This window comes from Chanos chanos, chromosome 16 (assembly GCF_902362185.1).
Source record: "Chanos chanos chromosome 16, fChaCha1.1, whole genome shotgun sequence".
In the NCBI taxonomy this organism is placed as follows: Eukaryota; Metazoa; Chordata; class Actinopteri; order Gonorynchiformes; family Chanidae; genus Chanos; species Chanos chanos.
The window spans coordinates 2,099,265-2,171,353 of record NC_044510.1 but is presented as its reverse complement, the minus strand read 5'-3'; the positions used below and the strand labels follow the sequence as shown (position 1 = coordinate 2,171,353).

At 39.6% G+C, this 72,089-nt stretch overlaps 1 protein-coding gene across 1 annotated transcript; it reads right to left on the bottom strand.

The window, feature by feature from the left end:
• Window positions 1-13,321: 13,321 nt before the first annotated feature.
• On the bottom strand, window positions 13,322-52,994 carry gabrg2 (gamma-aminobutyric acid type A receptor subunit gamma2). Its single transcript, XM_030794033.1, has 10 exons — window positions 52,879-52,994; window positions 45,478-45,620; window positions 43,279-43,346; window positions 40,118-40,338; window positions 39,475-39,557; window positions 37,030-37,167; window positions 21,299-21,451; window positions 18,967-19,172; window positions 17,042-17,065; window positions 13,322-13,600 (listed from the first exon to the last, which is right to left on the bottom strand). The coding sequence occupies exons 1-10, from the start codon at window positions 52,992-52,994 to the stop codon at window positions 13,322-13,324; spliced, it is 1,431 nt and encodes a 476-aa protein (XP_030649893.1).
• Window positions 52,995-72,089: the final 19,095 nt, after the last annotated feature.

Genomic DNA, 72,089 nt, shown 5'->3' with positions numbered 1-72,089 from the left:
CCAATATGTCAATAAAAATGACATTTCCCTTTATATTTGCCTGTGATACATGAAGATACATGTGAAATACTTTTTAAATTCTTGTTGTTGTATGTTAATCATTGAGATACATTCACACAGAACAGTATATTGACATATAGGACAGAGCACAGTGAATGTATGTCATATGCACGTGGTTGTATCATGCATCTTTAAATGACTGACGTGTCCATGTTTGGTATTAAAATGTAGGCTTTAGTATGTATGAGATGAACAGCTGTTGGATGGTTAATGTGTGACACATCCAGTGTAGAGTTCTTAAACTGCTCCTATTTTGTACTACAAACTATTACAGTGTATTATTATCCTTTGTTGTTATGTGAGGAACTAGCTCCTGGTGTTTGGTGAAGTTTTTCATACAGCACATTTGAGTACATGACTGTTTCTCTCATGTACTATTTCAGGTTTCATAACATAAAATTTAAAGATGTGCTTGAAGAACTCTTCACGCACTTTGTGTTAACAAACCCTAATGAAAAATGTTATGGACTTGAGTTTGAACAGCAAACCATAAAGTGCTTTGGGTCATTCAGGAATGCCATTCAACAATGTATTTTCTTTTATTTTATCACAAAATCTATTAATTTGACTTTCAAACATAAATTCCAAACAAAAGCTCCATGGTCAACAGCTTGCAATCATGAGCAAACTCATCAGTTTGTCTTTTAGTCATAAATCCATCCTTTCACTCCACGAAGGAACTAGTGACCATGAAATTGTATTTAAAGTTTATCACAGTCGTTTGACCTTGGCTTATATAATTGAAATGATTGGAAAAGATGCCTGCTTGGCATCCAAACGCCATGGCAAATGAAGTGGAAAGTCTGCCCGTCCCTAGCGTGGCATTGTAATGAGCGACAGCTGAGGCTTTGGAGCTGCGGTTTTCAGTCCGCTCCACAGCCGGTGTCCCTGTATCAGTCCTTCAGAGTCAAGCTTCTGCTCTGATTCAGCTGGACAGTTTTTTTTTTTGTAGCCTAAGTTAACTAGGCTGTATTTCAGAGACACGTGGCATTTGGAAACACTTGGTGTTTGATGATAAGCATTCAAAACTGTTTTGTTTCAGTGGCATTCAATAGTATTTTGTTAAGTCAGCTATTTTGTGCTCTGGAGAACATTAGAATACATTCCAAAATGTATCTCCGGGGAAGATGTTCTAAAAATGAGCAGTTAAGGCCAAAGCAGTGACCCCTTTCAGCGAGAACACGCAGTAAGTGGCTCCCTAAAACTCTGTCTTTTGTGAGACTAACTTGGATACACACACATTCCACAGATCACATGTGGGTCATGAAGTCCACGTCTCCATTTTCACATTGAACTGCTTACGGCACACTGGGCTCGATTTGTCTCAGCTTTCTCAGGATGACCAGCTATAGATTAGAAAAGTAATTCAGGTGAGGTGGGTATTGACAAACAGAGTAGTGACCCATGACTCCCACTTTCAATAATCTGGTGACAGATGCCATTGATGAGGACTGGAAAAAACCAAGCGTTCCTGGGCTTTAATTATTTACGTGTCATTTGGAATGTTTGAGGCGCCTGTTTCACAGAGCCATTAGTCGAGTAGTTTATTTGCTCATTTGGATCCCCGCTGGGTTCCTATCTTTCATGACCTCTCTTCATTTTTCTTTACTTTAGACAAATACTTCCTAGTCAAAGAAACACATGACAAAGCTAAAAGCACCAATAAAAACTCTACTAATAAATATATTAAAATGTTTCTGTGAATAAGCAATGTTATCAAGGATTAAGGAATATACAATTTACTCCCCTCAGCATCACCCCAGCCCCCCCCCCCCCAATAATCCAAAACTGTTTATTTAACTTGAGCCTCCAACATGTAATGTGATTACAGGGAGGAGAAGGCCTGCCCTAATATTACCCCTTGTGGTGAAAAAAAAAAAATTCAGTAATAAACATGTTCTTCACACATAATGATTTTAGAAGGTTTATAATTAGTTAGCTGATTGAATAGCTCCTTCTTTCTCCGAAAAGCATCCGAAATGATAGAGTAGTCACAGGATAAAGTGACTCTCCTGAATCTCCATGACCAATAAGAAAATAACCAACAAGAGAAAGATCAAAAGCAGAAAGTAAGCTCATTAAAAGATCCTTTGATTGCTTTGAGCTTTTGTTGACCTATTAAGAGACATTCAGTATCTTAGAAAAAAATGAAAGGCTAGTTCTTTGCTACTAAAGTGTGGGAAAATCAGCCAGAGAGTGGATATAAAAATTTCATTGTGTGGATTTCATTTGGGTTATGCCTATAGCCTGAATATATCACCATGAACTACAATACAGAGTTCTGTTGTTAGCCATCCAGTGCTTCTGTTAGGATTTTGACTTCCCATACACACAGCACCTAGGATAATCTTGAATATTTCTGTGAAGTTATTTTTCTCCAAAACTTTCCAAATACCTGCTGAAGAAAAACAGTTATTAATGCAATAGAATGTGGCTTGTTCGAATTAGACTGGCAAGAGCACATACACAGGTTTAATAAATGGCAAAAATATGATGTAGGGACACACTGTTATTTACAAGACTATCTCATATATTTTGAGCGCTGTTTTTTTTTCTTTTCTTTAAACTAACTCTGGTAAAGTTTCATAAATGTCATGAAAATGTAAGTTTACACTAATTTGGAGTCTTGGACCAGAGTCAGTTTATATCTAAAATTGAAAGCCAGTAAAATGAATTAATTAATAAGTAAGTAAGTAAATAAATAAATAAATAAATAACACCACATGCCTTTTCTTTGAACTTTATATAAGGGTTTAATTACCAGTATATTTTTTCTTTGCTTCCTCTGGTACAAAGCTGCAGGAAATGAGGTAGCCTGACAACATATTTATTTATATTTCTTATTTCATTTATTTTTTGCATGTAGTAGGAAACATTGCCATGAATGTGCAGAACCTCGAGCAAATGAAGCTGGAATATTCAGACTGCATACAACAGTAAATAACTGTATATATAACTGTGACCTACAGGAGAAAATAATACAGGAGCAATACCTAATGATACAATAAAAAAGCTTTTCTGTAGTCTTGAACATGAATATATTGATGTGAAGATTTCCCATATCATAGCTGTAGAAGGCCACATGTACATCCAGTTGTGAAAACTATGCAGAGACCATATAAGTGGACAGTCACGAATGGCTACAAAGTGTCATATATTTGATTTATAAGAATTTCAAATGGCTTTATCAGCAGAAAACTTACCAAGAGCACACTCAGTTGCAATTTAAAGACAATATGCAAAAAAACCCCCAGATGATATCTGAAAAGCATGTGCATTGGAGACTATGGAGACTAGTTTCCATACCTATTCATTTACAGTGAGTAAGTCTATTGATTAGAGAACACTGTTGTTCAGGAGGTTATTCCAAATATGTGGTTTAGTGACTAACCCAGATAAGTTCATTCTCCCAGCAAAACAAAAGCCACAGGGCTGTTCTATTAGGAGGTTTATTACCCACTCTGAGTTAACTTATCCAGGTTAGTCACTAAACAATGTACTTGGAACAACCCCCAGGAGGCAAAAGGATGTTATTTTTATTGTGATTAGGTAAATCAGTTGTTGGAGGATAGATGATTGGCTATTTGCTGCAAGTAAGGAGCAGAGCTGTTTGGTTTTATGTTTTTTTGTGAGTAGGGAGTTCAGTTGGCAGGTGAGAATGCACTGTAAGTACTGAAGGAGGTATTACAAGAGAAGTACCGATTAGGGATCATTTTCTGTGCCAATTTAGTCCCAATATGAAAACCCAATATTTAGAATTGTAGTTCAGTTAGTATAGAACTGATCAGAAAAACAAAGCAGCACTCCACTTGGTTACACATTAAACATATGCTTTAGCTTGGACAGCTGTAGTATTAAAGATTCTGCACTGGACATGTAGGCTTCAGTGCTATGCTCCAATACTCATTACTGATTTTCACAGTTATGGCAACTTTCACAATGCTTCTTAGGATTTTAGTATCGAAGTTTCCAAACCAAGCAGTACCCCTACACATGAAACAGTTCAATTATAGATTTAGAGAAGGACATCATAGTCTTACAGTCGTAGCTTTGGATTCTTACAGATCTTGCCAGTTTTTCTTATCAAGGCTCAATCAAAGCTCTATATCCTGTCATGTCTCCAGAGTTTAGCTTCCAGCAATTTCAAAGACTGAGCCTATATAACAATGTACTGCAGGTGTGGCTGTCATCTGAAATCAGTATAAAGGCTTCTAGCATTCACTTAGATGAATGATCATCCACATTATTTTCAAAACAAACAAACAAACAAAACATCCTGACTCTAAATTAGGGCTCAGGCTCCTTCCAGAAATCGAAGCCCTCACTTGATTCATTTTATGGATGTGACTAGAAATCAGGAAACCAAGGGTCATCCCTATCATTAACCTTGTATTTTGGTAAAGGAGCATGCTTATTTGTAACATCTAGGTGGATTTTGCAGAAGATCTTAATGTTGTATCTACATCAGCAGTGTGAAGAGTCAGCCCCATCCATCAACCATGGATAGTTATGTACATAAGACCAAAGAAAATGCTTCAAATTAAAAAAAAAAATGAAATTGAAAAAAGGATTACCAGGTTTGTTTCAAAGTGTTTGATGCACTTGGTAGTGCATCAGCAAGGCAACAATCACCTGTAACTTCTCAGTATCTATATTCTTATCAATATAAAGTGCATTTGTTCAAGTCAAATCATTAAGAGACAATTTTCAGGACACTTTGAAATAGGGTATGTTGGAAGGGTTATTAGATTAATCACATGAATGTTTTTAGCATTGAAATACAGTGCTGACTTCATCTAGTGACAAAGCTTGGGAAAGACACAAACCATTTATTCTAATGTTTCACGCAAGGCCTCCAGAGGCCTGGAGTTACACTACTGCCCACCATAATTTTCCCAGGTATGAAATAAATTAAATAATTTGAGAATTGGTTTAGAAACACTTCATCATGAAATGTTGATTTCATATAAGTAGCCAGAAAGATTACTCAGTCTCCCTTTTTGTTATGCCAGTCAGAAACATTACAGCCAAAATTCCCTTTTTTTTTTTTTGTGATATTACTGCAGAATCCTATGTGGTCCATTTTCAACCTTAAGCTTAACACTAGAAGCGCCGAGCGCCGGTCATTTGAGTATAAAATGCATTCAAGTATAAAATGCATAGACTAGTTTGAAATCTGAAATTTTAAATCAAAATTACATATTTGGGAATGACCAGGACTCCCTGGCAGAAGAGATATTGTATCTCAGTGGGACCTTCCTGGTTAAATAAAGGATAAAGAAAACATATCACTGGTTTGGCCAAAGATTTGGTTGCACCTTCTCAAAAAATGAACAAAACAGATCTACACACATCTTGCATTTGTTTCTTTAAAAGTAGAAATGCAACTATGTGCACAGATCTATGCAGAGAAAGCTCCTAGTGTTCTCATATCAGCTCATCCAAACACATTCTATGACACAAAAGGGTTAAAGTATTGAACACTTGGACAGAATTTCATCTTGACTATTTTTTTATCTGCTAAAGCAGAACCCCCGCAGAGTTTGACAAAAAGTGAGCTTTGTTGCCTTGGACCAGACACGAACCAAAAACAGACAGATCTCATGAGTGGTCACCTGGCGTGAACCTTCAGGAAGTTTGTCACCAACAAGCAGCAGTCATCAGGGTGAGTGACCGTCTGAGAATTGAATCCCAGAGGGCACACTGCCAAACAGAGGCCAGAGACAATGAACTGCCATGAGGGGACAAAGCTCTATGTACACAAACCCCAGAACTCGTTCAAATTATTCTGCTTCAAATGGCAGCTACATCTCTATGAAATTTTAAAACATGCTGTGGAAATCCATAGAGTCTGAGATGCTCTTGTCCATACATAGCCATACATCATAAAATATTGATTACTATGAGTAAAGGACAGTATTACTATTACCAAAGGTGAAGGGCAGTGCAGAATAATACAAACTGTTAGTAACCAGTACTGAATTACAAGCACACACCACAGATGAGGACAGAAGAGCTGACATCTTGGGCAAGCAGATGGTTTATGTTTCCTTGTTGTGTCTCTCTGTGTCTTCTTACTATCAGACTAGCTAATGGTGCTCTCAAATGATCATTTCAGTCTAGATTAAAAAAAAGTATCGCTAGCATTGCTGGCAAAGATCCCCCCCCCCCACCCCCATAGAAGCAGATCAGCTAGAACACCAAAGTCACTTCTCATCCTCTCTTCTCTTCTATCTATTCCACCATCTTTTCCCTTTCTTTTACTGTCCCTCTATCTTTACTCAGTCTCTTTACTTCCCAAGTTCTTGTGCCATCCTGCTGTAACTTCATTCCACTCTTTTCTGCTTCTGCTACTCCCACGCTTGAAGATCATTATGGACTTATGTGTGGCAACACTAACTTTTTCTCTTTCTCAACGTGTTTTCATAAGGATGAATATGGCTTTTAAGTCAATATGAACTCAAATGGTGTGAACTATTTGGCAGAAACTGAGCCAAAACAGTTCAGTAGAAGAGTAACTGAAGCTGTTCAGAGAATTTAGAGAGCTCATTGCATAACCTCTTCCAGGAGCAGAGGTGACAGAGGTAAACATGGATTCATTACTAAAGCTTATTGTCAAGATGCAGCTTCATCACCAGAGTTTGAAGACAGCTAAACAATATGTACCACAATTAAAAAAATGAAATCTTCAGTGCACTGATTGTTCTGAATACTAATGTGGAGAACAAAATGTCTTGGAAAAAGGAAGCTGGTCTCTGTTAGAATTATCATAAAAACCTTTGGAAATATTATATAGGATAGCAGAATTTAGCTATATGAAACCATCATTCCTCAACACAAGTTTAGTCAATGATATATCTAGCAAATATATGAGTGTAGCAAGAAATGTGACTTAGGAGAAAAACAAATGAAATAATTTGATTCATCCTGTTCTCCATCCAGTTCTTTTAAATGTTTTCTGAAAGCTTTGTAAGCTTGCCAACTCTTCTACTAACTAGTCAAATGTAGAGTCAACCAGTCTCAAGATATCGAGATGTCTTTGATGATACTTTATTTTTATATGAGGCAAAAAAGCAGTCATTAAGATTCTTTGTCAAATCCTTTTTAAGTTATACTTCAAAAAAAGAGAGATTTTTTCATTTGATCAGTTTATGAAAGCAAAATAGTCATTTTGTCCTTTATAAATACATAATTTTTTAACATGTATTCTCTTAACTAAAATTACATCAAAGGCGATGCAAGCATAAAACTTCAAAGTGTTATGTAATGCGAATCACCCTCTTTCACCTTAACAGGGACACCAAAAAGGGGCCAAAGTTTTGGCGCTGAGATGATAAAAAAACTATTATGTGCCTTTTTATTGAAGTCCAGTGGTGCTTACCATTGCCATTTTCCCACAGAGAGGGCACACGCCTGGGCGGATGAAAGACTGCCTTTTTGATAATGCATTGTGTAATAGCCCTGGGGGATGTGATGCCTTGCCTTACCCAGCAGCTGCTACCTTACCCTGGGGAGAAATCAGTGCCAGAGCACGGGCCTAATGCCAGCCATGCTATCCTGAAACACATCATCAAACAGCCTACCACTGCTTCTCTTCCCTTATCTCACCAACCAATCAAACAGGTCTCCACCACACAGTTACTGAATGAATAACTGTCCAACCTCATCATGTGAGAGTAAAATTTACGCTGTTGTCCTATTTCAGTTAAGAATTCTACCGCTGATCTGAACACTACATTCATCAATATCCTACTGTGTGTTCCCTTTTCTTTTTTCTTTTTCCCCCCTTTTTGTACTCTTTTGAGACTGAGTTGAATTTGAATTTGTGTTGACAATTAGCGTACAAACAACTCAGAGACAGCTTAGCCAGACAGATTGTTCTGTTTCTTAAGATGTAGCTCTATTTCTTTTCGACTTCTTTATAAAAATTAAATTCATTGAGTGATTAGGCCCAAGTGATTGTTTTAGAAAATAAGAGTGTGGATCTCATTTTGAATTCTAGTTCAGTGATAGATTGCACACCAAGTGTCCAGATAAGTTTTGGTACAGTTGCAAGGTACAAATGAGTACTAAATGTACTATCATTGTAATTTAGCCATGAGACATGAGAGTGGGTTGGCTACAATGTTGGCCTGCTACCAGTGTTCTTAAGTGCCTTCTTTGACTTGTCTCCTCTCTTATGGAACTGGAGAGCTGAAAACTCAAATACCACTGAACAAATCAATGAGACCTTACTTGAACACTACAAGTTTCAGCTATTAGAGTTAGCTCAATAGGGCAACCATGGTGACCAATAAAAGGATAATTCAGGAAAATTGGGCCAGAAGCAGTCATTCAAAGACCCAAAATAAACACACGACCCAAATCTGTTTGGTACATCATTGCCGTTGAGGCTGTGACCGGATCAAAGACGAATATTTAGCCCAAACAATCAGCATATTTATTAATAATCATAATTTTTATGTACATTTATTGTTTTCAATATAAAATGTGTCATGGAAGGTGATCAGGACAACAAATGACACTTTGTAAATGCAAGGTTTTTTATTGAAAAAAATTCCACAGTTTTGTGCACTTCCCTTATGAAAAGGATATTTTTTTCCCCAAAACATACAGTATATAACGCAGACCCTAACATCATGTCCTCAGTGTCCTTAATGTAGACTATTCCAGAAATATATATTTGTATATAGATGGCAAACAACTAACAAATCAGTTCAAATGTTTAACTTTTTAGCCTGTTTATCCAATAGGCATTTTTCTCTCCCAGTCTGACAGTAAAATATATAACAATATATATTATTTACATGTGCTTTTTGTGGATGCTTTCTGTATTTTCTGATAATCTGAATTTCCTAGCATGTGATTAATAATAATAATATTAATAATAATAATCATAATAATAATCATAATAATAACACAGCCCTGAAGCAGTAAAGAGTGAAGTGTTTTTTTTCTGTCAGTATTAGTTTTTTATCCATACCCAAGTCAACATGAATAGGAAAAACAAGACAAAACAAACGAAACAAAAATATAATCCATTGTCCATGATCATGTAGTAGTGAAACTCAAACTCTCAGAGTGGAACTAGTATTATAGATAAAAAAGAAAAAAATACCACTTTTTCTCTGTAACCTACACTTTTCACACCAGCTCATTACAAGAACTGATCTAGTTCTAATCCTGTTTTACATCATTCCAATGTGCACTGATGTGTGGTGAAAAGAGATTCTTCATCGAGATCCTGTATGCACAGTTCTTAATGATGCCTTTTATGGTGAAGCAGTATATTTTATGTTGAGCTCCACAGACTCGAGGGCTTTGGAAATGACTGAAAGGACAAACCCAGCCAGCGCCAACTGTCGACAATATGCAGCACATCACAAGTTCTTACTCCTTGATGCAAGAAGCTTAGAGATTGAAAATAGAGTTTCATTGTTTTGTTTTTACATCTTGCTCGAAGTGCTAGTAACACATCAAAGACACCTCAATGAGCTACCGCTGCTGAAAGGTACTCAAAAGTACTTAAAAAGTACTTTAAAATTTGGTGCAGAGACTTTCTAACTTCTAAGCAGTTGGAGGCATCGGCTGAAGGGGCAGGGAGAACACTCCTTCCCAGAAAAGACTGTCACAAACACATACGTATCAATAGTGCATGAACTTAAAAAATGCCCTTTTAAGCATTCGGAAGAGAGAAAAAGAAAAATGGCAGGGGAGTACGGAATTCAGAAAAGGGTCAAAAATACATAGACATTTGTTGGGTTACGAGCGTAATGCTTGCTTGTGAAAGTGATAGTATGTGAAAGTTTTGGTCAGATGATTTTATTTTTTAACTGGATACTGACAGTGATTATAAACAGATCAAGAACACCTGCTTAAAGAAGCAGTGGGGTGTGTGTCTGACATATATAGTTACTAATTATGGACATATTGGCAAATGATCCCAAAATGAACTTATAAATGCCAACTGTTCTCACAAGGACATAATCAAGGCCTGTACTGGTGCTTTATGCAAGGGCATTTGTAAACATAATATTGATGAATCATGCAGATTTCTATGGGAAATATCTGTCAGTAGATTAGTTGCAGCTTGGCCCTTGAAGGAGTATTTCCACATCCATCCAGTCCCAGACCTCATGCATCTTGGCTAACGATAAGAACACCAGAGTGGTTAACCTAACCAAAGGGAGCAATTCAAGCAACGTTAGGATCCGTATGCAAGCGATACATGGAGTCTCACATGTGCTTCCATAACATATGAAACACTGCTCACTAGAGCTGGATACTATGACTCACAACCACCAAAGAACACCAGAGGAAATGGCAAAGCCCTACAAATGCTTTCATAAAACACAATTGCATGTGGATGGCCTGGGTGAAAAAAAAAAGAATAAATAAAACAGTAAATAACTAAAAACACATTCGGATAGTGTTCCGTGTCCTGAGGCTGCTCATTTGGTCGGAATGTCAGCGGAGTTACAATTGCCTGCTAGCTTCTGAGGAGAAACAGTTACTACACAGAGACATACGAAGTTGCTCCATCTCTAGCGCCTGTTGGAAGCAGCAGGAAATGACATCAGTGAGGGACTCATTGAGGGTCTCTTATCATAGGCTTTGACAATAAACAGGGGCAGCACAAAACCGTGACAAATGAAATTAGAGTTAGACACACAGTAGTACTAAGTGTGCATATAGACAAATCAAACAGGCAAACACTGTTTATAACACAACTAGAACTAGATTCATTTATTATCACAGGAGAAAAGCGTGTTTCACTAAGAGAATAGAACAGCTAAAGAAATCTTGGATTTTATCTTTCATTTCTCTCTCTCTCTCTCTCTCTCTCTCTTTCACTCAAAAAAAAAATCAGAAAGAAACAATAGGGAAATAATTTATGGAAAGAATCTTCTGGAGCTGAAAGATCAACGGCCCTTGGCCCTCATCCATTGTGTGTTTAAATTTTTCGCTGTATCGACCAGATACAAAACTTACAGTAGGTGAAAGAAAAATGATACCACAAGCAGTACATGCATAACACATACACAACGTAGGTGCACATTTCAGATGAAATAGTTGTACTGCTTAACGCAAAAGTACATCTTATGAATATATCCTAAAACCATTATGCCTGTCTAAACTATGGCCACACAGAAGGTCCTTTGAAAGTTTAGAGAGTAAGATTTAAATGGCGAATGGCACTGTTTCTGTTCTGTCACCATTTGTGTTGTACATCCTCGTTTTGAAATAAACACCAACACATTTTAAAACTGGATTATAAACATTTGAGGCCAAAGAGCTGAGAGTAAATCTCTTTCTATGGAATAAGAATAATTTATTATTTGGTGTGTTACAATACTAACTACAAATTCACTTGATGTTTTCTACAACTGCACAGGAATTCAGAAATATCTGAAATAGTCACTGTTTTATCACAGTTAACATTGGTTTTTCATTTTTTCTGCACTCACTGAAAATTTTCATTCTAACTGGATGTTAAAACTGAGCAAAAAGAACAAGAGAAAAAATAAAAACTATTGTGCTCCCAACTGTTTTGGCAAATTTACAGACTCAAGTAATTTTTTCTTTCCGCAACACTGATTTTCCCTCTTTTGATTTAAGGCTTGTGCATTACTCTGGTTCTCATTCTCAAACACAGCACTGTTCCTATCACTGTAGTCTGGAACAAAAAAAAAGTCTTCCATCCTTAAGTCTAAGACAAGCACATACACACACACACACACACACACACACACACACACACACTTTTAAGCCAACCTTTCAGCTTGGCAACTAATAGTAGATGCTTTAAAATAATGATGATAATAATTGGAATGGTGAAATTATAATTACATCATTGTAATAGAATCTTGCATAGCTAAATCTAGAAACTGAGAATGTTACTAGAATTAGCACTTTTGCATGATGTACAGGACATGGTCAACATGTTACCACCCAATATTTCCACATTCAGTGTTCTAGATGGACCTTAAAAACAAATGAACAACAACTACAACAACAACAAAAAAACAAAACAAAACAAAACAAAAACACACCAGATAATTAAACAGAAACAAAAGAGCCAGACGTATAGAATGGTAAGACAATACAGATATGCTGTATTAGCAAAGAATAACTGACATTTTTTCGTGGTTCATTTTTTTGGTCAGTAAAACATGTACTTAACCAGAAAAGACACAGGAAACAGGGAAAAAAGAACAGCCTGGAAAAGTTCATTTATGTGGTGTACTGTAAGTATGACTCTGTATGTGTCCGATTATCTGAGCTGATCCAGTCACAGAGGAGCTAACAGGAAAAGTTTCTGACTGCATTCGGAAAGTGGTTCCATTTTCAGTATTCCTCTTTCAGAAAGTATGATGAAATCCAATGAATCCAGAGCCAAAAGACAACAGAAGACCTTCAAATATTTTTTTCCTTTTTTGGCCCGAAAGGTGCATGCAATAAATGCAACTCACTACGTTATACAGTATTCAAATATTTACAATGTCTGTACAAAGTAACATGTATATATATATATATATTTATATGTATATATTTTTAAATTGTGACTACTCAGCTGTGACCATCCAGCAAAAATCTGAGGGTTCAAACATAGTAGAATTTCCAATACTGCCTGTTTGATACATTTGTTAAAGTGCTTTACATCTGTTGTTTTCATCAATATGAATGTAATGGGATTTTGAATTTTTCAGTTGGTGCAGAGTGACATATATGGATGTTATACTATCTGGAAAAAAAGAGTATAAATATGAAAAGGCTGACAGTTGTTAATGTCTGGATGTGGTCCCACACAGTGTCAGTCTGCTATTCATGGGCTTGATGGTACCTTATCCTCACTGCCCCGGTGGACTATGGGAACTGTAGTCATGCAGAATCAAAAAACCTTTTTTTGGTTACATACCACATTCCACTGGATCCCAGACATGCTGTCTAACCTATCCCCTCCCCCGATCCTCCCTACCTTCCAACTAACACAAATTTTTGCTACACCTTTTGCTTCATACATTACAACAAAGTTCAAAACAAACAAACAAATAGGTGAACAAGAAACCAAATCAAGACACTATTTTAAGAAATTTTCAGTGGGTCCGCATTTGAAATGATCGTCTCGCTGGATCATGTGTGACGTGTGCAATAAGGCCAGCTAAACGCATGTATGTGTGTTTGTGTGTGTGTGTGTGTGTGTGTGCGAGTGTGTGCATGTGTGTGACTTTGTGTGCATGTGTGTGGGTTGGTGAGGGGTCTATAGATAGAGATAAGAGACCCAATACACCAGGTTAAAGAGACCAAATGCAGTGGGAAAGAAGATGCGGGCATACGAGTCTATCTTGGCGATGCGGATGTGTAAGCGTCCATGTCTCCAAGCACCTGAACGACAGTCCTCAAAACAGCAGAAGAAGCTGGTGCAGTCCTTTCCGTCCAGACACTCATACCCATACTCCTCATCGCGCTCCTGCATGTGGGTAGCATTGTTCATCTGGATTGCAGCCGCGGAACGTGGGCGGATGTCCACTGTGGGTGCCTGCTTTGCAAAAAAGAGCCACAATCAGAAAAACACACACACGTCCCCACAAAGCACATTGTGGGGACCTATATTCTCTTATCCCCCAGAGGTATAATCTGCATTTACTCTTACCAATGAAAAGTTTTCAATACATCCTTGATTAGAGCCTGCAATCAAATACAGTGACATAAAGCTGAAAACAGAGCTCTTCTTTTGGACCGAGTAATGCAAATTACACCCTGGAGAAGTCATAAAATAGAGCTTAATCTCAGAGAATCTAAACAGTCTTTTGTTTTAAGTGTGTTTTTTTCTTGATTTAGTCAACAGATCATTCTAGTGCTGGGCAACAGATTAGAATTCTTAGCTCTACTCTGAAAATTATTATAATTATTGTCTGTATTAAATTCACATTAGCTATTTTATGTCTTTTATCTCAATTGAGAAAGTGACTTTGAGATATGTTTTGTCTACATTAAGCTAATGAATACTCATGATTTGATTTAATTTTGAGTATTATTCAATTTGTTTCAATCGTGCTGAGACAGTTTAAGCATTAAGTGGGGGTTTATTCTCTTTAATCTGTCTTGCTGAAGTGAACTGTCTTTGAAGTTGTTAAAGGAGATCCCTTTTTAACTTTCACTGCAGAGTCGGAGTCCTTCATCACCTAATTGAATGATGCCATGACTCTGGCTCTCTCATTCACACTCTGGGCAGAAGACCCAACTGACATTCAAATGAGGCCTTTTTTTTCCCTCCCAAAGCCCTTTTATCTATGAGGAGTCTGCTATCCTTGCACAAATCCTTCTTTCTCCACTTGACTAACTAAGCAAAGTTCTCCTGACCTTGCATTTCTTAACTTTGCTGAGTTAGGCTGACCTTTAAAACTATACTGGAACTTACTGGGGACAGCCACATTTTGCATCCAAACTCCAATCTTAGAAGATGGATTCCATCTTCATTTCTACTGGACTACAATTCATTTATTGTGTATACATTTATTTGGGTCTCTTTTGGAGCTTGCCAACACTGTTTTGATGCTATAAGTATTATGTAACAACTGGTGGAACCTTGTGCCAAAAATATTTTGGCACAATGTTTAAGTATCTGTGGCAAAGTTGGACTTGTGAGCCATGTGAATTTAACCTGACCAATAACAATAACAATGGCCATTTTTCCCTTTACAAGCAGTGACATAGTTTCCACGGTAATTTAACGCAATGTCTCAGTGGTCTATCTCTTAGCCTATCACAGACATACAAATATACAGGAGAAGGAACCAGCCATGTTGGACAGCATGTGGAGGAACTTAAGGGAATAGAGCTTAAATTTCCACACAAAAATAAATAATCACTAAAAAGACCGATTTCTTAGGATAAAATTCCACAAACCAGGACTTTGGATTGCTTCACAATCTTTGTATCACTCATAATAAAAGAATGAAAAAATACAAACACAGGTTAGATGTCTAGAGCAATAACAAACTTATTTAAAACAAAAGAGGATTTGAAGAATTATAAATGGAGATATTAGTCATATTTACTGTATGTCCAGCAAATTGTTGCAAGAAACCATTACTGCTATCTACATGGTGGAGTTATGCTATGGAAACGCAATCAGCTACTCTGCATTCAAGCTCACGCACTGTTGGTGATACTTCCAAGTCATGATCACTTTAAAGTCTACATGCATATCCCTGCAGTAATGGACTGAGTGCAGGCCATCAAACGAACAATCTTGTGCAATACCATGACTTTCTGTATTAAATAGGATTAAAAAAGCAATCCCTGTTTCTACGGGTTCCATCATCTCTTGCTAGGTTTTAAGATTCTTTAAATAGAGCCCAGTATATTTGCCATACTGTTTTCCTTTCATGATCCTCTTTGTGAAATATGGTGTAGGCCTATTACATTTGCTTGAAATGTCACCAATTTATGTCAACAGATTCAGAAACAAGCAATCCAGCATTTTGCTCCATTTCTGGAGGCAAGTCACACATGCATGTCAGTCAGTCTTTTTTTTTTCATGTCCTTTTCTTTTTTTTTTTTCCTTTCTTTCTTTCTTTGCCCAGCACTAGTACATCCCTTTGAAAACCAAACCAAAACCCAGCTGTAGTAAAAACGTGACTGAAGAGTGCACGTCACGCTCTGCTTGTCGCACAGCCACTTGGGATAATGGTAGAGTTGGGAGGAAGAGGAGGGGGAACGGGGAGGGGGTCATGTGACTCAGCCCTTTGGAGAGGTTGCGTGGAAAAGCATAGTGGAAGCAGAGGAGCACTCAGACCCAGCCGTGCGACCAGGGCTGGCACTGACACTGTGGCATTTTTACCAGCTTTAACCGGGTGAGAGTAGACAACCTCGTAAGACAGCGTACCTTCATTTTTCTGACATTTTAAACTGTTTGAAGAATCAAATTCAGCACATTCCTTACGTTGCTTTTTACAGTTTCTTAGCCATATTTTAGGTAGTGTATTATTTTAATTTTGTTTATTTATTTGTTTTATTTATTTATTTTAACTTTTTATTCCTCATTATTTTATAAAACAGTTTTATAGCCAAATTCATTGTTAGATGCAAATTCGTTTTTGCTAGTTTCAGGGGAAAAGCCACGAATAAGAAAAACATTTACTGTCCCAAAATTACTCTACATCAATCGTAAATTTAACAAGGCACAAAGGCTTTTAAAATGCTCTTGCACTTACAGCCTAACAATAACTTCTTAAAAAAAAAAGAAACACAAAAAAAAACAAAGCAAAACACAAAAACCTGGTTAAGTGTGCTGAACTCCAGCAGGAAAGAGTAACACTAATTGGGCTGTAAGTCTGCAGGCATGTGGAGGGGGTTGTCTACTTCAGGCTGTTAAGGCTATGCTGACTCTGACTGCAGGCAGACGAAAGTCAGGTTTAAAGCCCCATCGACAAACACACAGGTAGGTTAATAGGCGAGGAGGTGTGGAGAGTAAGCCGCCGCTTTTTATCTTAAATGCTTAATGTGGTGTGTGCTTCATATAAAACCGCCAGCATATGCTTTGCTTTACCAACTGTCGCTGTGAGTGAGGTCAATTAAAATGACTGAATGTGTGTGTGTGTATGTGTGTGTGTGTGCATGTGTGTGTGCATGTGTGTGTGTGTGTGTGTGTGTGTGTGTGTGTGTGTGAAAGGATGAGACCATCCAGCTGGTCCCAAGCAGCACAGCTCAGGAAGTACTTCATTCTTGCATAGGAAGTACTTTATATCTCAGCAGCATTGCTACAGATGTTAGCATGAGAGGTTACAGAGGTTAAGAGAAAGAAGCAGAGTGGGCACAGAGGGGAGAGTGAGAGAGTGAGAGAGCGACAGAGCGAGAGAGTGAGAGAGAGAGAGAGAGAGAGAGCAAGAGCAGTGAGGTGGATGGAACCAGATAGGCAAAATGCGGCAGACACATGCATTCAGTAAATCTGAGACTCAGTACACAGGCAAAATACCTTTGAGGCAAAGAACCGGAGGAGCTTTTGTCCAAACAGGAGACAAAGAAAACATGGAATTAAAAGGAGAAAGAAAAAAGGAAAACAGAAACAAAAATGAAATTAAATATTAAATGTAAAATTAAATAAATAAAGAAAATAAAGAAAGAAAGAAAAAAAGCAGTGGGAGAGAAACCACAATTCACAACAAAACACATCCTCAACAAAAACATAAAGGCACACACACATACACAGACGCAAAAACATAGAAACACACATACACACACGCAAACACACACACACATATACACAAGAGGAAGATGTATGGTGTAATACATCAGACTCTAGACTGGCCTAACTCCAGTCAAGAAAATGATTAATGCAGTATTTCATGCAATAGCTGTGTTATTTGTATTAGGTCTCCCAAATAAACAAGTGTACTGACATCTTAATCATACACTCGGTAATACTGGTGAAAGTCCAAGTTTCCATAATCTACTTTAGGAATCACAACATGCATGAACACATCGTTTCAATGTGAAAGTGACATAGTAACTACATAATCTATGAATTACAACTAAGCATCTTTGTAGTTTGCACTCGAGTGTGCTTCATAGCTGCAGAATTTCACTGTAAGTAATTATGTAAGCGTACATTTTCAGATCGTAAATACCTGACGGTTAATCATGTTGATTCATATAGTCTTGAATCATGTAAATTCAAGACTGGCTTCACTCTAAAATGAGTCAAGCCATGGAATTACTCCATTTCAAAGGAAGAAAATGTTCATGACTTGCTCATGGTTTCTTATGGCGCACGTAACTAAAATGCTACTAAATTGTCAGAGTGTTTTTGTACTTTTCCTTTAAAAATGAATCTGCCAACTTAAACTCCTCTATGCTTAAAAAAACAACAACCAAAAAGCCCCCCATAATTTTGTTTTGGATAGCAAAGAAAAAATCCTTTGCTTTCTTTTATGCAGGAAAAATTCTAAATTTTTACACATAAATATTCACCATCCTTTTCACTTGACCAGCCTGTTGGAAGTGTGATTTCCACTGCAAAGATCGAAAAAGCATCTGAAGCAAAGACATCTGACAAAAGAAAGAGTGCTTTGCAAGAACATCTCCTTGGGGAAAGCCAAACTAGTCAGCCTTCATTGCTCATTCATTTGCACGACATTTCTCTCCAGATTCTCCAAATATGAGATCTCAGAGTCCATTTACGGATCTTAAAGTAGAGCAGTCACTTAGAGTCAAGCTTTTCTTTTCTTTTTTCAAGCAGTGGGAGACGAAATGGACCCGTCACTGTTTGAGTGGACTGGGAGGACATGAGACACCTTCTAGTCAGGTAATCTTGATGTTGAAATCGTAATGGAAAAAGCTGTGATGTGGATTAAGGCCAGGTCCAATCTTACGCTCCACAGTAGACACGCCAAAGGTAGTCCCTAAAGACTGAACTGCTTCCTTACGGGGGAACTCTATCTGAAGCAGAGAGGATCTGGGACGGTCTGTTGCTGTGAGGCTTGGCGGGAAGCATCAGAATTTGTATCTTATTCTAACTTTGAAGCCAGTCATTCAGAAAGACTGCCTGCCTCCCTACCACTATAATGTGATACTTTGAGTTCTTGGACAGAGATAGGCTTCACACAGTTGTGAAGACGAGAATTCCACTCATGCTTTATGTCTCCCAAGAAACTGGAAACCGAAAATCTTAAACGAAGCTTAAATAAAGCATATCCCCAAAACATAAACTGCCTAGAAGTAAAACAACAACAACAACAACAACAACAAAATATAGCTAAAAAGCATCTAAAAGAAAAGTCCAATATGGCTTTACTTGACAAGAAAACTGTATCACTTTGAAGCATCCAAAACTAAAAAGATATCAGAAAACAGTTTGCCAATTTTCCAAAAGTTACAGAGGAGACGATAAACGGTACTTACAGGGTTTTTCTTCTTCTTGTCTTTATTTTTGTTGGGCTTCCGGTTGCTGACAAAGTAGTGCAGTGTTCCATACTCAATCAGGGCGGCAAACACAAAGATGAAACATACGGACACAAACAGGTCCATGGCGGTCACATAGGACACCTTCGGCAGGGACTTCCTGGCAATGGTACTCAGTGTGGTCATGGTCAGGACAGTGGTGATTCCTGGGAAAAGAATAGGTCAATTGATTTACCTGAATAAGAGAATGGACTAATGACTGAGGGTTAATGATTACAGTTAGTGGTTTCTACGCCCTGTGAGTAAGGTTCGTGAATGACCAATTTAAATAAAGACGTGATAGGATGAATTTTTGAACATTACTATGGTGTCAGAAATGGGCATCTGGGGCATTTCTTCATAGGGAGGAACTTCTTCTGAGCCAAACTAACAATCTATGAAAAAATCAAATTTAAGCAATACTAAATATATCATATGTAGATGGTATTTCTTTTAATACAAAATAAGCTATTTAGTAAAGCATATTCTTTTTGAGCATTTAATACAGAGGGTACGGTCAACCACCTTTGTGTTATATGAGAAGTTCACTTAGATCCAAATGCTTCAAAACCAACAGATTCATTTAAGTCAGAGGACTACCACGTTCTTCAGCTTGCTGTAGCTTTCTATCTCATTTTCAAACACACTAAACCTGTCACTGACTCCAGCAAATGAATGAATTTAAATCTATCAGTGTAGAGGAACAGTTAAAGAGAGTGTTTTACTGGCCTTTTGAAATAATGCAGGACATCACACATACATAGAGTGAACATATATGTCAAAATCATAACAATAAATGCTGACCTTGATTATTACTGCTTCATTACGCATAACTGCATTACTGCAGGGTTACATAAAGCAAGTAACTAACATACTGTACATATATATATGTGTGTGTGTGTGTGTGTGTGTGTGTGTATGTATGTATGACTGCAAAACATGAATTGCATGCCAATGACCATAAACGAAAGAGACCAACTGCACTGGTCTCAGTGAGGCATCCTCGCCCACTCCTTGGGTTTGCCTGTCTCTGTGTGCACTGTACCATCTGCCATGATTTATGTCATAGCCACAGATACGGGACTGTCACACAGGAAAATGATGTGCATGTGTACGCCTGTGTGAGTGCATGTTTTAAGTGTGGATAAAATCCTAACCCAAGCAAAAGAAAGCACAGATATGCTCCAGTTACACACTGATCTTAACATTCTCTAGCTCTTCGTCCTCTGCCCAACCCCCCCCCCCCCCCTCACTCTCTCTCTCTCTCTCTCTCAGAGTGCTTTCAGCTGAGTTATATTTATAATCGCAGTAATCAAAACTCTGTGTGTGCTTCCAGTGATTGTGATACTTTGTTGGATGGCACAGTAGGATTAAAAATTATGTCACAGTTGTTAATCCCCTCTCGCAAACAAATGTTTTTCTCCTTCAAATATTACAAGAGGAGCCGAAGTCATTTTTACTGAGGCTCTCATCACACTTTCATTATTATTATTATTAGTAGTAGTAGTGTTAGTATTAGTATTAGTATTAGTATTATTAATGATTGCAAATAAAAGCAAAGCCTAGAGAGAATTCAGGCATAGAGAATGATGTATATCAAAGCTGTCATGTCCTGCACTCAGTATAACTCAGTCAGCAAAACAGCCGTAATGGTAGGTTTTCATCAGAGAAATTATGTAATTAAAAATAATTAAGGTCATGAGGTCACATGCCACGCCCATCTAAGATGACAGTTTTCTGACCATGTCAGAATTTGCTTGAACACGAGGAGCAAGGCTTTCTTGGAGACTTTTGTGTTAGAGGGAAGAACTGTTTTTAAAACTAAAGGGGACAAAATTTTCATATATCCTTCAGATTTCAACATGCCCATGGCTAAGAGTGCCGTAAAAAAAAAAAAAAAATGCTGATGCCGCACACGCTCTCCAGCTGCGTTGCATAATTTATGTCTTATTAAGGGAAGCATAATAACACAGGGCCTGGAAAAAAGGCTCAAATTGGAAGTAGCATGAAACTAGAGCCCCTCGCACTTCCTCAGGAGGAAGGGGTTCATCACGCCATCCAACGTAGGTCTCGCACAGAAAAGGGAAGAGCATAATTAGCAACAGTGGTGCTAATAAATTCCATTTATTCTGCCTCTTCAGATGTTTGTGTTTATGGGCAAGGTTTGTGATTATGGAAATGAATGCTTTGGCATATGTTCTGTGCACTTTGCATACTAGTCAAATCTGCAGGGCTCTCTTGCTTGGTGTTTGTTTAAGACTCTCTGTGAAGGTTTGTTTCTCTGTTTGTATACCTAAGGAGGTCCTGGCTGGTACAGCATCCTTGTTGATCCAGAAAGAGACCCAGGAAAGGACTACAATGAGTGTGCAGGGGATGTAGGTCTGAATCGTGAAGTAACCCATCCTTCTGCTCAGGTCAAAGAAAACCGTCAACACCACGTAGTCTCCTGCAGGACAGAGAACAAAAAAGAAAAGGTTTGAATATATATAAAGAGAGATTTTTAGATGTGACTGAGAGTGAAATCTTCAGAGAATCACCAAACCTTCAGTGAAACATTCATGGTTAGACAAACACCACCAGAAACTTTTCAACCTATTGTTTTATTTCTGAGGTCCCCTGAGGAGATTTCTTTTCCTTAGCAAATCTTTATTTCATGAGTTGTTTTACTAACATTCACACAGCCCACACCAGTAGCAGCATTAAAAAAGAGAATATATTTGCAGTGTTGGTGGTCTGCCCAGAACTGACCGTAGCTATTTTGTAGTAAGTCCTTTTTCATTATCGCATATCAACAAAAAAAATGTTTAAATCTTGCATCCAAAAGTTTTTAGCTGAGGGTTACCAGCATTCGTGTTTCGTTTAATTTATTGATTCTTTTGTACATAGTGTGAAAAAATAGATATTAGAAGTGGGTGAAACATGCTGCCAAACATGACCAAGTATCAAAAGACAAAGAGGATTAAAATAAAAAAAAGACTACAGACTTTGCTCTCATTGATCCACCTAATCCAGAAGGTTCCAGGAGACCTCCTACTCTCTACAGACTCAGAGAGCTTTTCTGATCAAATGCTGAATATATTTGAGACAGATGCCAAAATATCACAAGGATGGATATGGAAGCATAACAGCGCCTTTAAAAGTTTTTTTTTTTTAATTAAACAAAGTTCCTCTTGTTCTTGCCTAATCTACTGCTGAGTGAACCCGCAAAATCACACCCACTGTCTTACGCCACCAAAGAATTTTTCATTACTTTCCACATGTGTGCATGTGTGAGCCTGACCCACCCTTAATCAATTTCCACACTGTACTTCTTTATTACTCAATTATGTGAGTCTGTACAATCGTGTGTGTGTGTGTGTGTGTGTGTGTGTGTTTCCAAGCATACAGCATCATTAATAGCAGAATGCACCTGCGGAGTGGCTGCTTATGGGGATCTGCACTGTTTCCTGTCTACTGGGCACTCTCTAATGGTCTACCTCTGACAAATCTTCCGCGGGTCATGTGCTGCATTATTTTCTTTTTATTAAGACTGCATTAGCAGAGGCCTCAGAGCACCCGCCCCGACGCCCGGGCTGCGTGGAAATTCCCACTTAATACATTTTCAGCTTAGTCAGCAATGCTGGCATCACCATTATATGGACCTCAACATTAGTCATGTTGATGGGCTTTCGCCATAGAGTCTTGTGCTTAGCTGTGAAGCGAAAGAACTCCCTTCGTGCAGGTTTAGAGGTATGTGTTTTGCAAGTCTCACTAGAAAAAGAAACAGCGATCAAGGGGAAATGTGTATTGACAAGGCCCTTCCATTACGTTTGGAGATGTAATTTGTTCATGCCAGCTCAGTGGCGATGGGACGGAGTGTTGGAGGAGGAGGGAAACTACTGCGCTTGTGTTAAGCATTTCTTTCAACCTCTCAATCTTTTGAGGATCAGGCTGAAAGGGATATGTATCCATTATGTTAAAGCTATGTGACTCTCAAGTCTCTTAGCAACATTATAAAAACAGCTTACTGGAAATATGTAATGGACAGTGCCATAAGAACCATGCACTTACGTGGCACAGACTGATGTAAACAGATGTACACAGATCAATAGCATCTAGCTAAAACGTACTGTTCCCTCTGTTCATTTGTTTATTTTTTTTAATGTGCACAGAAACACCATCGAAGATTCAAAGCGGCAGTGGTTCTCCCCTTCCTGATCATTTGCAAGTTCCTGCATTTTCACTACATTTTCATTGAAATGAAATATTGATCACTCGTATTGTGCCGTATCAGGCCCGGCCGCCAACACGCCCCCACCACCACACACACACACACACACACACACTCCGCTCCTTCCCCTCGCCTCCCACCCCACCCGCTTCCAAGCCCCTTGTCTCTATCATCTCTCTGTTCTTCTCCTGCAGCTGAAGAACATCAAAGGGCCGTATTCATCTCTTTTTCCCTTAACGAGAGCTGCAGCGAGGACCTCAAAGCTCTCCCAGCCTGGAGAACTCATCCATCTGCCATTCATGTAATAATCGAACAAATGGTGGAGGTGTTACGCTGCTTGCTCTCCTTTCATCTCTCCAGAAGTGGGGTGGTTGGGGATGGGGATACGTAGCTTTGTTCAAGGGCGTCTCAATCTTCTGTGTCATTCTTATTTCTTTTCTCATTCAGAGGAGAAAAGTTAAAAAAAAAAAAAAAAAAAAAAAAGCTGTCATGACAGGAAGAAAAAAATGTTTTATAAACGTACCAGTGTCTGTTGGGACTCATGTAACTCACATGTATTGGACATACTTTTCATTTTCAAGGATGTATGTATTTGCATCCATAAAGCCATCTGTAAAATAAAATGAGTAACGGACAGCTGGGCAATCAGAACTCTGAACAAACAAACGGTTACAAAGCCGTGTCACCGGCCCCATTAGAATGTTACACCTTCAATGAATGGCTATTTCATTTGTAAAGTCAAAGTAGCATGGGCCAAAGGACATGTACACTAATGGGGAAAAACTGGGCTCCTGGTGATGAGTAAAACACCAGGGCTCTGTGGAAACACGAGAGAGACGTTGCAGCACGGTAATCAAAGTACCAAACGTCTCTTTGGCCAGGCTCTTCAGTGAAAATCTCTCAGTCCTAACCCCTTCGCCCACTGAAGCGTTGAGGAAGAATAATAATAACTTAGCTCCACAGATCGTTTATCACAAATCACTGGCTGAAACCTCTGGGACGGCAGCAAACGGAATTAAGCGAATAACACAGGCCACTACTCATGCTTCCCAACGCAACCAGATTAAACCATTAAAAAAAGAACTCCCTCCAGTTTCCACTGGAGGTGGTGTGGGGGCTCAAAACTGCTTAACCATCACTTCCAAATCCGGAGAGCTCTTCAGTGTAGAGAGGCGTACGGCATAAGAGTAAAAATGGGATGGCACTCCTTGGTTTTTCTGATCTGGCATTCTGCAAATTCAGAATCTAGGGAAGAATTTGTGACAAAATTTGGCCGTCAACCAGTGCGCAGAATCTGCAGAGGAGAAGGACTGTGCTGTGTCATGGGAAAAAAAGAAGAAAAAAAAAAATGCTGAAAAACATGGTTGCCATGGAGACTTTCTGCAGTCCATGGAAGGAGGTCCATGCCTGCGAGGCCAGGCCAGCAGGTCTGTCAATCAAAAAACAGCTCTTAGAGATCATTATCTTGTTTATCTTGTCTTATCTTAGCACGGTCTGGGCTGTCAGTCTCCTCAAATACTCCCTGTCCAGCCAAGAATTATTTTCATCTGACATGGTTATGTCATTTTTTTTTTTTTAGAATATCAGACATATCCAAACCTGTCACAGCCTCACATAATCACACATATTATTCATTGACTGAGCCCTCATATCACACAATTTGTTTTCGGTTTGTGTCTCTGGAATCTTGCCAGCATTAAAAAGCATGAGTTACCCCCATATCTGGACTCTCTTTTACCCTCTCCATAAATGTCAGCCTAGTTCTCTCCCCACATTACGAAATAGGAAATTCACAGCTGTTACATAACTTCACCAAACTGAGTTCACCAGGCTTCTCCAGGTCCCAATATTTCACTTATTTATTTATTTGTTTGTTTATTTATCTACTCTGCACCGTGTCCTCTCTGCACCACCCATCTTAACTGGTTTAGAGAGGCTTACCTCCCCAGACAAATCTAAGTGCTGATGAACACGCTCTAATCCCAGTCGTGCTGGGAGAGGGAAGAAAGTAAAAAAAAATAATCTGCATTTCAAATAAGAGTTCTAATTAGCAGAGGCAAACACTGGGTACTGCAGTTGTTTGTGGTGCAGTGTTTTTATCCAAAACGAAAAGAGGAGGGAGCCATTAGTGCCATTAAGAGAGACCTTGACTAGCAGACACACACACACACACAACAGAAAACGTGAGTTTATCTCCACACATGTTCATATTGAAATGTAATGATATGCATGTCTACAATACTTTGTCCGAAATGGAGCATCAGGCCAGGTTAGAGATAAGATTTAAAAGAGGTTTTGTTTTACGTTGGAGATACAAGGAGACAGAGAGAGAGAGAGAGATGAAAGAGGAAAGAATGAGTGGGAGAAAAGGAAGGAGAAAATGACAGAGCCACAAACGCCAGGCATCAGATCGAGCAGCTTTCAACATAAAAAAAGAAAAGGAAGAAAAGCAAAGCAAAGGAAAAAAAAAAAAAAACTCTTTCAATAAAGAAGCATTAGAAGGATGATGACGTAATGTGATATTCACAGCTAACAAGACTCAGAGAAGCCAGGGCCTAGTCATTGTTTTGGTTGTCATGGCAATCACTTTCCTGCGTAAAAAGAACTGTTTCTGCAACAGGCAAAAGGTGTGGATTTAAAAGGAAAATTCTAAAGACAGATTTCAAAGGAAACAGTAGCACATTCTCACGCCTACATTTTCTGCTACAAAAAAAGCAAAAACAAAATAAAACTTAGCAAAAAAGGAGAATGTTTTCATTACAATGACAATGCTATCATTTTGCCAGTTTTTAGGACTCAGGACCAAACAGAACACTGATGAATTTGAAGCCCTTTCCTCCTGTGTGTGTGTGTGTGTGTGAGAGAGAGAGAGAGAGAGAGGGAGCTTGTGGGCCGTGTGTATATATATGTGTGTGTATTTGTGTGTGTGTGTGAGAGAGACAGAGAGGGAGAGAGGGAGAAAGAGAGAGAGTTCTTTAGCTTATGTTCCTTGGCTGTCGACTCTAACCCCGGCCGTCTCTGTGACTTGCCGGTGAACTGTCAGCAGCAGTGACAGACATTTGGGAGCAGTCCAATAGTCTGCACAGACAGTCAGGGCTGTTTATACAGCGACCCTGTTCCTTTCTCTCTGATTCCCCCATCAACAGCAGCCAGGGCTAGAAACTAACAACTTGCCATATCAATAATGGTCTAGCATTCCCCCGGTGCTCGTTCCGACAAGCATGTTCTACAAGCTATTTTCCTGCTTTCAAATTTAAATTCAGACTCAGAATGAGTTGAAACTGGAAACTAAGCGCTAATGTAATCGGATGGACAAGGCAAAATAATCACGCTGCAGAGACTTTTCCCCTCTCTCCTCTCATTCTGTCTCTCTCTCTCTCTCTTCCTCTCATTCCGTCTCTCTCTCTCTCTCATTCTCCCTCTCATTCCGTCTCTCTCTCTCTCTCTCTCTCCCTCTCATTCCGTCTCTCTCTCTCTCTCATTCTCTCCCCCTCTCATTCCGTCTCTCTTTCTCTCTCTCTCTCTCTCTCTCTCATTCTGTCTCTCTCTCTCTCTCTCTCTCCCTCTCATTCCGTCTCTCTCATTCTCTCCCCCTCTCATTCCGTCTCTCTTTCTCTCTCGCTCTCTCTCATTCTCCCTCTCATTCCGTCTCTCTCTTTCTCTAATTCTCCCTCCCTGCCATTCCGTCTCTCTGTTTCTCTTTCATTCTCTGCTCAAGTTTTTCATACGCAGATGAGAAGCGAACAGGGAAGAAAATGAGTAGTTATTTCTCCAATGCAATCTTTCCTCCTCGATTTATTACGAAACATCCTCGGCCAGGTGTTAATTACAATTTTATTACACTGTCAGACAAAGGACAGATGAAGGGAGGGAAAAAGAGATTTGAATTGGTATTTAACTCTCTCCCACATTACAATCACCCACTCTCTCCCACTCTTTCTCCTACTCCATCTCCGTAGAAACATCCTATCCGAGAGAAAAAGCCATTCAGACGAGAGCTTATTATAGAAGTGTGAAGTTTACTTAAGAGTTAATATATGCACTTCATCTCTCTCTGTCTCTCTCCCTCCCATCCGCTAAACTGATCCTGTGTATAACTGAATGGTCCGCATTTACATATGGGGCCAAACGCTTGTGTGCATACATAATAAGTCCATAACTACTTCTGCAGGTACTTAATGTTACAGAGCTTTCCCTTATTTTGCACTTGTGTCAGTACCACAAAGACACTGTCATGCAGTATTCATCACAGTGTTCAATGTTAGAACTTTTCTATCATCACTATGGATGAATGCATTTTACCTTCTCCTCATAAGGACGTTCACATTAAAATATGAGATTTGTTTTTGTTATTGCTGCGAGAATACTCTTTTTCCCCCCAATGATTCTTTCTCAGAAATATTCTCCAGTCTTCTGAGAGCATTATTTAAGTATATACACTATTTAACTAATGATGACGCCACTGGCTGGGTTTTGTTTAGGTTGCTCACTCTTACAGGGTGCATTTATCAGCAAAAGCTAAACAGTGCTGGACAGCTGGCCAGTGGAGAAAAAAAAAAGTATATATAGTAGTGTATATATATATACATATCAGTAGATTTCATATCCACTAGGAAAATCCTCAGTATTGTCAGTGTCCTCAGGCCAATATTAAGACACAACCATCAAAAAGGGTGAACTTACATATTGTTTCAGAAAGAAAAACAAAAGAGAAATCAAAAAGACTCAATAAACAAAACAAAACAAAAAAAGAAATATTTCAGCTTCCCAAAAGAAGTGCAGGAGGCTTGAAAAAGAAAGTTCCGGAGCTAAATGCTATTCCAGATGCCCTTCCAAAAGCAGGTCAATTAAGTCTGGGTCTTGTATATGGGCAGCTGAGAGGGAGGTTGGGGGGGGGGGGGGGGGTGTAGGATGAGGGGGGGCAGAGTATGAGAAAACAGACTTGGGTTTGGACTCATGCACGTGTCCTCTCATACAGAGCTTGATTGGGCCCATTCATGCCCGAAGCCTCAAGATTTCCGCTGTCAACGTATCATCTGCACGCTGCGACGCTGCAGAATCAGGAGGAGGACGCTGATGTGTCCCAAGGCTTCTGCGACTCACACAGCCCGATGAGCACAGACAAGAGAGCAGAGAGCAGCTCGCCACAGAATCTAGAAGGTCACTCTAAGAATAGCTCTCGCCAAAAAATAAATAAATAAATAAATAAATACATACATTAACCGAAAGGGGGGGGAAAAAAAAGACCGACAATACATCTATCTATATTTATATATATTTAATTTCACACACTTAGGCTCGAACAAACAATGACTCACCTGCTATTAAAACAAAAATCAAGGAGCAGCTAGAGAAACAAGGTACAGCGGGAACGAATGAGCCGTGGGCAGCTTTCCGGATGAGCCTCAGAAGATGAGCTAGCGACCACGCCGGTGGCTGATGCTTTTAGTTGACTTGCTAGGGCATCTGACTCCCTGCCATGAGGCTGGCAGTTTGAATCCAGTGCAAGACAGACACGCCGCGCTGGCACTGAGATGAGGGACGGGGGGGGAGTGAGGTTTTGAGGAAAGAGTGCAGAGGGAAAGAGCCTGTCTAAGGGCAGTGCTGCAGGTTAACGTCTTTTCCCTGAGCTCCTGGAGATGCACTGGCCATGATGCTGAGCAGTGTAAGACCTCAGCCTACTCATTAAGTCATCCTTGCCCCGTGGATAAGGAGTTAGAGTTTGGCATGGAGTAGATCTGTTACTGCGACAAAGAAAATTGCTTCTCTGAATGCATGACAAGTTTGTCTGTACTCGGCTAAACAGCTTTCTTTTCAACTCATTTGTTCACTTAATGTGCTTTGTGGGAAAGTAATGAGAGTGGAGGAGGTCTTCTGTAATATCACCGATGATTAATTTTAGATGCCCACAAAAATGTCTGCTGTCTTAATGGAATAGTGTTGGTTTACGATAACCTAAAAAAAAAAAAAAAAAGTGCATGCTAATCCCCCATCTGTTTCCCTCTCTCTGTCACATTGTCAGTGATTGTAACATATCATTCCCCTTAGTGATAGCGCATCACACTCTACCCATCTCCTGTCATTTCTTCTATCTATTAGTCTCTGTTCCTCTCTTGCTCCTTTATATGAGGTCTCTTTTGAGACAAAAGCTTTTTCAGTGTGGAACAATGAGCAAGACAGGGACTCTGTGTGCAAGGCCAAGATGTCAATGTGTGTGATCAAGTTGTCTGTGTGAGAACACAAAATGGTTGCCGGGATGACAAAGACAAAGTGTGCGAGGTAGCCATTGCAAGGGATCAAGCGCAAAACACATTTAGGCTATGGTGTTTTAAAACTTAACTGCAGGACCACAGATGGTTTTAACTGCTTTGTTGCAACAAAGTGATGTTTACAATGCGGTAGTCACGACTACTCCTCAGGCTTACTAATTTGGTTTCATAACACAGTGTGACCTTGTGAATTGTTTTTTTTTTTTTCAGTTGTTTCAAGACTGCACAAAGCGCCGACAAATCACCATCCATATCCCAGTCAAAACTATATTGACTATATGGAAACATAACGTGAGAACTGGTGAAATATTTATGAATAGCATATTAGTGACTAATAGGCGTGTCTGTTAAATACTCTTGTTGGGTACTCATTTATACACACAGAGAAGTATGTAACCTTACCATCAGTAATAATCAATATTTGGCTAAAATATGACAAAAACCAAAGTACTGACTTATCTGTATCTCTCTTCTTTAGTTCAAAGCCATGCTCACCCGAAAACAACTCATTTACTTGCAACAGGGACCCTCAAGCATCTGACAGAGAAAACAGCTCAAGTTACATCAGCCTTCCATAACGCTTTAATCTGCTACAAACACGAAAAAAACTTCACTTGAAAGAAAGAACTGACTCTTGGGAATAACTGAGGTCTATGACAAACACTAAAGCTGGTAAACTTCATGTAAGTCAGCATATATGTATGTTGTATATCATCTGGTACTCTTGCAAAGCTTATGTTTAGGATTGGAAAATATGCCGTGTATGGTAAAATCAGGCCAATGGTGTCCAGTTGTCACGGCTGGTGGTGTGGTGCAGGACCCAAGTGCAAAGACACGATGGTTGAAGGTGAAAAAACGGAAGGCTTTACTTAAAATGAAGACCATAATACAGTGCAAACAAATAACAAAAGCCGATAACAAAAAGGTGCAGCATGACAGTGCGCAAAATACACAAACAACGATAGACAAAGACAAGGCAAACACTAGGACTTAAATAGAAGGAAAACTAATCAGGGCAAAACAGGATTGGGCGAAATTAACAAGGTAATAATCAGACAAACGGGAACAGGTGAGGGGCGGAGACAGGCACAGAACAAGAGCACAAAGACATGGCAGTGCAGGTTGTGACACCAGTTGTCAACTTTAGCTGGTTTCTTAGCCTTCTCGAGTCTCAGGGTTTTTTTTTTTTGTGGTTCTCTACATGAGTAAGATACTTTTAAGGTCCAGTATCATTTGCTGTTGTTGTCACACTCTTTTTGTCTTATATCTGAGCTCACTGTCTTTCCTTTTGATGACTCCAGTCTTTTCATGTCATGCCTGAGAATCCTACGACAGTGACTGCCCAGCAGTATTTTTCTTTCTTTCTTTCTTTCTTTCTTTCTTTCTGTGCTTTTTGTTGAAAGCTGAAATTTGACCGTGCTCTTGCTGTGTTCTTTGATCGCAGTTTAAACAGGTGTTTCCTGACAGGTAAGGTTCTGCTTGTCATCCTGGAGAGAAGTCCTTGTGCAGGTGAACCCAAGGTCAAGTTTCAAGGGTTTTTTTGGGGTTTTTTTTTGAATATTCAGCAGCTTAGTGGCCAGAGCGGTCCCATCTCCTTTCTGAGGCTTCAGTGCGGAACTTTGCCCTACACAGCTCCTTTTCTGTAAAGCATATTTTCAGGACAGCTGGCAATATAATTGATGCCCCATGACTTGGCACATTCACTGAAGCTCTGGCTTGTAAACTGTGTTCCACTGTTGGATCTTACCTTGTGAGGTAATGCCATTTCTCTCAGAGCACTGATCAGTGTTTGCCCCATTAATTGCATCCTTGCTGTAAGATTTCGTTCAGATCTTGAAGGGGAAGTATCTTTAGCCGAGTTCTCTCAAAACTGTCGAAGGTGATGGGGGGAAATCAGCTGAACTGTCATCACCTTGTCGTTATGTGAAATGTTGTAATGAGCTCTTCAATGGTGACCACTGAAGTGAGTCTACCAGAGAGAGTGAACCCCATTTCCTGCACATAACTGTCAGGAAAAAACTTGCTCAACTTACTTCTCAGTTGGCTTTAGACATGTAGGTGCAAGGCAGAGTGTCTTTTACAGAAAATTAATGAAGGGTTGGTGTCCTGTTTCTGTAATGACCAGCTTGCCATGGTTATAGTCATAAAATGACAAAAAATAATCCATCCTGTAACTGAGAGTTTCGTTTCTTTTCATTTCTGATGATATGCCACAATGCTTACGTATATTTCAGTAACCGCTGGAGATAATACTGGAATAATTTACTGACTGATTGATTGATAAAACAGCACATGAAATTGCATATTAAGAAACTGAAGTGAACGGGTAAAAGCATTAGAATTCAAAACCTGATGCACTAACAGCTCAGTCACGAATGTCAGGTTTTTTTTTTTTTATTAAGATAGCCTTCAAAGATTTGCTCCAGGGATGGCTGGAAGAAGCTGAACTGATCCTGATAGACATCCTTTGCGAAGGTGAACTGAGGGTGAAGAGAAAAGTAAAGAATCATCATCAACTTTCATCTGCCAAAACAACATTTTTTTTTTTTTTTTTTTGCTTCTAGCAAAGACACTACGGTGGCATTAGACAGCTGAGTTACCACTGTGATGCCGCTCACACAGTCTGTGAAAGCTGATGAATATGGATGAGAGTTTCGTTTAAAGGTTAAGGATTTTGATAGAGATGCAAATTTTGTCATTGCTTCTCTTTCTTTGGTGACAACCACTGAGGACACCGGTGGCTCTGGTGGGTATTTCTCTCCACTATGAGTGTGCTTCTGGTTGCTTTTCTTTGCCTTTGTATCACAGTTCTCAAGATGGTTACCAGTATGGATGCTGGTGTTATCAGTTTTCTCACAGTGCCTCACTGATTTGAAGGTGCCCACTGAAACTGAGCTGCATTTTAAATTCCATTGGTTTTCCAATTATTACCACAGAGACAAACGATCTCTACTCTGTTCTTCACATTATCCACTTACGCAGTGCTGGTTTCACCAGCCTCCAATGAGAGTTCGTCAAAAGATGTGAAAAGATTCTCTACTCCTGCTTGTGTCTGCCTTTGTGGTAACTGATTCATAGGTTTGTAGTGCCTCTCATAGAGATCTGTAGTGTGATTTGAAGAAGTTGAATTTCTCACAGCTACAGCACTGCTGCCTGTAAGTTTTTAAGTGATTCACGCCTGGGAAGGTGACGTCTGCCACAGTGTCTGCAGTTTAAAATGTCCCTTGCTTCCCGTCGCTTCGTACAGGATTTTGAGTTGGCTCCTCTGTGTGCTTTTTGAGTTGCATGGGCCACAGTGTCGACGATGACTGATTAATTACATAGTCTTCCAAAAGCTTTCACATGCTGTTCAGTGAGGTCGGTAATTTGGCCAATAGAAACAGCTTTGGTAAGCATTAGTTCACTTTCTCTGAGAAAGTGACTGATGTGGAGATGACCAATAACGTAAAAATACTGGGTCCCTCCCACATTGTGACCATCTCTGGGGATCCCTCCATCACACTCCTTAACAAATCCCAACGATCCAACCCTTGCTCTGCTTTCATATGCTAGCATAGGTTTAGGTAATCTAGCAAAATACAACTATTTTGCCTTACACACAGAATCACAGAGGCAAAACAACATGTTGTAATCACTGAATAAGTCAATATACGTGGACAGCCATAATACTGACCCATCTCAAAAATTCAGTGTTTCAGTGTAAATGCAGTGCCAAGCAAAGGCCATATGATGCGTATCACAAAGTTTATTATTCTTTTTTTTTTCTATTCATTTTGCTCTTCTGAAACACAAAGTGTTTTCATCTTTGTTCACAAGTGAAGATAACCTGAAAGTTAGCCCTACATGGTTTGATTATTTGTACAGATAGCTTGAACTTGCGGGCAAGTATCTAAGTCACACGTGCATGCTTGCTCATTCTTGCGTATGTCAAAGGTTTTAGGCCTGTTTTGTTTCGCTTTGGTTTTTTTTTTCTTGTTTTTTTTTTCACACAAAGGGCACCTTATGCTCTCTTTGCCTCCATCCCTTACTTGTTATCTCTCTCTCTCTCTCTCTCTCTCTCTCTCTCTCTATCTCCCCACCTCTCTCTCTGATCTGACCTGACCCGCCAGCTGTCGAATGGGTGAGCAGCCGTCGGCTGTTGGCTTAACCCCACCTCTGACCAGTTAAGGTCCCATTACACTTTCCCAGACACAGGCCTTCCATGCACCAAAATAAATAAACAACAATAAAAGTAACAGCCATGGTTCTTTGTTGCTTTTTCGCCTTTTAGATTGTGGTTTACTGTTTCCTGTCATGACTTGCCATTGCTAAGAAAAACTGACAGATACGGAGCAGCTGGAGGACCTGAATCTCCTCTATCTCTGAGGGGATACACTGTGGGGATAAGGACCGGCTTCTGAGAGACGGTGCCATGTGACATTGGTACAGTGCGGTCGATTTTTTTCATGACTTTGCCACGGGAAGGACGCAAACAAAAAGCGACACACAACCTCCTTAAAAGCCAGCTCCACAGGAAAGCAGATGGCATTTCCATTTTTCCCTTTTTTTTTTTTTTTCATGGAAATGCCATGATCCATTACAATTCATTTCAGTCTGAAACAGTTGGAAAGTGGGGAAGAAAAATGACATTGTGAACAAATGTAATCTAAAACACATTAGTCTAATATGACAGAATATGGCTGTCAGACACAAGGAGACAATCTGTTACTCCTGTCTCTGACCAGTCTCCCATCCAGTTCTCATGGGGTAAACTTGCATCGTTCATTTGAGTGTAGTCCATCGCTTTACCCTTGTCCTTCATCCCCTCTGGCCTATTTTTGATCACACACCAGTTCTACTTCACTCACTTATGAAACAGTGTTTTTTATGAACTACCTCCTCTACATCTAGTGTCTGGAAATATTTGGAAATGAATGTTCAGTTCATCTTCTGGATCTTGGTCTTGGGAAATAACTTTCAGAGTGTCCTGGTTTATTTGAAATTGTTTTAACACTGGTATTCCACCATATTCTTGCTTTAAAAGAACAACGATATATATACACTAGTACGTCACATGACAACCAGTTACCTCATGACTGCGCTGCTATTGTACTATTTTAGTCAGTAGTCAACTATTTTAGTGTAATGACCTCGCCTCCTCCCACACTGGCTTCAGCCATTCAGCATTCAGCGTCGCCGGTCTACTAATCATCAGTCTGATCAGCGCTCATCTCCCTCACCTGTCCACACTTTGTTTTCCTTGATTTTCTCCTCTATCTATTCCTCTCTGTTTGGCACGCTCTTCACAAAGTCTTCCCCTTGTTACGTGCACGGTGAACTCTGTCGGACGAATTCTAAACGACGAACTCTGACTGTCAAACTCTGCCGGTGGTTTTCTACCTGTCTGTTTCCAGCCTGATTCTCTACCCGTTTGTATCCAGCCTGTTTTCTGACCTGTTGTATCCAGCCTGCTCTGAGCCTGATCTTTTGTTTGAACTCTGTTTTGTTAAATAAATCCTGTGTTTCCCACTTGCTTCCCGCTCTGGTTTTGCCTTGTGAGATTTCGCAGTACACCACCAATATGATTGCTCAGCCGTACCTATTACTCATTTGGTTAGATAAAGTGTCTGCTATAATGACAAGCAGGATAAAAGTGAATAGGAACAATGACACACTCACCACACCAAAAAGCCCTTCAGCCTAAAGCAAACAGACTCATTTCAAACCATTGTGTCCATAAGCATTTCTCCATATCTTACTCAGCTTGACCCACAGTGTTGACGCACCCAAAGATACTCAGCTAGTCTGCTGGACTGACTGTTATTACTGATGTCATGAACTTCGGTTCATTCAGTGTTACCAACTACACCTAGGCCTGTTTAACATTTGTAAGGAAGTCAACTGTGCAAGTTAACGAATGACTGGTGTGCTTACTACTCTCAATCTTGAGGAAATGGATTTTTTTTTTTTTTTGCAAGAAAAGCATTCATCATGTCGACAAGAAATATCTGTATAATAGACTGAAAAGCCCATCAAATCCCATGATTTTGTAAGTAGTTAACCAATTTGATTATTTTCATGTATGGTTAAAACTAACTAGAATCCCGATGTTATAAAGCCAAGAACTAAAATGTTTTGAAAAAAAAAAGAGAATCAATGATGAAATAACTTTAATTAAGTCGTTTCATATGTGGGAGGGGAAAAAAGTTGATTTTGTGTAGTGGGCTGTAAGACTGAACTTTCACTCCATACAGCCAGCCCTGACTGTGTTCTGTCAGTGTAGGATCTGTTACAGTGGATATGACTGGCTGCTCTCAGGAACTTGAAAAAATGCCAGACAGCTGTTGGAGGAGCAGCACATGATAGTATCATCCAGCTTTGCTTTTTAAACCATCTTCAATGACTAAATACATTAAAAAAAATTAAAAATAAACAAACAACAACAAACAGCAGGTTTTATTCTGGCAGGAATTCATTCTGGAAAGAAAACTCTGTGATTTTACAGGGTGTCATGCGCTCGTTTTTAAATTTTCAGCTTTGGATGGTTCGCTGGACTGATTCCGAAACGGTTTGGCAGGCTAGATTGATGCACTGTGGACAACTACCTCTGGGCAGACAGTTGTGGAACAGATGGAGAATGTGAGGGAAGAATTGACAACAAATCAACAACGTTTTCAATATGGTGAAATATAATGAGACCATTATATCTGACTGGATTTGTGAACAGGACGTAGGTAGAAAGAGGATATATCTGCTTCTCATACATGAAAATAAATCGCTGGGAAGACTGCTGCCAAGAAAGCTTTTTTTTTTTTATAACTTGATCTAACTGCAAGTTATGCTCATAAATTGCAAATCTTTCTCAAAATTCGTTCTTTCTTAATTTGCACTTTCTCTACAGAGGCTGAAACAGTATTTGACACTTCTACAATAGTAGTGTTTAATATTTCTGAGAGTGAGTACTTTGTCTCACACAGCTACCTGTTAGAAACACGAATGGTTGTAAGGCCCTTTGGTTTGGTATGCTGATCTATCAAGCTGATTTATAGCTTGGCCTTTGAAACGAGGAGCATCTCTCTCTCGCTCCCTTTTCTCTTCTCTCCCAGGCATGATGATGATGATGGAGATAATTTATGACTCTCTGGTCTTTGGTACAGCGCCTATGGCTGGCTCCACGCCAAAGACGGTCCCAAGAGGTACCCAAATCCTCGCACAACCGAACACTCATGAACACACACACACACACACACACACACACACACACACACATCCCGACAGAGATATGCCCACACGCATGGAGCACACATAGACACACTACACACACTCGCAAAGACCACACACACACCCAAAAGTGTAAAGTGCACACACACACACACATGCTCACACATGTACATACACATACATGCAATCTCTCTCTCTCACACACACACACACAAACACACACCCACTCAAACTCGAAATCCATGAATAGCCTCCATGTGAGGCACTAATAGTAGTGAAGGTTCATGCCTGGTGAGAATAAAGACATTTGTTTTAAGTACTGAAAGGTGTTGGGTGGGGCAGTACCTGACACGGTCCTGACGATCTCGGATGTGTTCCTCAGGCCCACAAATGAAAACTGGTAAAGCCTCCAGGAGCGGATGTCTCCAACCTCAACAGAGCTCCTCTTCCACTTGTAAACAATCTCCTCCTTAGGATAGCCATCTGAGGAAGACACACACGCCGGTTTACACACGGCACCAGACCGAGAAAATATCTTTTAAATACTCTATGTGTTCAGCTCTATGGAATATGGAAACCATAGAATGTGTCGGTTTAAGCCGATATGCCAAAGGATATTTTAATAACTCAATATTATGTAAATCTTCGTTTAGACACAGCCTCTGTACAACAGCGTCTGTTTTTTTTTGTTTTTGCCCCTTGTACACTTGCCACTATAACTGCAGTACTTCAACACATCACACTGTTTATGTAGCAAGACTGAGAAGGGAAATGCACAAAAAAAAAAAAAAAAAAAAAAAGAGCAGGTGAAGATTCAGATGCCAAGCAGTCATTTAAAAGATGTCTCCAAAGGTCTTAAAAAGAGTGTAATCATGTAAATTGGTGTTAAGTCAGTAGTAATTGTAAGTAGAGCCCTGGCCACGCAGGTTATATAAGCTTAGTCCTAAGCAGGTAATGTTAATGTTCGTAACAATTGACCTTGGGTGCATGTGCGATTTTGGTCCAGAGTAGAGTGCAGTCATATCAGGGTTGAGACTAAGGGAGTTGGTTTAATGCCTCACAGACTTTCCAGGTGCCGAATTTAATAGGCTTTTAAATCAAATCCCCAATGGTCATGTTGTTGGCGTAACCTCCTCAGGCAAAAGGGAAAAAAAAGAGAAAAAAGGAAGGAAAACGAAAATCCTTTAGCTGTCCAAAATACGGTATGACATGTTCCCATCTCTGCTGTTCATGCTTATCGTCCCTGATAAGTTTTATTTTCGTTAACAACAAACAATACACCAAAAAACCCCACAAAAAAACATGACAATTAAGCAAGAACTGACATAAAAAATTAATAATATAATATAATATAATGTAATGTAATATAATATAATATAATATAATATAATATAATATAATATAATATAATAATAACCAACCTACACTTAAATCATCTTTTTCTTGTGTGTGTGTGTGTGTGTGTGTGTGTGTTTGTGTCATAGACCAGGAATGATCACTATGCAGGCCTTGTCTGAGGAAGACTGTAGGCTGTTGATGGAAGCCATGGATGGCAGAGAAACAAAATAATACTCAACAAAATCAACATACTTTTTTTCCATTCATATATATATATATGTATTTTTCCCGATCTGAAAAGTTAAAGAAAGGGATGATTTTTTTCTGCTTTTTCTTGTGTATCAGTGTTGGTGGCCATTAGATGCTGAATCACCATGGGGTATGTTAGAGAAGTCAAAGACAGCTAAAACAACGGGCAGGAATCACTGTCATGACATCTAAGCTCTGACATCAGCAGAAAGTGACACAGCTCTGTGAGTCCACCAGCGACCGTGACAAAAGTATACGTGGTGTTAGTAAAGGCCGTAGATGGGTATTACACTGAGATTAAAAAGAAAGAAAAAAAAAACTTTAACTCAAAGAGTAGATGGTTCTGAATCTAACACTAACATAAAACTGAAGCCTGGATCTCCAAAACAAATCAACAAGACTTGGTTCAGTTTAAAGTTAAAAGAAAAAAAAACAGAAATAAAAACCAATGAAATTAAGGAGAGAAGTGTACTATCATTGATCACTGTGTTGCTGTGGGCTGAGCGATTCGAGGACAGACTTCTGCAGGGTACAGCTAGCCCTGCAACGAGGGTATCGCTTTCCTTCTGATTTCAGTTAGAAACATCAGTGTTTCTCATCAATTTTACATGTGGTTTTCTTTTCTTTTCCACTGTTCTGTTTTTATGGATACAAACTCCCAGTTTTCTTTCTGGTTTCTCACAAGCTATTTAGAAACCCCTCCCTGGAGACTATCCCATGATGCATCTGTAGGCTCCCTGGCAGTGTCATTAGCATAAAAAAGCATGTTCCCTTTGCAGCCACAAAGAGAGAGAGAGAGAGAGCCCTCTGACTAAAGTTACTACCTGGCACCATTACTGTTGTGACTCCAACACAGGAGACTTCGTTGCATTGTCTGTCCTTCACGATGGGATGCTAAGAAAGGAGGACTCAGAATATAGGTTTTTTTTTTTTTATCAGTGTATGGGAGGGCATGTTTCAATGGTGTAGACAGAAAATAGAGTGGGAGACAGAGAGCAAGAAAGAGAAACACAGAGAGAGAGAGAGAAAGAGAGAGAGAGACAGAGAGAGAGACAGACAGAGAGAGAGGGAGTGAGAGAGAGAGGGAGTGAGAGAGAGAGAGACACACAGAGATAGAGAGAGAGAGACACACACAGAGAGAGAGAGAGAGAGACAGAGAGAGAGAGAGAGAGAGACTGGTAAAGAACATATGGTCTGACTTACAGCTTGAGAACTCCAGGGGACAGGAATGTTCATCCATTGGAAAGTTATACAGTTTAAGCTGGCACTCAGCATCAATAGTCAACCTACAGACAGACATCGGTCTCCAGTTACAATCGCCAACGCAAGCCAAGATCCACTTCATTAGAATGTGCTCCGTTCTCATTCCCCACACTGCTCAAACTGCCTCATTTCAAGACTATAACGCAATTAAGCAATTAGAATGTAAGAATTATGTTTAACATTTAGCACTTAGCTTTAATGTCAGAGATCCTTAATGGAAATTATCCACATTGTTTTCATTAACCACCCAAGAGCTTCCAGCACATTCCGCAGTATCCAATTATGGAGTTAAACCACTGGTCAAGCAGAATGCTGTGTAATGAATTAATTATACAAGATGCATTCTGGGAGAATATTGCATCAGTGCTAAAATGACATTGCATTGCTCTTTCTCTCCAGTGTACTTAAACTGACATTAGTTTTTACCCTGTGGTCTGGATAACCGTATCTAACTCTAAACGGCTCCAGCAAAATTACTGCTGACGAAAAAGTAATTGCACGCCAGTTACCCAGCGTGGAAGCAAATGATCAAAGATGCGCGTTTCTAATTTTCATCCAGGGCATTTCCATTCACTTAATTCACCTGAGAGTATAGAGGATCCGCCCATCGTTCCAGATACGCAGCATGCGATTGGGTGTGGTGATCCAGTGGGCGTCGGCCTTCTTGGAGTTGCGGAAGAAGGTGTCGGGGATCCAGATTTTTCCGACCATGTTACTGTTGAGACGCAAGACTTTCATGGTGCTGTTGAATTTCAGCCGCCTGTCATACCAGGTCTGGGCGAAGAAGATGTCGATGGTATATTCCTAATTAACAGACGTTGGGGAAAAAAATGAAACACGTTACACTGGATCACAGCAAATGCCAGCACTGAAGAGTGCTATAACTTTATTCACAAAAAAAGTGCTTCGTTTTGAAATCCTTAGTGTGACAAAGTACAGGTAATTTCGTCAGTTTGAGCTGACGTCCCATTTGTTCAGATCAATATCATTTAATTATTCTTAGTTCATTGGCCATGTCTTCAGTTTCAGCCAATGACAGAATGTATTCATGCACTTTTCTGCACGACGTGCATATTATATTATTATTGTTATGTTTGTTATTGTTATTGTTATGTTTGCTTTTAGACCCCCCCCCCCCAACATCAGCGGCTGCACATCAGTGGCTGCAACATTTAAACAAGAGGTCAGTCAAATAGTCCTTCAGTACACTTAACAAATACCAACACCCTGTCGTGCTACAAAGACCTTTTCAAGGCCAGAAGTTATACTCCCTCAACTTGAAGATTACATGTTTAACGGCCCAATAAATGGAAATTCATGTTTACCAGAACCATTCGCTAGTCCAACAACCTCCCTAAATTACTCTTCACAATTATTCTCTGATCGAGAGCAAAACAGAGAAGATTTTTTTTTAAAAGACCAACGATCCTCTGTCTTTAATTCTTCAGTGGATAAAAAGAGATGACCTTTCTCCACCAGTCCACATTAAACTGTTATGAAACTGTAGTGAGGGGTATTTCATAGTCTCATTTGCACCAATCATTCTTTGATTTGTTTATTTATTCTTTGTCAGTCAGGTCCAGAGGTTCAACATGACCTGCTAGTGAGTGATATAAATATTAAAAAAAACCCCAAAAACAAACAAACAAACAAACAAAAAAAAAACAGGATTTGTAGAGAGTGAGGACATAGAAGCATTAACAGTGGACTTGTCTCCCCAGCTAAGCCTTCCAACAATGGCAATGGAGCCCAGTCCCCCCCCCCCCTCCCCCCGCCCCCCACCAAAAGAGTCACAGAGCCAAGTCCATGCAATCACATTCTATTCATATTCCCTCAGTCTACTCGTCTTTTTTTTTTTTTTTTGAGCGAGGGAACTGCTGAAAAGCCAATGATCCGGTCCCCAAGTCTGTTCATTTTGATTCTGGCAGAATGTTCCGGATCGAATTTCACACCTTTGTCCAACCACTACAGCGGTTCAAAGGAAGAGACAGGCTGTTATTTCCAAGTCTAGAGATGTGCTTTTAGAAAGAGAGAGAAAGGCAATCACCCTATTGGAAGAACTAAGATACACAACAACAGGCAGTTCAAAAAAAAAAAAAAAAAATGACCAAGGAAATGGATTTAATGAAACAGCGAGTCCTCCGAGCCTCTAAGAGGATTAATAAATGTAGAGAGATGTCTTAATGGAATCATTTAATGTATGTGATAGTCATATTCATACTGTCTTTTGGATTCATGTTTCTGTTTTCTTCATCATTAACACTGATCATTTTATCCAGTAGGCTTCTCTTTCTTACTGCAGTACCAGTACAATTAATAAAATGGACCACACATGGATCAAACTGAAATATTTCTTAGAGTTCAAATAATCTGTCTGCCGGATGATGATTGGACGTGGTTAACTGAAATAATCTGCATGCTGGATGCTGATTGGTCTTGGTTCATATGAACAGAGCCAAAGAGTCACACGTAGCTCAACCATCCAGTTGGAAAAGATCATTTACGATCTTAAATCCATAAATCAGAAACAGTCCCTTACATGAATTGCAGTAATGGTATATTATGTGTACATGTGTATGCGTGTGTCTGTGTGTGTGTGCGCGCATGCCTGCACTGTGATACAGGCAGAGTCAACTCTGTGAGCGGGCAGTACCATAATCATACTATTTCTATCCTGTCCTATTTATATCACGCTTGCACTTGGGCTCTGGAATAGAAGCAAACATCTTAGGGGAAGATTATTCAGTCATGTTGCAAGCAGGCTGCATCAGTGAATCATGGGAGATATCTACCCAACCACGACAAATCTAGAGACTCGGACGTAGCCAAAGACAGACGCTCATGGGATTATTTGAAAAAAAACCAAACAAACAAACAAAAAAAACCAAACAAAAAACAAAAACAAAACAAAATAAAGGATATCACATGTATGAACTGAAATCAATTTTCACATCCTCAAAAACTCACTCCGGTCTTTGGTAAAGGTAAGCACAGACCACATACAACATTATTAAAATATTATTGGTAGTCTTGTCATTTTATTTAAAACCATGCAGTGTCCCTTCCAGGCAGTGTTACCGCTGATCTCTTGTTTTGTATATGTATTCCTTACGGACCAAACTACACACAGTAGTACCTTCTGTTTTATTGTCTTTATTTATTTATTTTTCTATTTGTCGGAATGTCCGAATGTATGGAGGTCACTGTGTCCTCTCGCTTTTGAGAGTGTTTTGTATTGTCATGCGGTGACAGGCTTTACTGTACAAACCCTGCTGATCTACTTTCATACCTGAGTGAAAAAGGACTTGACTTGGGGAGGTGGAGGAGGCACATACATGCTCGTACAGTGTTTGATTTGATACAGAGTGAGTTTTCTTGAGTTTTACTTTCTTTAATAATTAGTGGATTGAACAATGATGACATGCCATTTTAAGGAGGCGGGGAGGGGTGCTTATTAACTTCTCTTTCTTCTAAAGAAAAGTTAATAAGCACATAATCCTTTTGGGCAGAAAAATGGAACATCACCCTAGGAACACGTGTTACACCATGTTGAGATATTTGACCATTTGTTCTAGCACTTTCCGTTTTAATGAAGGGAAGCAGGATGATTCTTCATCATAAAAATGCTTCTGGGTCCATAATACTGTGGAATCAGCTCTGCTCTTGAATTTGTTTTTGAAATAGTGCCATTTGATTTGATCCAAACAGTGGTTAGCTCCGTTCACCCTTAAGGGAATCACTTACCATATTGATAGCATTTACTGGACCGATGCTGTTGACAAACATGTCCGTATGAATCACCGTTGGTTTTACTGAAGAGAGAGAGAGAGAGATGGAAAAAGAGAGCTGTGATGCAGAGTCAGGGATTTATCTGTGACAAACACAGCACATATACCGTAAACCATAAGTTATAATCATCAGTACAAGCAAAGACCACACCAAGTCGAATCAAATCCAAAGTCAAAAGGGAAGCTAGTGTGGTTGTGGTAAATGTGATTGTGGTACGATGTTCATAGTTCACGGCGGTGGTTAGTCTAGCGCGTCTTAGCTGTATGAACCATAACTCAGATCTGAAAATTCGATAACAGTGTGGCCCTTGTAGTCCATTTGATGTGTTACTCAGCCTCAGCAACATACGTTGGACTACATTTCCCATGACTGCTGATTACTCAGGAAATAATCCAAATTGTGAGGCTAGCCTGACTTTATAGCAGTAGGTGGACTACAGTTCACTGGCCAGCCTCGTGTCTGTTCCAGTAGGCTGCAGAGCGGCTGGGGCTGTCAGAGGAAATACGGCAGGACCGTCTGGAGAGCTGAGCGTCAGATTGGAGAGAGAGCTCCATCTTATCCACTGACTCATATTTACTGGCTCAGTGCAAAAACACAAAGTTCAACCCCACGATGCAGCCAAGCACAGGGAGCCTATATCCCACTCCCCGATGGCACATAACAGAGATACATGCGCGGCTCAGAGAGAATCTCCACTCAAACCTTCACTCACGCTGTGCAACGCAAAGCCACGCACTGAGTCGATCCAGCGTGAGGACAGTAACATAAGTCCATGGATCAATTTCTGCACTGATAACTCACGGAATGGGCTGTGGATGGATGGCTGTTATCAAAAAAAGCATATGGTTTGAATCATAATACTTTATTTATTATCATTTTTATAACCCAAAACGAATGAAGATTTATGTCCTTCTCTGTCCAATAAAGATGCAGATTACCACTGCGAGAAAAGAAAACTCACACGCCGTCTAGAAAAGTGAGCCGTGGCGACGCTGGTTCATTTCTATAGCCAGTGCCGAGGGTGAGAACGGCTGCACTGATATGTGAGAGGAGTGCGGAATTTGTCAGGTTTTTTTTTTTTAGTCACTAATAAGAGATCAATCAGTGTTTCTCACTGAAAGAGAGTGAGAAACAGATTTGCAATTGTGTCAGAATGTTTCATTCGGTGCACTGAAACAGAGAACCCGCAGCTGCATGAATAATGAATGAGTTGCACAAATAAACAGATAATTAAATAAATAAACAAATAAATAAATACACTTCAAAAAAAAAAAAAAAAAAATGCGGCCATTGCGTGCACTACGATAGTCCTCCAGTGGTTCGTGCTGGGACGAGAGCCTGCTCCGTTACCGCAGCAACCACAGCCCTGTCTTGCTGGTCGATTTCACCTCTGATATGACAGCAGGACGCCCTGTTACCGTGTCAGATGTGATGAGAACATAGCGACATTCGCCTTACCAAGCTTACGTTCCATGTCTACAGAGAGATTTGACATCAAGTCTTAAATGAGTCAGACCAGACATGTCGAATGTCTCACTGTGGAAAGAAAGTGACAGCTTACATGCAAATGGTGTCTGCAAACACTTTCCTGTTTGGCAATAAATGCCCAGATTCTTAATATTTTTAGATATTTCAGTTTTTTTTTTCTCCATCCCCATTTACCTCAGAACACACGACCATACACTGGACAACATGTCTCACAGAGCAACTCTATACAGACTGTTATAATCTTGTAAAACACTTGTTTCCTTACTCTAGACACTATATTGATAGCCATGTTAAGGCTGTCGATCATTTTACCAGCCACTTGTCTTTAGGTCTGGCATTCAACACAATGCTGCTGAGGCAAGCAAACGCACACTGCAATGAATTAACTTCATGGCACAGGGTTTACAGTTTCACTTCAGCCTCTAGATTTGAATCTGTAGCTCTGTTCACAGTTCAAAGTTGGTCGGATGCCATTTTGGCTCCTCGGTGGGAGTTTTGCAGAGTATCACTGAATCTGCTGTCGCGGTACGCCTAACTCAGATGGAGGTGAGAAAGCGACGTAATGGAGGCTGATCATGAAATGGATTGGAGATTGACATTAAACCAAATGCTAAATTTGTTTGTGGGAGCAGGTTCCTCAGAGGAGGGACTGAAGAATGTCCTTACCTCCAATGTCAGGCCGTAGCTTGTTGTCATAGCCTTGGAGCAAGCTGTTCAGGATATGTGTCACATCACTCTCATACACTTTAGGAGTCAAGACCCAGGTCTTATTGGACACCTCGTCCTCATCGTTCTCAGTTTGGACGGAGCTGAGGAGAAGAGTAAAAGACGTTAAAAGTGATTCTGACAGTAGCGTACGGGGCAAGATCAAAATTAAGACAATAATAAGGATGAGTGACAGAGACGTTTGGCAAAATTTTATGATGGACTATTTTAAGAGGCAGTGCCCTACTGTACCCCAGCCTAAACCGATCAGTCAACCTCCCAATCAACCGGTGAACAATCCCAATTACCGCAGCCTTCTACCATCGCCTGGCCACTATTAAAAATGAAAAATAAAGCAAGAGAATGGTTCAGTAATGGCACGTGGGGTTTGTGAATGTTCATTTACGTGTGAGAGAATATGAGTAGATGCACTGGTTTGGGAGCACATCTGTGTACTGCAAGAGAGATAATGACGGGGGGCAGGATAAAAGCCCAGGAGAAAACTGAGTGAAGAAGGTAATGTGAACCAGGCTCCCGCCTCTCATGCCCTTTAATGAAACATTGATTAAACAGCAGCTTTTTCCTCCTCCCTCTCCCTCTCTCTCTCTCTCTCTCTCTCTCTGGCTCTGTCTCTCTGTTATGATTTTAATCAGTTAGTTCTCTGCACTGGGTTGACAGGGGCGGTCAGACAGGCGAAGTGGACACGTCTCGCTGAAGCATCACTCGGCTTTAGAGAGGACTTGGGAAAAGGCTAATGAATATTTTCTGCCTGCTCTCCTGGCTGGAGTTCTTTGGGAAAATGATACGGTTCATATGGAGTGTTAGGTGGAGAGGGAGTATGGTGTTGAGGCTGAGAGTTAGAAGCAGATGAGTGTGCAATAATAATAATAATAATAATAATAATAATAATAATAATAATAATGCTGTAACTCCACAACAGAGGCACAGAGGAGTTCTCCCCCCCCCCCCTCTCTTTTTTCTCCCTCGTTGCCTTTCTCTTTTCTTTCTGTCTCACTGTCTTCAACCTCTCTTTCTCGCTCCATATCTATGTGTCAGTCTCAGACGTCTGAGAGCCTGACTGAGTGAAAGGTAGGAGCAATCAAACCACCATATAGACCTTTGTTTACATGCTGTCAAGATGCATTGGTCCATTTCACTAAATCACTTACTTTAACTATATGCCACTGGATGACGGTATCTTTCACATTTAATACAACTGTTAGAAACTCATGGAGAAAGTCAGCCGTATACAGTATCTGAGATCTGTTTCATAGTACCACAATGTGAACATATTCTTAAAGAAAACTCTACTAAAACAATTGGTTGAATTAGGTTCCAACTCAGAAGATAAAAACAGTACCAAAACTCACATTGTAAGGCCTTCGTTATGGATCTGTTTTTTATGTGTTTAATTCAAATTCCAAGTATATAAAAAACCTCTTTGTCATTGTATGCGAAACAGGATGAATGTTTTCACAAAACTACATTCACCGTTGCTATACCCAAGGCCATCGGAAAATGACGCGGTATCAGCATGGCACAAAATGGTGGTGAAGTGGAGTGGCCTCTAGCATTGGAGACAGAGCCTGGCTCCTGTCTATGAGGAGGCACTTTCCAATGAGACACAGGGACGTGAAAAGAAAGAGAAAAGGAAACCAAACGTTCAGGCACGCAGTGGATCTTGGGGCAGCAGTCAGCTGACAATACCCGAAGCAAAACCGTAACCATGGCATCACCGAAAAAACGTGAAATCACATCCTCGAAAAGAGCACACAATGAGAGAGACAGAGAGAGAGTGTGAGAGAAGAGAGAGAAGAGAAAGAGAAGAGAGAGAAGAGAAAGAGAAGAGAGAGAGAGGAGAGAGAGAGAAGAGAGAGAGAGAGAGAGAAGAGAGAGCTCAACAGGAGATGTGAGAGCCTCAAGAAATGCTTCGACAGGCAAGAACCAAGAGAGACAGGGCCTTCACTCCCTAATGGTTTTTCTATGCACTATGTTCTATGCAAAGCACACACCCGCGTACTCCACAGTCCTCTTTAGTGAGAGGTGAGTGTTTGATTGCCTTGTACTAGTCATTAAATCTTCATGACAAACCCCAGATAGCTTTTCTCTTGTCAGTCCCTGCATGAAGATGAGGGGAAAGGGGGGACTTAAATTCACTTCCAAATGGATTTAAAAAAAAAAAAAAAAAAAAAAAATCTTTTTGTGTGTCTCCGAACCAAGTTTAATGAGTCTTAGGAAAACAAGGCTCTTCACGCTTTGCTTTATTAGTTGGAGCAGAACTCTCATTCAAAGCTCCGGAGACTTCCGGAAAAGAAGAGAAAACATACTACACAATTGACACGTGTCTTGAATTTCAGCAGTTCATTTAGTAACGAAAAACCCTGGAAATAGCCCGTGGAAAGTCATGTCTGAGTGCTTTGGAGTGCATCAAAAAGATTTTACCTCCGTTGAGTACCCTCGGTTTGAGTACTCAAGCCACAAGTGCAGGATTTCTCAAACTTGAAGGTTTGGAGAATGCCAAAGTATTTTCAAAAGACACCTCAACATCTGAATTCCTCTTCTTTTACAAAACATCAAGCCCTCAAACTCTGAGGAACACCAAAAGAGAGGTGAAAAGTAACACATACTCTATCACAAAACGAGACACAGCTGCAAGTCCACGTGAGAACAGAAAAGAATCGATTTTCTAAATTGCTAGAGAGGTGACGTCTGATGTTCAGTGTTCTTATGCTGTGATAAAAAATTCATGGTATTCTGTGGGATTCTAAGAGCAGTAATTTCCCATTCCAGGTGCAGCAGAATGAAAGAGGCACTTCTGATCTCATTCTGATTAAAAGAAAAGAGTGGATGGTTTTTGAGGGTCCCCTTCATTAGTTGATAACATTAGACATCCCTTTTACATGGGTTTATCGCAGTAGTTTATATTTCTGAGATTACATCTCCATCCAACCTTGGCTGTCATATCCATAACATTTTCACCCTCTCTTACAGAAGCAACGCAGAAACAGCACAGCAGTAGAGTGAAATCACAGATGAGTACACATACCAACTGATACACTTCTCTTGTTCCATTTATTACCATCATAACAATGCCTGATCACAAATATATATATATATATATATACCTACCGACCTACACACACACACACACACACACACACACACACACACACACACCCATGTATGGATATTTAGTACTGATCTTTCTCAACACTAGTAAACCTTTCTCTGGCAGTATGTATATAGATGAGCATTATCAAGAGCCTAACCATCTGTCTCTTCCACCCACATATACATGAGGTTGTACATAATTCAAAGACAACATTTAAAGGGTAAAAAAAAGTGTACTGAAATTCTGACCTACCTTTAAAATAAGATTATGACAATAAGAGTTGAGCCTAGCGGCCTGAGACCACGTGCTAATCACATTGTGTTTCTGTTATTTCCCAGAGTTACTGAGCGTAATGAAAGTACAGTTTTGTTTATTTCATTCTGTTTAATAGGCTGCATGCAGATGCCCAGACAGCCTCTTAAGCACCTAGCCAAACTCTCATGACACTTCATTATTAGCCTCTTCATGATTAAACACAACAAGATCTTTCCCTCAAAGGACTTCTCCATCCGTTCTGTTTATTAGCATGCACGCGGTAATGAAGGTTCACTTCAGCGAGTGATAGAAAAAGAAAAAAGTAATGCTTTAATGCTTGTGTTTCTTCATTACTAGCACCCAAGATAATTGCAGTTAAGTAACTAGAGCCAAAATGGTGTCCTCGCTGACTCTGACCTGAGGACAAAGTCCTATTAAAGACACATGAGCTGACCTGTAATGGTCTGTAACTCTCTAATTAGTCCACCTTTCACCAACGCTCTATTTAGGGGACATGCTAATCCTGTCTAAACAAGATCAGGGGGATAAAGCACAACATGCTAATTTTAAACCAACGGCATTAGAATGGTGTTTGACACAAACCAAATTTAAATGTGCTCACAGGACACTGTGAAGCGCTGTCTGGCAAGGTTGGGAAAAGATGAAAAAGACATGAAAAATTCACTTGGTTTTGTTAAAAGGGATGAAAAAAAGGAACCTAAAAGGATGGAGGGGGAGAAACCATAGTTGAACCTAAAATGCAGCATGGATAAATCTTCTCCTTTGATCGACACCCCCACAGGCTGGGGGCTAAAGCATGAGTGGATTCCAAAGGAACTGGACATTCTTTCAGCCCCCATGAAAGATTGAACCAATTCCTTCATGCCACCAGTGTGTCTTTCTTCATTTTTATTCTTCTGAGCAAATAAAAAAAAAAAAAAAGTCCCTGTACTTGAATACTTGGCATGTGGTATTGCTCTCAGCTCATTTTTTGTGACTGGTCACTTAGAATACAAGACATGGCAGTTTGGATTTTAAAAAAAAGAAGAAGAAGAAGAAGAAGAAGAAGAAGAAGAAGAAGAAGAAAAGGTGTTGAGCTTTCTAAACCCTGATCCGCCCTTTCATGATAATGTTAAACCCACCCGGGGGGTGGGGGTGGGGGGGTTGCTCAAAAACCTCTGTGCCATCAAAGCTAACCGTAGCCTTTTCACGGCACAAAAGGAACTACATGACTTCCCGTGGTGTTACTCCAGATAAAACATTCTGCTGACCCCAAGACATCCCCTCGCACATGTCACCATTTCAGCTCTGTTGCTCATTCAAACTGCTATCTGATCTGTCCCGTGTCTGTCACTCAATATTGTCTGTTTCCTATGGGATTTTAGGACTGTGGTATTAATGACAAAAATGAGAAAAGAGCCTTCAGGCCTTTGGGGCCTTATCCCCTCATATCTGATTCACCTGTGAGAGGAACTACTTGTAAAAGACTTTCAAAAAGAAGACTTAAGATATTTAAAAAACTTCTGACAAAAATGGGTCTGGTCACCCTCTGGTGGGTTTGAATCCACCTGTCTGATTTCTATTGGATACAGGCTACTGTCAATCGCAAAGAGTTCACCAACAGTGACCTTACTCATCATCGATCTCTATTTCATACCTCAGATGGACTTTGAAGACCATTCAAACGGTGTATAACTGATTTGCATATGGTTTAGGATGACATGAACTGATTTGCATATGGTTTCTCTAACTTATGGATAATATAATTCTGATTTGACTTTGTTATAGACATGTAAAGCCCTTTGAGACTATAAATAGTGATTCTGGGCTCTAAATAAACTTTTCTTCTTCTTCTTATTATTATTATTTAGAAGGACACACTTGCATGTAGGTAGGCCTTGTAGCATTTGGCCTAAAGACAGGTGACCATAACATAGTTAGAAGTCCAAGTGTCTAACACCTTAAATGACCTGACTAATTACACAAGCAAGAGTAATTCCATTTGTTAGGCTTCTTTACTTTTGTACTTTTGCTACTGTAAATGAAACTGTCAGTCGGAAAATGAGGATTCTCCTCAGGTCAAGGACTCAAGATGATACAGACAACACACTATATCTGACAGGTTGGTATTACAAATACAACAGATGTCGTCATCATTAACTCTGGTAATCTCTTCAGAAAAGAGGATCACACAGGGAGCTATGGGGCTCTGGGGGGGGATCAGGACATTCTGCCCAATCAGAGACCACGATTGAGTACGACGCCACTGCCTAGAGTCACAATCAGAGCCTACTTTCTGCTACTGGTGTCTTTTCACTTTCTCTGTTTACAAATTTGACGTGGTTAGAACATCTCTTGGCGTTCCTCTCCCCTGGGAGCCAAACTCTCCCATTATCCAGCGTGGGGAGACAGTTATTCCAGGTCAGTCGAGTGACAGTGCATTAAACTCAAGAACAAACACCTACAGCATCCACAGGATGCTAAAATGGGAACAGATACTTGTTCGGTCAGACCCTTTCTGTTCGCTGATATGGGTGGGAAGGATTTTAAAGAGGGGATACAGTTATACTTCCTCAGTGAAATGCATCAAGCACTTACCCAGGACTGCTCTAGTCAGTCTGCATTTGTATTAACATACCAACTACAATATGAGTCTTACTGTGAGACAAAAGAATTTCTAATGAGGCAAATGTTGAGGACTACTTACAACGGACTTGGCACAACATGTTATAAATTAAACATCATGTACATAAACATAAGCTTCAAAATATTTCTTCTAGATTCAAAATACACAAATGGAAATAAATTACTGAAAAATAAGTAAATGTACAGGGGATCAAACGAATCAATGAATACTAAACAGCGAAGATCAATTAAATTATGCGTGTTTTGCCATTGTGGCTGCATAAATATTCGTGTGAGTACTACTGTAGCATGCTACTGTGGTTTTAATCTAGGCCATGGTGCTTCGTGGCCGCCTTTTCTGCAGCAGAAAGCGCAAGGAATGGGTAAACGACGGATCTATCGCCCTCCATTTTCACCCTAAAGGCATCACAGACTGATGCGAGGCGAGCCCTCAAACCATCCGTTTCCTTCACAACTGTCCATATTTTCTTGAAGCGAAATGGCGTCTTAGTGCTGCAAATATAGCCGCGATGTCTTTAGGATTTCACAATGAAACACACAAACGCGGTTTTTCATAGCACAAGCTCCTTTTTGTTCGATATCGTTGCGATTTAAGATCCCAACACTTATGATTCGGCCCTCTGCTGTACGAGACCGTACGAAAACACGTCTTGTATTTTCAAATTCTCATAGAAACCATAAGAAGGTTAAGCTTAGAATAATATTACTAAACACTAGGTAGGAGGTCGTCTACAAATCAGACCGGTTTTTCATTGGAGTTGCACAGGAAGTGCATACTCCCTCATCCAAATACATTCAGGGAACGCAGTTTTTGTACTAAATTAATTAAGGAAAGCATTACTGCTGTGTTATCAGAAACACAGAAAATGTAAGATATAAGACATTTCCACCGTGTATCACCGAGCGTCAGAAAGAAAATTTCGTTCGATACCATTTTCATAGCATTTACACCCTAAATAAATTTCTACATAAGCAACAATAGACGCTCGACATATACATTAAAGCCCTTAAAGCCTGAATGCTGAATGCACTACGTTATCTTTTCGTAGTAATTTATAGTTTATATTGATACCATATGGAAAATGTCCTGGCAGTTCATGAATAGCAAGTCTTTCAACCATGTTTCCATTACTTTGATTTCGAAAAACACCGTTATATTCCCCCACTGAAAAACGAAGAAGATTAGATTCCAACGCATTCATTCACCCAGTGAGCGAGGTTATAACTCTGTTTTGTGCAATACAATGTTCTGCTGTCAGTAGAGCGAATATCTGTCGCAGATAACAGGTTTACGGTGGACAGTTACATTAGAAAATGTAAAATAGCAATTGCTATCATTGTCAACTTACCTTAAAGGAAGATTAGCAATTAGAAAAACCCAAAGAAACATCTTAACAGGGAAGGCGGGTGTCGCCATAGCCATCGAGTATTTACACGGTAAATTGGAAGAAGCCAGGATCACCATCTTCCTTTCCTCTTTATTGCAGATGGACGTGTCCTTTTATTTACTGTGTATCTTCGCTATGACACATTACGCACATAGCGGGTCGTGTTAGCATTCGGTTCTGAGAATTTCGACCTGCGGTATGGAGGTAGCTACCACAAAAACGATTAAAGTGTGAAATCCTCTCAAGTTTAAGGTATGACGGAATAGTCAAGAAACAATAAATGACGCAAAGACGTCTTTTTTCCTGAATACTCTAAAATCCACGAGCCGGGAAACACACTGGAGCCTCAGTCAGGATGCAGATTAACTCTCGGGTCAAAGAGGAACTGATGCACGTTGCCGCAGCACAGATTAACACATGCGTGGTTTCAGTGCGCGGTAGCATAACTGGAGAGAGATAAGATAAATCTTAGGTCGATGCTATTAATAAAACCTTGAAACTGTTCCGTCGGTGAAACTATTCAAACCGCAGTAACCGTCAAAGCTTCAGTTAAGACATTTTACAGAAAGCAGCACTGTACTTTGTACGTAATATTTGATATTGTGATCACATGAAAGTGTTAATTTGTAGTTGGAAAAAACATGACTTTAGATAAACAGTGCACCTGGCGTTTATAGTGCGAAATAATGCGCGCGTTCGACCTGTCAGTGAGAAGTTAGATCATTCTCATTCATGTGTTAAAGAACACCACGACTCACTAATACACACACACACACACACACACAATCTCTCTCTCTCTCTCTCTCTCTCTGTCTCTCTCTGTGTCTGTCTCTCTCTCTCTCTCTCTCTCTCACACACACACACACAATCGCACTAAGTTACATATGGGGCACTTGATCACGTCGAATTTGTTGTCGCTTTTTAATTCCTTCTGTGTAAACTTATCTAATGTGCTATGCAGTCCACGCGCATCCACAACATGCTAATGTGAATATTGATTTTATTCCCAATGATTTCCAAGTGTAATTTAGGAGTAATCACAGTCTCTCTCGAGTTTTCAGGAATGCGGTTTGGGGTAATGCAACGGGAAGCAGTTTTTCCTTAATTTACAATAACCACGCACCTTGAGTGAAACACTGTACCATAATTTGAAGTTTAAGGAGATTTCCTTTTTTTGTTTGTAATTTATGTAGTTATATTTGTCTTTATAGACACAGCATGTTTGTGTACTCGTGCAGAGTAGAGTTCCCCTTGGACTTTATTTTGAGGACAAATCGTTTTCCAAACCCCCCGAGTGTGCTCTTGGCCTTTCACAATGTTATGTTATCAGGACCATGGACAGAACCGCGAATCACTCTGTTTCAGGACCACGGACAGCTCTCGTTGTAATTCGCTATCGTCTCCTGCTCAACAACGTGTCACAGGATCCAGTGTGCCGACTGTATTTTAGTCTTACGTTTGCAGCCCATGAAGTGCACAGTCTGGCCCCTATGTGAGCGCTATTTTGCATGTCTGTAATATACACAATTTACAATGTATCGAATCTTGTCCCTTCGCCAGACAGGGTCGGTAATCACACTGACACCCATGGCAGCGTGTTTTGTTTTCAGCGTGGTACTTTGTGGTCATAAGTAACCTGATCTGATACTTAACAGTAAGTTCGCTTTTAAAACATTTAATGTTGATATTTCCAAGTATACTTGGCAAAAACGTCACTGGAAACATGATGCAGCTAAAATCAATGCCGCTGGACCCCCCCCACCAATGCAATAAGATGCCGATTAGCTACTGCAGGATCTGAAAGTAAGAACGACTGGTTGGTAAAAAAAACCATCAGTCGTGGTCTTGTTCTGTATATTCAAATAAAAGAACACAGGGTCTACATAGTGACAAGGCTGTCATAGCAAGATTTTTGTAGACTGCTAAAATAATCTGTTATGAAATAATGAAAAAAAAAATATGGCTATAAAGCTGCAAAAACAACTACATAAAATAATTTATTAGACAAGTGATAACATGTATATGAAGCAGACCAGTGATGTCTTTATCAAACTCTTTATAAAATAACGTTTTATGATCAAAAATGCATCAAATATTTCATACTCAGCGTAAAGTGAAAAGTATGTTGAAGGTCACATGTTTTTCAGTTCTAGTACATGCCTGAGTTCCAAAGAGTGGGATAGATTTTCATTCGTTGTTGCAACAACCAAACACTTACACACACACACACACACACACACCCACACACACACACATGTACGCCTAATATAATTTGTCTAACAAATTATCTTATCTAGTCTGAGTCACTGGGACTGGGGAAGACACAATGTCTGCATGGTCTAACCCGCTCCTGAAGAGAAATCAAAAACGGATTATAATTCACACTGGATTATTTTTGGTTTGTCTGTGACGTCAGCCAATGTGTCAGAAGTGTTCAGCTGCTCTTCCCACCCTTGCACTTTAGGGACAATCAGGTTCCGCATGGGCTGATGGGCAGGGCCAGCGATGACCGTCATCCTGTAATACTTGTCCCTACGATCCTCTCTGAGGGACTCATCTTATTACACTAATCAACGCAAACAACACAATAACTCAGAAACAACACAGATAACACAACCTCTTATTGGTCTACAGCAAATATATATCACCGGCTAACTGTTGCCACTGTTTCAGGTTTTGTATGAGGTCCATCCTGACAGCTCTGGTGTGATATTCATATGCATATTTAGGTCAGTTAATGCTGTGTTAGAGTGCAGAAAGCAGGGTCTTTAAATATGGAGAAGAGAGTGAGAAAGCAGAAAAACACAATCTTGGAATATGGAGAAGAGTGTGAGAGAGTAGAAAAAGACAGCCTTTGAATATGGAGAAGATGGGGAAGAGTACAAGTGAGCTGAAAATAAACTGAGAAAAAAAAACTGCTGAATAAAGAAAAAAAAAAACCTGAAGTGTCAGAGGAACTTACTCATCAAAAGTCAATACCACCAGATGTGCCCTTAAGCCCAAAGACCAGGGAAAGGCAGAGAGAGAGAGAGAGAGAGAGAGAGAGAGAGAGAGAGAGAGAGAGAGAGTGAGAGAGAGTTAAAAAATGCATTGGGATGTTGGCCAAAATCCCTTCAACATTTCCAACCCCACACACATGTAACGCGACCGTCATGCATATTTGAACAGAGGAAGGTCCTGTGGGGATGAACAGCTCTTCTGCATTACCACCCGGACAGACACTGAGTAGCAGCATCTCATCCTGCCTGTACCTTTTCTCACCAGTGATAAATGTTGTGAGTTCACTTTTCCATCAAATCTTTCAACAAATGTCATTGTTATGTATAGATGATGAAGTGCCATGCATGAACGGAAAACAAACAAGCGCTAATTTGAAGCTATCCAGGCATTGCGTTGTTGTTTTATCACATAAAAAGGACGTTCCAGCAATGTAAAGCTAGTCATGCAGGCATTCCAAATCACTAAACAGGGTGTTGAAACCACTTCAGAGCCAGACTAGAGCCAGAATTAAAAAAAGAAAAAAAAAGAAAAAGCAAGCTGGGTGACTTGTTTAATTCAGTTGCTGGATGGGCAATAATATGATTAGTGCTGTTAGCCTGAAGCACTGCTTTGAAATGTCATTTTCGTGCAGTGGCCAACATGTGAGACGCTAAGAGTTTTAGGTTATGTATCACCAACCTAATGCTTAAACTGACTAGAAATAAATCCAGAGCAATTTCAACAAATTATGAAACAACAACAACAACAAAAACAACAACAGCAACAAGAAAACGCCATTTTAGACCATGTTTACATAAGCTAGCAACTTTTGCCTCCTCAGTGACCTGGAAAACTCCGTGAATTTCAGCGTAATTAAATGATAGGACTGCCGTCTTCAGCGAGCCCTGTTTTAGCTGATGACTCAGAAAGTGCACCAGTTCTAGTTAAGTAAGCATTCTGGCTCCCTCTCTGATTGCCTCACAGTTGATGCACATTGAGTGTCATAAATTCATTCAGAATTCGTTCCAATAGTGTCCTATTTAAGGAACAAAATGCTGAAGGCACAATGTATCAAATGTGATAATGAATTTGTATTGCCAATAGGATCTGTTTTTACATTTTGGATTAGTTGATTTTAGATTGAGTTATGTTGCATCCCAGTGGGTGTTTTCAGGAGGAGATGCCCATGAACAATAACTAACTAACAGTAAGATCGGTTGAGCTTTCACAGTAGGCTAAAATGATATCAACTGAGGTCCCACAGTGCGCTAAAATTACAACTTTACTTGGGCCAGAGCAAGTCACTCCCCCCCCTGGTTGGGATTGGAGGATTAGGGTAAACATGCATACTGTTATTTTACAACCCACAATAGGCCTCAACTAGCTGGCCAAAGAATCAGTCTAAGGTGGAAGCCTTGGGTTCTCTGTGTCTCCGCATACCACACATTTATTTACTTATGTTTTAGTAGCCCCACAAGACATCCTAAGATATTGATAAACATTTGCTTGGATTAAGTTTTTGTTAATATAAAATTGTCTTTAATGATTCCACCCATAGCTGTTTACTGTTCTGACTCCAGCCAGCAGAAACATCATCCTGTGGAGGACAGAAGGTCCACGTTATGCCGGCCATCTCCCGACGGGCAGACTCACTCTCAGGAGATGGAGCAGAGCCATGAAGAGCAGAACTAAAGGTAAGAGTCAATAAAAGTCATTTGTAATCATTGTAAGAGCCTTTGAGTCTTTCCTATCACCTCGTAATCCACTGAGTACGCAGTCTCCTTTCAAAGCTGCTACGTCTGCATTTAAGATCTCTATCCAGTTAAAGGGATCTGGTCCCTGTTGCATCAAAACAAAAAAAAAAAGACTTCACACCCCAGGATACTGCCCCAGGAATCCTTTTCCAATGCAGAATAACTTTTTTTTTTCAACTTGTTATGTAAAGGACACAAGCATGTGATAAACAAAAGGGTTTAATAAAAGCATGTAATGATTGCTTCAGGTCTTTTTAATTTATTAGTTCTTTTTAAAGAAGATTTAGAACACCTTTCCATTTTAGCTGTCCTCTGTCCTCTGCTGTGAAAAACCAGGTAGTAAACTAGGCGCTATGACTAACATAGCATGCTAATGCCACAGCGTTTGTTTACACTGCTCTTAAAACAGTCACACTGGTTCCCTCTGTACTCCCCTGTGTGAATGTATATTGGAATGAAAGATTTCATATATATAAAGTATAAAAATACATACATACACGCACACACACACACACACACACACACACACACACATATATATATATATGTGTGTGTGTGTGTGTGTTTGTGTATGTATCAGGGTTAGCTGGTAAATACCGGTTTTTGCCTGGTAAAATTTGTAAAAAACTGATACATTAAAAACTTGCCAGTTTGATTTCAGGCGGCAGAGGACTTTGCCGCAATAAAAAAAAGAATAAGATAAAACATTACCTGGTACTCTACAGGGTACATTTGATGCCATGCAGGCCTAGCCTTTATTTTAAACAGGTTACAGATGTTACAGGTTACAGATCTTTCATAATAGCCTACATTTTAGCGGCTAACATTGAGGTTTTGCTCAATCATTAGGCTGCTGTTCGTTTTGCTGAACCGTTACTGGTCATTAAATAGTCAAACTGATTTGAGGTCGTTCTCATTCTTTCGTCAATCTAGGTGTACATTATATTTGCGTTTGTAACATAGCCTGTTATTGAAACGTGACCAGTAAGTTTCAGATTTGTCCAGTAAAACAGACTCTGTTGGAACACCGGACCAGCAAGAAAAAATCCTAGCGGAAACTCTAATTCATATGTATATACACACAGAATATGATTAAATAATTTATGGGCGGTATTCTGATCATTCAAGTCTTCTAGTGTTCTACTATTTCAATGAATGCTCAATGTCATTCCTGACAAATGTTTTCACATAAAAAGCAAATATTTGATCACAAAGCATCACAAGTGTTAATAATCCATTCTATTGTTCTAGTTAAGACACTTTGACAAGTGAGCAAGGAAAGGACCTACCGCTAAGATGAAACAGGACAGAGGACTCACAAGAAAACGACCAACTGCTGAGAGGAAACAGAGGACAGAGGCAACACAAGGGATTTAAGAATTATTTTATAACACAAGTCCTCTAAGAAATGGCTTCCATTTAAGTCAAAGCCTTAGAGTAATAGTACACTCATGTTAGTCACAGAATAGGGACACATACCTCAAAGTAACATCCGATATTTATTTTCCAACCCCACTGTTTATGGAAACAGCGAGCTGAATTCTTTCTTCCTGGTGAAGTTATTAAGATTAAATTTAAAAGCAGCATGAGTTTTGTCCGCGGTGTAGGATTTATTAACGGCTATTTAGCCAGTAATGTTTGACAGCAGCAAAACCATGAAACTCATTTCCCTGTGTGTCAAGGAGGCTTATGACCTCTGTCATTATGGCATGTTATGTTGATCATTATTATTTCTGTTTGAAAACTAGCAGAATCTTGCAGTAGGAAATCCCTGGGGGCGTTTGTCAATTTTAGGTTTGCGACTTTTACAGTGGTGTCCAAATCAGAACTGTTCCTCATATTGTAAACATAGGTTGGGTTAAGACACATGCATGAGTTCAAATATATATGAACATATTAAAGCTGGTCAGTAGAGATGGCCTGTGTCTTCCATTTACAGGCACATGTGTAGTTTCCATGGCAATTTGCCCAGATGTTTGTTCTCTCTATTTCTCACCCCCCTACCAAAAAAAAAAAAAAAGAACCCCAAAAAAACCCAAGAACAAACACACAGGAGAAGATATCACCCCCTCCCTCCCCACAGAGGGTGTGGAGGGATTCAAGGGAGATGCATTTCAATATCCAAGTTATGAAATTCGCAAAAATAAACATGAAAAGTCTTTTCATATTATAGAATAAACATGAAGTATTTTTCAGGGCGTTCTGTATGATACGCAGAATATTTATTTTTTGCTCATATGACTGAGAAAAGATATATGATTGACAAGCTGATAAAGGACACTAATGCAAAGGGATGGAGCCAGTGATGAGAAGTTCCATTTCACATTAATGAGTCTGGGTATCAACCCCATATGAGTTGTTAGGTGAAGTCAATATGCATTAACACTATTTAGATGCAGCTCATTTCCAACAGCGTTCACGCTATAGGGGTCTTCAGTGATAAAAATCAACTGGCTACATTTCCTTCAGTCTAATGTACTGCCAGCAATCATGTGCCCATGTCAAAGACTCCACACTCATTCTCCTCTTAATGGCTCCGGTTGCCAGACTGAGCTGTTTCCCACCCAACACCTGACTGTTCCTAATGATTCCATGCATGATCTCTTTAACCAGCACTGTGTGGCATTCAGGCAGTTATTTTAATCATTATCCCTTGTTATAACACCATCACTCCAATACTTATTTCTCAGATCCATAACGCAGGCCAACATTAATATTACATCAGATATTACAACGTATCATTCCATTTGAAAAATATTTCATTGACAAGCATTATATAGCATTATATGAAAATGGAGGTATTAAAGAGTGGGGTTTGGTGCACCATAAACCCTCTGTCTTTTTTCTTATCATCATATTTTGTCTTGGCCAATGTGATTTTTAAGTGTATCTCTCTCTCATTAAACCACTGATTCTTAGCCCTCCATCCCTGCATTTGATTTGTGAGTTGCATTCTCCATCAGTACAATGCCATCTGGGCAATTTTAACACCCAGTGTCCACAGTCCTTTAGACTTGGCCCCCTCAGACCCTTCACTGAGCTGTTTTCACAAACCTCTCTCAGTCTGCCGGGGGGGGGCGGACCGGTACCACATCATTAGGGTAGGTAAATAAGGACATGTTTTATGGTGAATTGAAACAGATTGACTATAAATAACCTCATGTTTATTGGTCCTGAGATGAGTACAGCGAATGACTTTGCAGTTTGTGCTTGACTACATCCTCTTTTACATATATCCTAAGTGAGTTGCAATCTTTGCTTTATTAGTTTGTAGTTACTTTTGGCGTGGAACCTTCTCTAAGCAGTGTATTGTATGGTGCATATGAATAGATGGTGGTTCTCAGGCAAACACAATATTTTGGCTGGGTTTTTAAGCCCCTTGTAGAATTTGTCCTCTGATGCAGATCTTGGAGCAGTTCCCCTTACCCGATTTTTAACCTTAGCATTGTAGGAGTAATGGTAAAACTGATTTGAGATCAGAATTTGGACATAGATTTTGACAGGACTTTGGCTCTGCTTGGGTGGGAAACTGCCAGTCCACTCTGGCACTGGTAACAATGAAAACAAATGGCTTTGGCTGGATCTTGATTTTTGGTGAGTAAATGAGTCGAAACTTTTGGTTGTGCTTCAGTTCCCACGTTCTTCTCAGCAATCCCTATTGTTTCAGTTTTTCCTCTGTGTTTTATTACATCTCTGGGAGTACATAAAACAGAAACGGAAACATGTCATAAAAACTAATGTCTGATTATGCTTTATGAGTGTTTTAGTTTATTTTCTGGATGGTTAAGATTTGAAATTTTTTTTTTTTTGGAGTAAATCTCTCTCTTTATCTTTCTCTCTCTCCATCTCTCTCTCTCTTTCTTTCACACATGCGTGTGCACACAAACACACACACACACACAACAAACTTGGCACACAGCTGTCTAGACTGTCAGACACTCCCGTATACACTTGTATTCAGAAAGTGCAGCATCTCAAGGAAAAAAAAAAAGCTTTTAAATGATTCATAACAGTACCTTCCAAAAGAAAATGTTTTAAATATACATGAGGTATGAGAAGAGAAAAGATGCAGTCCTAAGCTTTGATGTGTCCTTCATTACGGCCGGCATGAGGACAAAGGCCTGAAGTGCACTTTTCTGCACTTACAAGTTCCTTCAATTCATGAGCCGATGAGTTTGGTACACTCCAGCAACTGAAACAGCTGAGTCTCCATTCGTCCCCCTCCCCCCTCCCCAAAACATATATATATATATATATATATATATATATATACATGTATGTATGTATGTGTGTGTATGTGTGTGTGTGTGTGTGTGTGTGTGTATGTGTGTATATATATATATATCTCTACACATACACAGTCGGCCCTCCATATCGGTGGGGGATTGGTTCCAGGACCTCCTGTGGGTACCAAAATCCACAGATGCTGAAGTCCCTTATATAAAATAGTGTAGTATTTGCATATAACCTACGCACATCCTCTCCTATACTTAAATTCATCTCTAGATCACTTACAACACCTAACACAATGTAAATGCTATCTAAATGGTTGTTATACTGTATTGTTTTTGGAATAATGGCTTGAAAAAAGTCTCTACATGTTCAGTTCAACCCAACCACCATAAGCCTAACTACATAGTACACGCACGTCGGCAACAATGTAACATTTTCTTTCTTTCAACCAGATTATTTCCGTTTAATGGCCTTGAAGAGAAATATATTGAGTAAAACACAGAATATTTAAAATACAAGTAAATATAGAAAATATAATTATGAAAAGAGAAAATACAAATGTTTTAAAACGCAAGTATGTATATATATATATATATGTGTGTGTGTGTGTGTGTGTGTGTGTGTGTGTGTGTGTGTGTATAAAGAGAATGCACTGTGTGTAGAGCATGGTAAGGTGAAACTGTGAAATCTTTACATATAAAATGTGTAATGGTGCATTTCTGGCAACTCAGTAACCCACTCCTATATTTATACACACACACACACACACACACATACACACATGCACACACAAAGGAAACAACAAACAGATCTATACTCTCTTACTTGGCACAGAGCAGCAGATGGATGCTCCTGTGCTGGAATATTCTATGTGCAACACACTGTTACAGTGTCCCCAAAGAGCAACAAAATACAACAGCAACAACCACAAAAAAAAAGCAAAGTCAGAAAATACAACATAAATATGCACTCAAAAAAGTGTTTAAAAAGTGAGAAAATGCTTTTGGACTAAAACCCAACAGGAAGAAACATGCAGCAGTATGGCTGACACAGCGATTTGTCATTAAACAGAGACATTTGTTTAAAATGCCATGTTTCCACAGTTATTCAGCATGTGGAGACGAGAAAGAATCTAACAAGGCGTGACATTTTTCCAAACCTCTCCAAAAAACAAACAAATGAATATGAAACAGTTTTACACTGTGAAGTTTCTTCACTTCAGCACAAGTTTCTTTATTTGGAAAAAACACAAAGTTAAAGCATAAAAACTTAAGAGAGAACTTTGCAGTGGCTCATGAACCATATCCTCACATTAGACAATATTTTGACAGCCTGGTGCAATACACTCACTCAGTAGTTGGTGTCAGCTGATTGATCAGGTGGCACCAAATATCAAGTTTGACAGGTTTGACCCTTTGAATCTGCAATAGCAAGGGCCATTTGGCTGCTCTCTCAGATGACCTGAGGGCTGTACTACCAAGCGCGGTAACAGGCTTATCCCGGTGACTTCTGGTTAAGTCAAGTCAGAGTAAGTAGTAAACCTCCTGATAGAAGAGCCCTGTGGCTTTGTTTTACTAGGAGAATGAAGCCACAGGGCTCTTCTATTAGGAGGTTTACTACTTACTCTGAGTTAACTTCACGAGAAGTTACCTTTACCTTGCTTCGTGGTACAGGTCCCAGGTCTCTAAGGTCTTTGACATTAACGAACTCCTCATAGGACACAAGGAATAGAAATAGGACACACTGGTCTCTGTACGTCAGAATCACAACCCTCCACCTTTACTCTGGGAGAGTGTAGACTAATGTGAGATTATCACCAGTGGCGCACTGGGCAAAAATGTTTATGTTTCCAATTATATTACAGTTCACCAAGGATCCCCTCTTATTGGAAATGCATCCCCTCACTTTGGGGGTGCATACTGTCTCCACCTAACAGGATAAATGGTTGTGGCATCCACCTTCATAATGTGAAATTCAATGACCTCTGATATGACAACTTGTGCAGTGCAACCCCAAATAAAATACGTTTTCACCATTGAGCAATGGGAAATCTTAATAAGCTCTGAGTATGAATGTGTCGTGAAGGTGACCTATCGTTCTGTAACCACTTATTCAATATTTATGACTTTTTATGACCTACTTGGACTGATTTAGCTGCTTTATTATAGTAGCAATTCAGTGAAAATACTGATATGAATGATGTATTATTTATTAATGTAAATTGGTGATTTCTTTAACATTGGAGCCTGCTCTCCTGCCACTCTTTGGAGAGAAAACACAAAATTGTGTGCTACTGCCATGATAATAATATTGAATATCATAAGATCAAAAGAAAACATGTTATTGTAATATACATGAAATGTGACTGCACTGAGGATTGCACAATACAGCTTCCCTGTTTCCTGGGATTAATAATCCAGGTTTATGTGATAAAAACTGGGCTACCACACAAATAGCAATGAACTCAGAGTGGTCCACAGGACTCAATAAAACTGCATCTCCATATCCAGTGGTCTTGGTTGAAACTTTCGTTCTTTTCAACACTTCCCTTTTTACTCTTTTTTCATGTTGTTCAGTAACTTATGCAGTGTGTCATTCTGGTCAGTTCCATTCATGCATAATATCCTGCGAGCTAAGAACTTAATGTTAAAAAACTTAATGTTTGGGTTTACAAATCTGGAGTTTGATTTCGGTCATTTTTGCCGTATTAATTTGGTAGTGTGAGGTTTGTGTTCTGTAGTGCAGACAAAGGAGCTTTTTTCCAAGACATCTGAGTCTAAAGCTGAAACATAAATTAATTATTGTAGCCAAAGAATAAACCATTATTGCAAAATGATTTAAACAAGAGCGTGTCTCTGAGCAATGGTTTCTGGGAATGCAGAGTCATTCATCTTAGTGTACAAACAACTGAGGACAAAATGTAATGGTGTTGTGTTTTTATTTCAATCTTCTGAGCTTTACAGTTTTTGTTTGTTTGTTAGTTTTCTTTTAGTCATTGGGTTCTGAGTGTGACTGTGTCATCTGGTGAGAGCGGTGTTGAGAGAAAGGAGACAGATCCCTTTAGAGATGAGGAGTGAAGACGTCTGATCTTAGGCTCCTCTGATTCCTCACTGAACCCACTGCTCTGCTCAGCAGCACTGCACCAAACGCCACAATCCGAAAAAAAACAGCCTGCACCACACGGGACCTCAAGCCACGTTTTTGTGAATTTAAGATAAATGCTTCCACATATGTGACCCACATACAAAAACATTTGCAAATCTGTCACTGTTGTGAGTGTGCGTGTTATGAGTCCCGATGCGCTTTTGGTTTCCTGCAGCAAACTGCAAAGATTGTCACTTCTCTTTTCCACCCCAAACCCAAGTCTGAGTTTACAGGTTTTTAATTTATTTTTCCTCCTTAAAACACGGAATGGAATGTGAAATTTAACTGGACATGCTGAAACACACACAGGCCTGTGCATTTTCTCAGGTATATAAACACACACACAAGCACACACACATAAAATCAAATTGTTATCAATTGTTATCAAGGACCTTGTGTAAGGTTTTTAGGCAAGAGAGAGGCAGTCGAACCACACCCACTGACCAAACATCGTACTCAGTGATTACTGAATCAGCCGTGGGTACACAGTGTGTGTCCAGCAAATGGAGCCGTCCCTAGTGAGTGCATTCTCATGTTCTCTGTCTTTTTGGCCTAATAAAGACTCAGAGCCATGTGCTGAGTGTCAGCTGCGCTTTGTATCAGTCCTGCCAAAGCTCTCTGGAGGAGTGGTAACACCATGCATATTCTATAACCCCCCCCCATGACTCACCACAGTCTGCTCATGAGTGGACATCTCTGAAATGTCTGCAAGAGCTCACCTACCTCCTCAAAAATAAATTCTCTCTCTCTCTCTCTCTCTCTCTCTCTCTCTCTCCCTCTCTCTCTATCTGTTTAAATACGTTAACAAACAAATAGCTGTCTGCATGATTTGTAGGTATGTGCAATGTTTGCATGTATAGTAATAATAGTAAAGACTACTTAAATCTCCACTTTCCTGTGACACAAATAGAGGCAAAATGGGCTTAGAGGCAATATGCAGAATATTGTTAAACTAAACAAAGTGCAAAGTGCATTATTTTACTAAAATAAAGTCTGTTTTAAGAGTTTAGGAGCACTCTTAAGTATGGGAACACTGCATTTTGTCCGGCCTGCGTAATAGATCTCAAGTGAAATATTCTCATGTAACTTGCTAGGTAAACAGTTTTCTAATCATATCGTAAAACATAACACACATAATTCTCCAAACCTGGATGAACGCCACACTAGACAAAACACTCATCGGCATGCGACTGCAAACAAATAACATGTAATCCAGGCCCCTGTTCCACCTCATTATTCAGCAGGCGAGTGTGGCATCCCATCCTCATTCCTTAACTATGCCGCATCATGTTCAATTGTTTTTAATTAAAAGCAGACAATGTTGAGGTGAAAGGGGCTGTATTTCATTACTGTAAAAAAAACAAAAACGAGACTGTCAGCCATGCCTAATGGTATAACCCTGCCTACAGTGGAGAAGTTTTTTATTTTTTTTAACACCCCCCCCCCCCCTCAATTAGAACACGCATGCTGCTTTTGATTGCTTGACAAGCCATGCATGAAACGCAGGGACTGTGCATCTGGAGAACAACAGTTCCCCATCAGAGACCATTTCCTCTATATGCTGTACTCAAAAAGATAACGCACCAGAATGAAAGATGAGTTACAAAAGGAAAACGTGGAAGACATTAAAGATTCAAATTAACGTGCTTAAAATGTAGATGTCAAAAACACTACTTAATATTGGTACACTGAGCTAATGCATCAGAAAATAAGATTGATTTGAAGGAGATAGTTATGAAAACAGACCCATATTCAAAGAAGAGTGAACTTCCTATTGAATAGCATACCTTACGTTTATGAAGCACCCCTAATAAACTGTGGAAAATTGCCAAGAAAAGAAAAGAAAAGAAAAGAAAAGAAAAGAAAAGAAAAGAAAAGAAAAGAAAAGAAGGGTTGTGAAAAGAGTATGGCAGTTTATGGGACACACAACTACTCTCCCTCATCGGTCATAAAGGTTTGATTAAAACATGCCAGAATGCAATGGAGACCCAGCTTGTCGCGGTATAGGCCAGAGTGCAATGGAGACCCAGCTTGTCGCGGTATAGGCCAATACAAGGGGCGCCGTCCACCCATGTGGGCGCCCGAAATGAGGGAAGAAAAAGAAAATGAAAATTTTTCAATTTTTTTTTTACTAATACTATTTTATCTATGTCATGACAAGTTGACAATTTAGATCACAGAGTGCCACAGAGCCTCACGGTGTGGAATGTTTTATGACAACATTTTAACTCTCATCACTGATACAGTCATTGGACCGCAGCTGTCACGAATAACAATTAGCCTGTCTTGTCTGTGTGATCGGTCTAGACCTGGCTGTAACTTCAAAAATATGTCTATAATACAGCATGTACCCATTACGGGAAAAAGACAGAGGTAATGTGATGAATGAATAGTTTATCTATGGCATAGCTGTTACCACTGGAGCTGAGTGTTACTAGCTTTGGAGAATACGTTTGTTAATTTAAGAAATAGCGAGAGTTAATGTCAGTTACTCCCACCTTATATTTATTAGGGAAAGTTGGAAAGACTTTTCAGGTGTTTGGGTAATAACCTTCAACATAATTTTGAGAAATACACTTTCTCTTCTAAGTGTGCTACAAGAACCATCCACTGTCTGCTTCAAGAAACCAGGCATACATTTTTACTGACATCTTGGTTTCGTTAGCCAACGTTAGCCCTGCTTGTAATAGTCAATTAAAATGATTTTCCTTTTCCATCCCATTTTGTAATGAATACTTGTAAGCCTTTACATTTTCATTACTGATTAGTTTCATATGTATAGCAAACAGCATGCATCATGTGAGAGAAGCGCTCATTGAATACATGTTTTGTGCATGAATGCAAGATATAATTACTCTTGCTGTTTGTGTATAGAATGTTGTAGGCTATTATGTGGCTTAGAAGTTTCTATGTGAGTGTATGAACACCATGACTGGTGGTGGAATCCCTGCTATGCAAGTGGTGCCAGTTAAAATCTTGCCCAGGGCACCAAATTGTTCAGGGCTGACTCTGATACAACGTAGAGTTTAATAAATATACCAGATGTTTTGTCTTTCATCTGGGCATGTCAGCATGTTAGCATAGCTTGTTACTGATCTATGGGCTAACTTACATTTTGACTTAAATTTCATGTCTCTCACCCATAATAGCTTTTGGTATAGGACAATGCACAACTCATTTTATAGATTACACTTCTTTGTAGAAAAAAAGAAGAAAAGAGAATATGAATCTACAGACACAAAACAAAAGTGTAGGCCCTTAAGTCCTAATTAGAGACTGTAGATATCTAAGTGCTATTCAATAATGGCCCTGTTCCTGTGAATCTGGATCCGTTTCATGTCTTTTCTCCTGCTCGGGGTCAAACATATTAGCAAACCTTTCAGTTCTCATTATGTCATATATCAGCTGAATGCTTTCATTGCCTCCCGTCAGAGTGTTTGGACTGACACAGTTAAGCAGGTCTAATCTTTCATAGCAAAGGTGGATAGCAGTGCGTTTTATTCCACAGATTACACACAGTGCATGTGTGTGTGTGTATGTGTGTGAGTGTGTGTGAGAAAGAGAGAGAGAGAGAGAGAGAGAGAGAGAGAGCCATACTCAGGGAAAATACTCTTCCATTATTGAATACCACAGAACAGGTCAGTGACAGTTTTTATTAATGTTCATGAGAACATACAATATTTAAAATACACACATACAATATTTTCTTATTGATAAAGGGTGAAAAGAACTGATTGGTGACGGAGCTACATTTGAAACATTTGAAAGGTCTTTATAGTGCTGCAATACTGGACTGAAACATAAGAAAAAAGACAAAACATATTAATATTTAGTAAATTTGTGTGTGTGTGTGTGTGTGTGTGTGTGTGTGTGTATGTGGTGTGTGTGTATGTGTGTGTGTAGGTGGGGATTCTTGCACCTTCAGAATTGATAACTTCTGGAGCTGATCCCACCATCCCACCATTTCTTCAATTTATTACATTTGAATTCTATTTTTATACGTTTCTCTGTTTCATATTCTATTTCTCCCCAAGAAAATTTTCGTCTTAGTGATATTCTATTGATGCACATTAGTTCAGATGGCCAGCTTTTCACATCTTCAAGGATATTAAGCTAAAAAATGAATTAAAAAATATAAATAAACAGTGAATGTTTCAGAACGTGTTGTGCTCTGTTGTATCTGCATAATCTCCTTTACCAAAATGGCTACGTTTTCAAGCCTGAGAATACAGAACAGACCTTAGAACAGTGTCTTAGGAGTTCTCAGAATGCTTGATGAACCAGGGGAATTCTCAAATAGACCCTCTAAGTACATATTATTCACTTTGTTCTTGTTTTATAGACTTTTCCTGGAAAGTTAATGTCTAGAACTGGTGGAGGTTAATGTCTAGCTCTGGTGGAAGTAGGGTGTTTATCTAACCTCTGGAATGTCCAGATCCATTTTTCCACAGCTGGGGGGTTGTGGGAAGCTGATGTGTCCTTTCTCCACTGGCCTGTCCCACATCGCGTAAACCACATGTTCTAATGGCGTTTCAGGATAAATCCTTTAAACTGCCTCTAAGTAAGTTCTCTATGATTTTGTTTATTTAATTGTGTGTATCTTAGTGTCTTCAAGCTCAACTGCTTGATTTAATGATTTTCTTCTTCTTTTCATTATTTATCTTTTAATTAAAATCTGTATCACTGAATGTAATATGCTCATTAGAAGGACTTGAAGTTGCTTATTATTGATAGTAATGGGAATTATTGTCAGAACTGAACTGATCAGTCGTTAATACATAATGAGTATTTATAACTAAACAAACACCTCCAAACACAAAATCACTTACGTTCTTCAAAATGGAACAATAATTTCTCCACAAAATCATATCATTTTTTAATGTTGTCTTGGGTCAGCCAGACTGGATGAATCAGACTTGCGTTGTGAAATAATTAGAACAATCCTTTTAATAATATTGACATATGTCATGTTTTGGTTCCAAGCAAGCTGTATTTTTCTGCCAGTATAAACATCTCATTACCAAATTGCCATATGCAAGGTGTGTTTGGAGCCCATCTACTCGTTACTGTGCGCAAACACAGAGACGCAGGCAATTACAACAAATAAAGACAACAGAGGAAGGAAATAAAAGCTTTACCCACAAATAAGCATGTGTCACTCTGCCCTCCTGACTGAGAGAGAGAGAGAGAGAGACAGAGGGAGAGATGGAGAGAGAGAGAGACAGAGAGAGAGAGGGGGGGGGCATTGGTCGCTATTCTCTAGAGTTCGGTTCAATATCATTATAAAAAACAATCCTTCAGCTTTACCCACAAATAAGCATGTGTCACTCTGCCTTCCTGACTGAGAGAGAGAGAGAGAGATAGAGAGAGAGAGACGGAGAGAGAGACGGAGAGAGAGACAGAGAGAGAGAGAGAGACAGAGGGGGGGGGGGCATTGGTTGCTATTCTCTAGAGTTCAGCTCAATATCATTATAAAAAGCAATCCTTCTGCTTTATCACAACCCATGAACAATATACATTTTTTCTCGCTTGTTTTTATGAATGAAATTCTTGTATGTATATGTCCAAGGTTGCGGTTGGGCCTAATTTTTGCATAGACTGCACATTAAACATTGTCACTGGAAACTGATAGAGAATTAAGAAATTAACAGGATTCTTGCTTTGCTCACGCTGTCAAATCACATTGGATTTCTTATCGTTCAGTTTCCACCATGTCAGGGTGTATGTGGTTTCTGTTGAATTGTGATAGAACTGTGACCCCTAGCCACCTGAGGGAGGAGAGGTATATTCACCTCATCCTACCCCACAGACCTCATAAACGCCCTTCTGACAGTAACTGACACCCTCTGGCATGAGGGGAATCAAGCCCACTGACTGCATGGCCAGTAACAACACCACCAACAGCATTCCTGACAAGAAAACACTACAGTCAACCTGTGAGTCTCAAATGGAGAATGGGCCTATAGACTGTAAGAGAATATCTTAGCTATATGAACCTGTCACGAGATGCCAAATCAATTCAGTTTTATTTGTATAGCGCTTTTTACAATCAATCAAAATTGTCTCAAAGCAGCTTTACAGCAATCAGTGCCTGATGCCAAACCACATGCCTAATCAACTGAAATGAACGTAATGTTCTGATGGACCTCTTTGTGTTTAAATTCCTACCAGCTCTGGCGTTGTGTCAGGATCTTTGTTTGGAAAGTGGGTGTAAGATTTAGGAGTGGTGCTGTCACAGAAGTGTCCTGGGAAACATTACAGGAGGGAATATTTTGTTTTATGGCCATAGCAGGAATACATAAAAACTAGGCCAATAACTGCTGCCTGTATATGGATTTTAGGTCCAGTGTTTTCTCAGGTTTGGAACTGAATCTATTGCAAAATATAGCACATAAAACCTAACAGAGCAAATGACTCTCATTTAATGCATATATATCTAGTGCTTATTGTACATTATTGTTATGTGTGTTATAACAATAAAAATTCCTTTATCAAAAAGTGCCACTGACTCAGGGTACAGCAAAAAAAAAAAAAAAAAAAATCAATCATTGAGAAAAGATGCTTATGATAAGTATTTATTTATTTATTTGTTTGTTTGTTTTTTGTGGTGGCAAGAAAGAAAATAAGAGCTAAATGTCAGATGACATTTTATGTTCCATGTGAGTGATATGATTCATTTAGGGGCTTTCTGAGCTGAAATTGCCTCTTCTGGGCCCCACTGAATAATTTACAGTAGTGTCTCTCATTCTCTCTCTCTCTCTCTCTTTTTTTTCGCTCTTTCTGACCTATTGACCTTCTCTCAAATTGAGAGAGAACTGGCAGTGATGGTGGAATTGGTCCCACCAACCAAGGCTGCTCTCCAAGAGGAGAGCGACGAAACCACTTTAAGCAGCTCTGTCTCAGAGTCAGGCCTGCAGCTGATTCCACAGGAGTAGAGGGAGAAGAAGAAGAAGAAGAAGAAGAAAAAAAGAGATGAAGAACACAGGGACGTTCGGAAGTAATGACTCCCCTGGACTTTGATCTAATGTTTGTGTCAGACAGGAGATGGATAACGCCTGCAGA

Coding starts and splice junctions, on each gene's coding strand:
- gabrg2 (XM_030794033.1), bottom strand. CDS start 52,994: ATGGTGATCCTGGCTTCTTCCAATTTACCGTGTAAATACTCGATGGCT. Junction 40,339..43,278: donor CAGTAAATGCTATCAATATG/GTAAGTGATTCC, acceptor TCTGTTAATTAG/GAATATACCATCGACATCTT. Junction 19,173..21,298: donor ACCAGCCAGGACCTCCTTAG/GTATACAAACAG, acceptor TTCTTTTCCCAG/GAATCACCACTGTCCTGACC.